Source organism: Canis lupus, chromosome 1, assembly GCF_003254725.2.
Source record: "Canis lupus dingo isolate Sandy chromosome 1, ASM325472v2, whole genome shotgun sequence".
Taxonomy (NCBI): Eukaryota; Metazoa; Chordata; class Mammalia; order Carnivora; family Canidae; genus Canis; species Canis lupus.
The window spans coordinates 61,698,499-61,770,587 of NC_064243.1; the positions used below are offsets into that span (position 1 = coordinate 61,698,499).

At 36.2% G+C, this 72,089-nt stretch overlaps 1 long non-coding RNA gene across 1 annotated transcript; it reads right to left on the bottom strand.

Moving 5' to 3' along the window:
• Positions 1-5,921: 5,921 nt before the first annotated feature.
• LOC125755889 (uncharacterized) lies at positions 5,922-29,206 on the bottom strand. The gene is made up of 3 exons (XR_007413340.1): positions 25,375-29,206; positions 23,473-23,631; positions 5,922-6,136 (listed from the first exon to the last, which is right to left on the bottom strand). It is a non-coding gene; the product is annotated as an uncharacterized LOC125755889 (long non-coding RNA).
• Positions 29,207-72,089: the final 42,883 nt, after the last annotated feature.

The window sequence follows — 72,089 nt, forward strand, 5'->3', positions numbered from 1 at the left end:
AGAAATATTGTCTTCAAATACAGAGTAGATTAGTCATTCTTCCAAAAATGGACAGCTTTTCACCTGCCCAAACTTGTTCTCTGGTTGCTGGGAGGTAAAAGTTCTATTTCCCTATTTGTGACTCCCAACTCTTTCTGCTGATAGAGAATGTACAAATCAAAATAGTAATTTGGAGCTATAATTCAATTAGGTACTAGCATAATAACATTTCTTTTTAGGAAAATACTGTATAGGCAACTCTTTTAGCTTATAAAATTTTCATTCAATACTATTAAAATAGGAGTTGTGCAAGTCACAATAACAATATAACAGTTCATATCCCCAGGTCAGGAGTCTTGGAACTCTCAGTAGAAATCATTTTAGTTTTCATTTCTCTTCTTTAGGGAAGAATACCTTTTGCATTTTATATTTTGTATGTATATTTTGCGTTTATATATACATATAGATGTATACGTATGTGTGTTGTGTATATAAAATATATATGTGGGTGGTAGTGAATTTTTAAAGAGATTTTTTTAAAAAAACATACATTTTAACCAAAAAAAAGGTATTTTATACATTAGGAAAAAGTTCTTTTTGCCTAAACTTTTGCCACATTATCAAATTAAGGGAGACCACCTGACATTGTTTTATGTAGATACATTAATTTAACACATACTAGACTAAAAGTCGTCAAAGTGATCTTCATGATAAATGAGACTTTGCTTTACTTGTACATGAATTTCAAGACCAGAATGTGGATTAGACTTCAGAATTATGAGACAGCTTGATTATCAATAGTTCCAGAAATTCATGGATCTAAAATAAAGAACAATCTCTAATCAAGCATACAACTATGTGGCAGGTACTGTGCATTAAGAATTAACTGCATTTTGGAGCACCGGGGTGGCTTAGTCGGTAAGTGTCTGCCTTCAGCTCAGGTCATGATCCCAGGATCCCGTCAGGCTCCCTGCTCAGCGAGGAGTCTGCTTCTCGCTCTCCCTCCACCCCTCCCCTCTGCTTGTGCACACTCTCTCTCTCCCTCTCTCTCTCAAATAAATAAAATCTTTTTAAAAAGATAAAGAGTTAACTGCATTTTAATCTTTACCATAATCTTTTAGATTTTTTTTCTTCTTTACCATAATTTTATAAAGATTATAACAGACTCTCACAGACTCTCACTGTTAACATTTTAGAGATGAGAAAATGGAAGCTTAGCAGAGTTAAGAAATTTGCCCAAAGTCACATAGGTAACAAATGGTGACACTAAATCTAACCCAGGAACCTGAGTTCTTAATTACTATTTTATTCTAGACATTCTCACTCACTACTGATTAGCCTAAAATAACAGAAGGCTAGTTTTTTATGAAAATTAAACAGTTCCCCTGATGCTAAACAGTAAAACAGAAAGGACAAATGCAGTCCATTTTCAATATGTTATTAAAATTATATTCAATCAATTGATACGTGTGCAAATATGTGAATAAGGACAAAAATTTATAGATTTAGTCTATGCTGGGGATAAAATTATGGAAGATACTTTGAAAAACCATCAAATGCAAGAAAATTACTGATCACTTGGGTTTTTGTGACTATTTCATTATTCAATCACTAGGAAATGTTCTATGAATAGATGATGTTTAAGTATTAAAAATTACTCTTTTTAACTTGGTTGTTTTTTTTTTTTTTTACACATACCTACTTTTTAATCCTGATAGAAACTTGAGGTAAATTCTACTATTATAGGGACACCTGGGTGGCTTAGCGGTTGAGCATCTGCCTTTGGCTCAGGGCATGATCCTGGAGTCCCAGGATCGAGTCCCACATTGTGCTCCCTGCATGGAGCCTTGCTTCTTCCTCTGCCTATGTCTCTGCCCCTCTCTGTGTGTCTCTCATGAATAAATAAATAAAATCTTTAAAATTTTTTCTACTATTATATATATTTTACATAGAGGAAAAATAAGTACTTTTTTTTAAAATAAGTACTCCTTTTTAACTTTGATTCACAAGACTTTGATCTTAAGCTAAGAAATCCTCTATGCAATTTCCAGCATAGCATACCATGGTATCTCATATGATATCCTGATATAGGTAACAAAGAGCAGGATATTAGCTCTTTAGAAATAGTTTTTACTCAGTAAAACAAAATTCTTATTTTAATAAAGAGCAAAGAAAAGTGATACCAAACACAAAGAATTTAAAAAACATTGCATATCAGCAGAATTGTCCCTACACATCTATTATCTGATCCCAGCATGCTTTTCCAGCAGTTCCAGCCCTTTTGTGTTAGAACTCTTATTTTTGGATGAATGATCAATTGTTTCATGTTGACTTTCCCCAGCAAGCTATAGGTTCACCCCAGCTGCAAAAATTTTCTAAACTCTGAGCAAAGGCTCCATAGGACATACCAGGATATGATCTTTCAAACACAAACAGTATAACTCTGTAGGAATCTACTCAGGAATTTGGGAAAGGAACTTTGTGAGAGAGGTAAGTTAGTAGCATTTATGACTCCTTGCAAATATGACCCCCAAAAAGTGGCTAAAGTCCACATATAATGATTACACTTAACTCTTATATACTGTTTATTTGACAAAAACTTCCCCTAGACTAAATACGGTATCACTAGCTATGCTACAAAAAAAAAAAAAAAAAATTAAGTCAAAAGCTTGGAACAAGTTGTTCACCCTGTGTTAGTGCCAAGTTAGATATATGCCTTCTAATCTTCTAACCAAAAGTCAATAATGCTCAGGGCATCCCTTTAGGCAAATATTGATAACACACAGATTTTTCCCCAATAGATTGGATTTATTCCCTGCCATCCTTCCAAAAGGGATTGAAATTGAATGTCTAGGAATTTGAACAGAGTGGAAAATGTAAGAAACAACTTGACATATGTTTGCATAATTATCATACCCTCAAAGAAGTCTGGCAAAAATAAAACCAAATTTATTTCTTTGGGCCTTGTCAAATTCTTCAAGGACTGTAACCAGTTGCTTCCTAAACTACCAGAAAACTCCAGTTGAAGTGGATCTTGCATCCTGAATATGACTCAAAAGGGCTCTACACCAAGATGATACCAGTATCAGGACTTCATTACTCTCCATTTATAACAATCATGCTATAAAGTAAGTAAACAGTCCTCCTCCCCTCTCACAAATAGCTCTTTCACTTTCTCTCAGCCAATGCCTCTTCTTTTATTCCATTAATGTATCATAGAAGCATATCCTGTATTACAAAATGACACTTCATTACACAAACGGGCTTACACACAGTGGCAGAGACTTTTAATTATCTCCCAGTGTCCTCTCGCTCTTCTCTTTGGGAATACGCTTTTCCCAAGATGTGGTCACTTAACTAGAAACTACATTTCCCAACCTTCCTTGCAGCTACGTATAACCATGTGATTGGTTTCTTGCTAATAGGATCTGAACAGGAGTAATATGTGCAACTTCAGCCTTATCTCTTTAAAGAGAAAACAACTTGTGGCATCTGGCTGGCTCAGTCAGTTAAGCATCTGACTATTGGTTTAAGCTCACATCAGATCTCGGGGTTGCAAGACTGAGCCCTGTGTCGGGCTCCAAGTTCAGCACGGCGTCTGCTTGAGATTCTCTCCTTCTGCCCCTTTCCCTACTTGCATGCTCTCTCTCTCTCCCTCTCTCTCTAAAATAAATAAATCGTTTTTTAAAAAGAGAGAAAAAATAATTTGCCTTCTACTTCTCTATCCCATTTCTTCAGAGTCTAGGCAATCAAGGACAGCCTCAGGGAATAGCAGAGCAATACAGAAAGAACCTGGGTTTCTGAATGAGTCAGCAGCCTCCCTCTGGTTAGTTACATTAAATATCTATTTTCTTTGAGCCACTAGGTTTCAGGATTTGTCATTGCCTCACCTGTATGCCAAAATTACAGACAATTATCCAAATTAGAACTTTCTCCTTTTTCCTGCTACTTTCATGTGTGTTGAAACATTGCTTCTCGTTACAGTTTTGCCCAGGTATGTAGCAAAAGGCTATATTATGAGGTCAATGTGTTTCCTCTTTTTGGACAAGCAAAAGCTATTTTGTGGTATATACCTCAACCACTGGGCTTAAACAACTGTGGTACTTCCAGACTGCGACCATTAGCTCTATGACATTTTTTTTTTATTTCAATATACCATCAACACTATCCAAGATTTTTCTTCATTGTTCCTATTACTGAAACCCAAGTTTGGCTGCTCAATGCTCAAAAAGCCAATACTCAAGAGATGACTTTTGACTGGAAAGGAATTCAAGCTGTATTCATGATGCCAGTCATCTGGGGAGAAGGTGAACTCTTGTCCAAAAACCAACTTCAAGATTTCTGCCTGGCTCAGAAATTTTTAAAGGGGTTTAGGGCAGTGAATCAATTAAGGAAGTGCAGTAGTCTATAACATTTCTCAACTATGTGCAGACTCAATGGTGCCACCTACAGATGTTAACACAGTGCTTAAGGTTGTGCAAAAGGGTCTGGTTCCTTAGTGCAGAGGTGGGATAGAGATGGAGGGCCACTGTGCAAAAGGATTGGGGATCCTTAGTGCCCCAGGGGTGGGGCAGGAGAACCTGGTGATGTGCAGATGTGCTCTGTTGCTCTCTTCTTCATAGGAAAGAATGCATGATCTATAGATATAGAAAGAAAGGCCTAATCAATCATAAGGGCTAAGGGTACTTACTAAAGCTTGAGGACTACTAGGCTGGCCAAGGGGCAAAGGCAGCTTCATTCTTGCACTGAATCTTATTTCTGCCATTTTGATTATCATCATAAAACATCTGTATGTCTTATTACCCATTCTCTGCATGTGTCTCTCTGACCAAGGGCAATCTGGCAATAATATTATTTCACTGAAGTCACAAATCTCCTGACATCTGATAGATCCGCCCAAGCTCTCCCATTGAACCCACAGTGGCAATACCGCTACAGGTGTCAACCCCAGTTACAGTAACCCCAGAAACACATATTTCTTTTTTTTTTTAAGGTTTTATTTATTTATTCATGAGAGACACACAAAGAGAGGCAGAGACACAGGCAGAGGGAGAAACAGGCTTCGTGCGGGGAGCCAGATACAGGACTAGATCCCAGAACCCTGGTATCAGACCCTGAGCCAAAGACAGATACTCAACCACTGAGCCACCCAGGTGCCCCAGGACACACATATTTCTATCACTGATATAAGCCTTGTTGATAACATTCTTCAGCCTGGATTTATTGCAAAGAGATCACTCTTCTCTTTTGTTCTTTAATCTTTTTTGAAAAATGGCAAATGTTAAAGTCTCACTGAGATAATTCAAAATATTCTATGTAATATTATCTATGCTTTCCAATCTTACAACTAGGAAAGAAAAGCCTTTCTTTTCATTTTTGGTCACAAATCAGAGTATTTTCAAAGGGAAAAGAACCATAAGGACCATTTTTCCAGGAATTTTTAAACTGTGTTCCTGGCACCCTACAACTTCAGAGAAGTAGTTTACAGTATGCCTGAAGTGGGGTGGAGGGAAGAGGCTGAGTGGGAGGCACCAGGGTCTCCACATCCCCCCATACAACTGCCTTGAAACAAACCAAGTTTTCTTTCACCTTTTAATATGTTAGGGTTCAGTTTGAAATTTCAGTTTTAAAACAAACCTCCTAAATTTAAAAAGGACTGATCTAGTCCAAACCAGATGAGGTAAATAAGAGCTCAAGAGAGTGAGATTTACCTATGAAAAGAGAACTGACTGGTGGTGAAGCTAAGATGGGATCCAGTTGCAAGCACAGGGGTACAAGAACACCTGGGTCCAGGGCTCCCAAACAGACCAGATGTGGCCACTCGCTGCTGACAAAATCCGAAGAAAGAGAAGCAAGTAGTGGTGATGCAAGAAGAGAGCTGATTTCAGTGAGGCCAACACCAGGAAGATAGCGAACTAACATCTCAAAGACCATTTCCAAAATGCAAAATTACTTCCAGGTTTATATAAGGAAAATTTGGGACAAAGGTGGGTAAATGTGTGTAGATAGGTAGTGAAGGTTAAATAGACCACTGTCTTAGAGTCAATCTCGGGTGGGATTTTGCTGGCCCAGTGTGGTCCTTGTTGAAAAGAGTAGCTCCTGTTCCCATCAGGGGAGATTTTGTCCTGAAGGTCTTCCACCTGAACACAGAGACAAGCTGGAAAGAAAAACCCAACCAGAAAGTTTCAGGTCAAAATGGAGGAAGCCAAAGTCCTCTTTCAATCTTAGTCTTGACATCTGGCCCAGAATTTTTATTTTATTTTATTATTATTTTTAATTTAATTTTTTTTTTGGCCCAGAATTTTTATACCCAAGTTAGAGGTTATCTAAGAAAATGCGGCCACCCAACCGCATACAGTTAAAATGACACAGCTACTCTGGTGCTCTGTGACTACAGAAATTTCAACATCAACTTCAAATTTCTCTGTAATTTCCATTTGGCTTATAGTTCAGAATCATGCTAGATATTTTAATTTCTGTATCCAATAATTAAGATATTGGTATTAACATTTTTCTATTTTAGAAAGGCAACTTTTTTAATCAAAAAAGAAATTATGACAAGAAAATTAAAATTTAAAACATCTTTAAAGAAAGGAAATTTTGATGTTGCAGAAGGCACAGGACTGTAAATTAGGAAATATGATTTCAAACGCCGTTCTGTACCAAAGAAATAGCTTTGTGCCCTTTCTTCACCACTCATATCATCTTGACATGCCTCAAGTTTCTCAGTTTTTAATGAGGTTAGTCTATACAACTTACAAGCTTTCTTCCAGATCTAAAAATCTAGGATTCTCTTTTCTAGGTGAATTCTGTTCACCTCCAGATCAAAAAATAAAACATGTAGCTATTCACTGTATATCTCTGGGCACAATGTGTGTATATATACATTAACAATGTATGCCTACAAATCAAAGGAATCAAGCTTTTCATTTTACGGCTCTACTTTATGTTTTTCTCCCACTTTTTAAAATAAACTGTAATTTACATAGAATAAATTGAGCTTTTTCAGTGTATAATTCTGTGGGGTTTTCAGAATGTATAGTTATATAATCACCACCAAAATAAGATACATAAACAGTTCCATCATGCCAAAAAATCTGCACACCCCTTTATAGTTAACCCCACACCATCCCTATTACCTAGCAACTACTGCTCTGTTTTCTGTCACTGTAGTTTCACCTTCGTTTCTTTATGTATTTTTTTTTAATCTTGGGCCTGCTTACTTTCTTACTTTTATCTATAGCTCTGAAAGTTAAATATACACTGCATCTACCCTGATGGTTGCCATATATCTTGTTTAACAACATCTCCGTGATGCAGGCAACACTGCACCTATTAAAATATGAGGAAACTGTGCCTCACTAAAAGAAGTAACTTCCCAGAGTCACACAACTAGTCAACACTGAAGCCTCACTTCTTAATGACCATAGCACCTCCATACAGCTCCTAGTTCAGCCTACCTCCAGACTTCTTTTATGTGAGAGCAAAATTAAAATTATTTTTTTGAGCCTGTGTTGTTTTTAGTTTTCTATCCCCTGAAGCCAAATACAGCTTCATTTCTTTTGGATCTTCTCTTTTGGAACACCCTCCTCTCAGGAGGACATAAGCCACTTACCTCTATGGTGAGCTTACCAGACCCAGGGAAATATTATAGTTTAATTCATGGCATTACATTTTTGGAGCTCTGATTGTTGTCACAGGTTCTCTCATGCATATTGTCCAGATAGTTTCAACATATCAATATTTCAAGATTATGTCCTTGGGAAAGACTTTGGGAGTAGGGAAAGCAAGTGGATTCCAAAGACATGCACATTCCAAGGACTGGGTAGGAGGTGATGAGCCTCCAATATCCAAAGTCTATCCCACAGGTCAACTGGCAGTCATACCCTCTTCCAACAAGAATGTACTTTGACCTGTGGCAACACCCAGAGCTCCAAAAATGTAACACCATGAATCACATTTTCATTTTTAAATTCGCTAGATGAATACCCATTCTCCAATTCAACTTGCACTACATATTTTTTTAATTGCTAAGCCTTTATTTTAGCATGCACATTAAAGGTATACTCTATGCCATACTCATATTCATAGAAATGGGTTTGCTTTAACAAAGGCAACCCTGATGTTCAAATAGGACAAATCTACTTCACACTCACAGATGGAAAACTTCTTTTAATCCCTTCAGAATATCTTGTATGGTGGAACACCACTCCTTGAACCATTTTTCTTATTCTTCAGTCTCTTGACATAAGAAAAATAGTATCTACCATAGGAAAGAAGACTAGAATGGCCTATAAGTTAAAAAAAGACACTTATGTGGGGAAGAACTAAGGCCTGCATTTTAAAAATGTACTTTCGCATATGCATTTATGTTAAACAATCTGACGAAAGTTCATAAATATTTACTTCACATTGCAATCTGCATACATATTTTTATGTAAGATAGAGGAAGAATATGATTAAAACATCAAACCATTACAAGAACATGCACAAGGAAGTTATTTGAATGAATGGATTAAACATAAGGGGAAATGCTAGTTATTTAGTGTTGAATCACTAAGTAACAGGAAGGGAAAATAATGTTATCTAGCTTATTAGGTGATAGCATAATCTTGTAGAAATGTAAAGGAAGTCATAGTACATACATATCTCAGGGAAGGAATTTTTCTCTACTCTCTGTATAAGAATTGTGTCTTTTGTGACTAGGAGCTTTGTTTTTAGCTTATGGAATTCCTGACTATTGGACCTGATTACATCTCTCTTTCTCTCTCTCCCTCTCTCTCTCTATTCCTCTCCCTCTCTCCCTCTCTCTTCTTGGCTGGTAAAGCTTAAAGACATACTTATGTGCCCCTTCCAGTAAGCAGATACAAATTCATGGTCTATGTTTTATGTTCTAACACCATTCTAGAGGTTATCTTTTCTTCCTAATCTTATTTTCTTTGCTTAGTTTAAATCATTCATCTTTTTAAATGTAGGTATTCCTGTACTATTTCTTAAATTATTTGTGGAACAACACAAAATCTAAATTAAATAACTAGTAAATTATGCTAATATTGGTATTTGTTGTTTGTGCTCTAGGTGTCATTTCCAAAAAATCATTACTAAGATCCATGTCAAGATGCTTTATTCCTATGTTTTCTTCTAGGAGTTTCATGGTTTCAGGACTTACATTTAATTATTTAATCCATTCTGAGTTTTTGTGCATAGTATAAGATACGGTCCACTTTCATTCTTTTATATCCGAATATCCAATTATCCAGCATCATTTATTAAAAGGACTGCCTTTTCTCCATTGAGTATTCTTGACTCCAGTTCAATTTCTTTTTACAAGTGAACTCAAATTAAGAGAAAAACACGTCTGCTATAATATTTTTGTGGATATATGAATCACTATACAATATTTTACATAGAATAAAATAAATCAAAATGCTTAGCACTTAACAGTTTTCACTGACAATGTAGAAGGAAAGAAGGGGGAAAATATTTTTTCTTTTTAGAATCCTTTGCCTTTGGGGCACTAAGCTGGATCAGTAGGTAGAGCATGTGACTCTTGATCCTGAGGGTGAATTGAGTTCAGTCAAGCTCCATGTTGGGTGTGAAGCCTACTTAATTTAAAAAAAAAAAACTGGGGTGCCTGGGTGGTTCAGTTGGTTAAGCGTCTGCCTTCAGCTTGGGTCATGATCTCAGGGTCCTGGGATAGAGCCCTGCATTGGGTGCTCTGCTTAGAAGGGAGTCTGCTTCTCCTTCTCATTCTCCCTCTGTGCTCTCTCTCTCAAATAAATAAAGTATTTTTAAAGATTAAAATTTAAATTAAAAAAAAGAACTACTTAAAATCTTTGCCTTTGCGTTAGTCCCTGATCCAATCCAGCTCTTAAAGTTTTCTTGTCTTATGTACTAATGTTCAATATCATTAAACTGAAACAGTTTAACTGAGAATGTTCCAACGTATACCTCTTCTAAATGAATTATTACATATTAGTTGCTTTATGTGTTTCCTCTCACTTTTAAAGATGTCCTGATTTGAATGATAAATAATGATGGATTTCAGTAGTTCTCAAAAATGGTAGATATTAAAAAAAAAAAAAGGTAGATAGTATAAAACCATTCCTTGTTCCCAAAGGACCATGACATGTCTCTAGGAGAAACTTTTTGATGCCAAAAGAGAGGAGAATCACTTTCTGAATACTGTGGCTAAACGTTTTCATAAACTGCCACTTTAATTATCTAGACTTAGAGCATATGTAAGAATTTCTGTAAAAGTGCCTGAAAATAATTCTAGTAAATTTTACTAGAATTCTAAGTGTGTCAGGTTCACACTAAACACTTTATTTACATTATCCCATTTATTCCTCAATACAGCCTTGTATATATTATTCCTACTAACACTACTTTAGAGATAAGAAAAATTGAAGCTTACAGAGGAAAAGCAATTTATCTAAGGTTACATGGATAGTAAGTAGCAGAGCCAGGATTCAAACCTAAAATTAACACTCGGGCCAGAGGTAACTCTACAAGTAACTATACCTATATCTCACAAATACTTGTTATCCTCTTGAGTGGTATTAGAACATCAGGAAAGCCTTTTCTCATCCGTCTCCACCAACTCCCCTAAAACATATACAATTAATCCCAAAAATTTTATCTTGAGAGAGCCATTCTCTCTGGCTTTATGTAGCTAGGTGTGGTGGTCATTTTGGGATTGCCATCCTTTGTTTATTTTTTGCTTCACCTATTTGAAAAGTCCTTTAAATTGAAGATTCGTGTGGTTCTGATGAAAGAGACTCCACCTTCCAGTCTAAGAATGAACCTAAGATCACCTAATTTTGTGCATTCTTTCTTTTGACCATAAGGATTGGCCCAAAGATGGGTAAGTGACAAAACCTGAAAGCCTCAATATTTATAGTAAAATCCTGGGACGGGGACACAGACTGATTTTTATACTAGGCATGAACAAAAACATATGTAGTCCTTTGAGCTACTGGTATTCATTTAGAGGGCTTAAAGACAGAAGTAACCACACAGAATGCAGAGCAGAGAAATGGAAAGAAATTAAGTCCTAGGCAGCACTTGATAATCCATTGGATCAACCTTCACCTGTCTTTGGCATTTTAGTTATATGAGTAAGTCAATTTCATGTATCGCTTAAGCCATTTTGAATTAGGCTATTACTTGCAACTGAACTGACCTGAATTAATATATAAGGGATAACATTAGAAAAATGGGCTTGTGGGGTGGCCAGGTCTCTTAGGAGTAATATTTGGAGATGTGAGATATGACACATCCCAATTTTATCAAGGGCTGGCAAAAATTACAATACTTTTTTTTTTAAGATTTTATTTATTCATTTATTTATTCATTCATTCATTCATTTATTCATTCATGAGAGACACAGAGAAACAGAGAGGCAGACACATAAGCAGAGGGAGAAGCAGGCTCCATGCAAGGAGTCCAATGTGGGACTCGATCCTAGGACTCCAGGATCACGCCCTGGGCCGAAGGTAGGCGCTAAACTGCTAAGCCACCCAGGGATCCCAAAATTACAATGCTTTATAGGTCACTGTGACTCTCCTCCATGTAGTCAGCTACCTACAAAAGTATTTTTAAAAATACTCCAGTTCAATTTGAATACTGAATACTCCAGTTCAATAAATTTCTCTATTTCCTTTTAGTTCATAAAGGCTAGTTCCATATCTTATATCATTCTATTCTCATAACAATGATAAAAGATAGGTATTACAATTCCTGTTTTATAGATTTAAAAAACTGAGGTCATTTTTCCAAGATAATAAATCTATCAAGTGGCTAAAAACAAGGATTCAAAATCAACTCTTATGAATCAAATTCTTTTTTTTTAATTTCTGCTACCCCAAGCAGAACTGGATTTCAACTACCCATAAAATTTAATGATGGGCCTGAGTTCTCTAAGACAGCTGAGAACAATGGCAAGTGTTATTAGTGTACTAGTTCTTGCAGTATTTTCCTGGGGATACAAAATATAAATGATGCTTGTAAAAGAACTATGTCCTCAACTATATATATATATATATATATATATATATATATATATATATATATATATATCCTACCTTTAATACCCATTAATGGCCTCAGATTCTGCCCTTGAATCGTCTAAGTGGAATGTGTCTTGTTTTCCCCTTGTTAATTCATCTCATAAATAGATTCTTCACATCCAGAGGGACCTCTTTGATTATTTGTGGTTTTTGCCACTCCTTGTCATTAAATGGAAACAGCCCAAATTTCTAAATAATCATACCAAGAGTTTAAAAATAATAGCATTTTATGTCTTTCAACAATGCTTTGATAAATGTATCATTATTATAATTATTGTATACATGAGGAGATAAAGGCTTAGAAAGGTTAAGTAACTTTCCCAAGGCCACACATTTACTAATTAACACAGCTGCAATGCTATCCCAGATTGGCTGGATTTCAAAGACAGTTTCTTCAACAGCTATGCTACAATAACACCCTCTGCCTAGGTCCATTTTTGCCCAACCCATATTTTGTTAGAATTCCATTCCTCAACTGTTGACATACTGCTCTCTCACTGTCCAGTTCAACACCTCCCATACCACACCCCCATCACGAATGAGATCATGACAACTCTAGTTTCTAATATTTCTATTCTTCTCCACCAAACCAAAACTTCTTTTTCTCATGACCTGCCCTGAGATTGTAACGAGTGATAATAGGTAATCAGATAAATTAAACATTGCTAATGTGTGTGCTAATTTAGTGTGTAACATTTTCTCAGTGAAAATTATATTTTAACCATTTAAAATAGATGTTATAAGACAGTGACCAAGGGACACTGTAAATACTATGAACATGTCAGTGGGGCTGGAGAGTTAAAAGAAAGGCAGTATTCTAAGTCAGCGGCATTCTGACATCTGTAAAAACTACTGCATAAGTCTCTCAATTCATTGCTGTGTAAGACTACTGTAGCTACTAGCCACCCATCATTAACTATATATATGAGAATTGCTCAAGTAGAATAATAAGGACAAAAACCTTCAGTGTTCTCCGCCAAAAATACAGGAATAGCAATATGTTTGCTCTGTCCAAAACAAAGAGCTCACCTGTATGCCCTCACCTCACTGAACCACATACCTGCAGAAGATAAACTGTGGGATGTTTTACGTGTTTGTTGACTTTGTGAGAAAGTACACAGGGCTAAGTGAAGAAAGTCTAGCAGATTAAACATTTGAATGAATGGTCAAAAAAAATCTCAGATTCTATACTATAGAATAATAGTCGTAAATCATTATTAGATGTCACTTGCTTTGTAAAAATTTCATTCAGGCCATAATATTTTTAGGGTCCTGTACTCCTATCTCAAAACATTTTTATTCCTCAGAAGCAATCTCTCCACTTCTATCACTGCTTCTCAAATCACTAAGCCAAGAGACCATACCTTATAGCTATAAGAACACAGATGCCCAAGCAAATGGAAGAAAAGCAAAGATTATTCCATTTATTTCAGTGCCATATCATTTTGCCCTGTAGCTTGATTTTCACTGGTTTTTTAATGAGATTTGCATCTCTGCCCATTTGTGCTAAAGCTTATTTTCATGAGATTATCATTTCTCATATTCACTTGTCTGCAAGCGTTTTTCTTTTTTGCAAAGATGGGTACAGCACTACCCAGAGGGAAGGTGTCAAATCACTCCAGTAAACAGGTGCCATCCAAAAGAAGGCTCATAAAAAAAAAAAAAAAAGAAGGCTCATGTCCACATCAAATTTTTGGCAAAAGGTGGCAAAAGAGTGCCAGAAAATCTGATTTTACACATCACAACAGGCATGATACTGCTGTTCAGAAACTCTGATTTTTCTGTATAGTACGACACTATTCTAAGTCAAGACATCTTCCAAAAACCCACAACCAAGTGCATGCCTTCTACACATGCTAGTGGACTGGGGCTCAGAATACAGCTGAGGTCTTACCTAGTCTATAGGACTTATTTAATTCCTATTATATCAAGGTGGACCAGAGATTACCATATCCTCGCAAAAGCCAGAAAAATAGTCTTTAGAAAACATCAAATATTATTGGCACTTTACTTCATTCAAAATGATGTTCTGGTGTTAATTCAATAATGCCTATAAGGTTGTTTAGCTCATTTAAAGCTACTCTACATACATGCAGTGCTTGTGACAACAACTGCTGAATGTTTTGCCTACTTGCCCTATAGTGTTCAGATAACTGTTTCCTAAGAAACACCTTCTTTCTCTAATGCCCAGTAATGCCTTCAGTTCTTACACTGTTTCCCTGACCATGGCCAAAAAGAGATATCTTGAGTATAAGAGATATTTAAACTATCACTGAATCTTGTCTGTTCCATTTCTCTTAACCCTCTATTCCAATCTCCATCACCACTGCTACCAACTCCATCAAAGCTAAAGGATCTCTCACCCATATTTCTGCAGTATCAGCATAACTGAGCCCCTTTCTCCCAATCATGCCCAATTCCATCCACTTCTCACTTGGCAAGTGTTTTGTTTTTGTTTTTGTTTTTGTTTTGTTTTTGAAACATCATGTTTCTTCCCTATTAAGCTTCACTTCCCATTTTCTTAGGCTAAAGTTAAAATCTTAATGAGAACTACAAAGTACAAGAGGATCAGGGCTATGTACCACTTTTCCATTTTCAACTTTTTCTGCTTCTCCCATCTTTCTGCTCTTCATACTCATCATGGTCCCCCTTGCCTCCAAACCTTGAAATACTGATCTCTATCTACTCTCAATGATCCCAGCTACCCCATCACCCAGCATCCCTCTAGCACTGTACTGGTTCATTTCTACTCCTCCTATAGTCTCAGCTTTAACTCTACCTCCCCAGGGAGTCTTTCTATGACCATTGGTTCCATGTCAAATCCCTGTGATGCATTCTGATTATACTCTGTACTTCACTTTTCTTGATACTATTTAACAGTTGGAATGATTTGTTTTCTATATTTCCTACTAGGTGGTAAGTTCTGTGATATCAAGAATTCTGTCTGCATCATGCTTGACAAGGTGTATACCCAGTATTGAGCACATAAAGGGAACCCAATATTTGTTGAATAAATTAATGAAGGTAATAAAACTCTGATTCCTGTTCTAACAAGAAGACTCCAAGAAAAAATTGCCAATACTAGGATAAAATGCCCACCCAGTTGTCATCGTTTCTAGTAATAGACTCTGATTCCTATTAAATTTGCAGAACTGTGTGGTATTTTAAGTATAAATGAAATGAATATAAAATCAAAAGAGCATCTTGAAGTCAGTTATGCATTCTGCATGGAAAAAATTCATCTAACTACATGTAAATATTTATGTGTATAATAATATACCTCTACTCCTACAATGTGTGCTCCATGCTGATTTTCACCCCTAAGCAAAGTGTAGAGACAGAAAAGTAAAACTGTGCGCATGCATGTGCACCAAACATGGTTAAAATACTTACAAAGTAAGTGTATATATGTTTCCATTCCTAACCTATCTAATTTGTTTGGGATCATCCTCCTCTTTGCTTTTTCTATCATCTCATCCTTTCTTTCACTGTGGATTTTTCCACCAACTTTACTGAATATCTTAGCAGAAATCATTTGTTTATTTAGTGACAAGTACATTCAAATTTAAAATTTTCCAGAGCTTATCCCTGAACAATATGTTCCTCAGAGACTTTACTTGATAAAACAACAGCAGGCTCAGTTTAAAGATAGTAGGCAGAGTATCAAAGACATGAGTGGAGAAATAACAAGGATGATGAACCAGGAGTTTCTAAAATATACCTGGATTTCTTAAATCTGTTTTTGCTCTACTCATTATTTAGAGAAATACATAAAATGCAACATTCTCACTTTTTTTGTTGTGGGCTCTAATTTTTATTATGAAAATATTGCCTCATAAATAAAATGAAAGAGAATGATTCAATGAATTCTATATACCCATCAACTAGATTCAATAACGATCACAGTTTTGCTACATTTGTTTCATTTCCATTTTCCATGTATTCCCAGACATTGTATTAGTTCTATTTTACATAATTCAGTATTCAACCCTAAAATATATATGTAATATATTTAATATACATTAACAATATATAAATACATAAAACTGTGATCACACTACCATTCTCACAACAAACAAAAACAGCAATCATTCCTTGATATCTCTTTAAAGTTGATTTGTTTGAATCAGGATCCAAACAACACCCACACATTACATTTGGTTGTCATCTCTCTCAAATCTATTTTAATCCAGAGAGGTTCCCCCTCCAATTTTTATTCATATCTTTGACTTACTACAGAAATCAGCCCTGTTTTCCCTTGGAAGGTTTGACATGCTGGCCTTGCCTGAACACTTAATTTTTCTTTCCTTGTAATTTGTCTTTAAAATAAAATATATCAAAACAAAAAGTCCTATTTGCCAGAGATGTCCAAAGATTCCAAAACAATTTACAATATTTGTACTATATTTGACTTTTCCAAGTTATTTATTTGCATATACTCAGTGTTATTATCTGTATTTTGATCCTATCTATTTCAATACTAGTTCAGGAAATGAGGTGAGCTTGATCCTTCAGAATGAAGGCAGCATGGTCAGACTACAAATCTTGGAGAGGTGGGGAAAAGAAAAAAGATGGGTGCTGACAGACTGCAATGTAGCAGAAATGAAAAAACAAGCAAGGGCTAAGGAGAAAGACAGACTTGGCATCCTAACCCTGTCTTTGCAACTTACTGATTGTGTGATCCCAAATGAACTGTCTAACCTCTTTGTGTCTCAATTCCTTTATCTATAAAACAGAAGTAAGGGTAATCCTATCTACATTACAGGATCATTGTGAGGGTTAAATGAAATAGCATGTGTAATGTGCTTGTATGTTACCTAGTATATAAAGGACAATGTTTTTAAGATACTGGAAATTTAACTGATAAAAAATGGAGCATATCATGGATTAGTCTACTTTATGTACAGTGCTTTTTTCCTCAATCTGTTAAGAACATCCCTAAAATGAGGCTATTTTTATTTTATCTCTCTAAATCTTACCACATGTAAAACTTTACACCGTCAAGAGAATGAGAAGACAAGCCACAGACTCTGAGAAAATATTCACAAAAGACATATCTAATAGAGGAACATGCAAAGAACTCTTATTATCCAAATATGCAAAGAACGCTTAAAACTCAACAATAAGAAAATGAACAACCCAATTAAAAAACAAGCAAAAGACCTCAACAGACACCTTGCCAAAGATATTAAGATAGCAAAGAAGCATATGAAAAGATGTTCAACATAGTATGTCATTAGAAAATTGGAAATTAAAACAATGAAATGTCATACCTATCAGAATGGTGATGATCCAAAACACTGACAACAGCAAATGCTGGTGAGAATGGAGAGCAACAGGAACTCTCTAATTCACTGCTGGGGGCGGGGGGGGGATTGCAAAATGGTACAACCACTGTGGAACACAGTTTGGCAGTTTCTTACAAAACTAAACATACTCTTACCACACAATCCGGCAATCACACTCTTTGATATTAACCCAAATGAGCTGAAAATTTATGTTCACACAAAAGCTTACACTCCGATATCTATATCAGCTGTATTCATAATTGACAAAACTCAGAACCAACCAAGATACCCTTCTATAGGTAAATGGACAAATAAACTGCAGTATACCCAGATAATGGAATATTACTCAGCTCTTAAAAGAAATGAGTTATCAAGCCATTAAAAGACCTAGAGGAAATTTAAACGCATATTTGCTAACTGAAAAAAAGCCAATCTGAAAAGGCTAGTGTGTGATTTCAAATATATGACATTCTAGAAAAACCAAAACTATAAAGATAGTAAAAGGATCAGTGATTGCAAGGAGTTGGAGAGGGGAGAAGGATGAGCATGTAGAACATAAGAGGATTTTTTAGGGCAGTAAAACTATCCTATATAATACTATAATAGTGGCCTGTAGCACATACAGTACAATACAAAGAGTGAACAGTAATATAAACTATGGAATTTGCATGCTAATGTCTCAATGTAGGCTCAACAATTGTAACAACTGTTCCCCTCTGATACGGGGATGTTGATAGAGAGTCTATGCCTGCGTAGGGCTTATATGAGAAATCTGTACTTTCCACTCAATTTTGCTGTGAACCTAAAACTCCACTAAGAAATAAAGGAGAATAAAAGTTTATTGTCATCATTTCCATCAACCTCCTGTCAATCCCATCACTTTTTATAAGCACAACTTATTTTCCTATTTTTAATTCTCTCCACCTACTACCTTTGACAAATATTTACTTCCGTGTATCCATGACATGTGTATATGTGTTTTCTTATTACTGCATCATCCTTCTATAATATAAGTTTCAAGAGAATAGGACCTTTTCCCAATTTTGACCACTGTATACCAGTGCCTGGCTCATAGTAAACATATAGTAAATATTATTGAATGAATAAGTTGTCCTTCTTTCTTGTAGCTAAAGTAGATAGTTTTTAAAATATCAGTCATAGGGTTGCCTGGATGGCTCAGTCAGTTAAGCATCTGTCTTTGGCTCAGGTCATGATCCCAGAGTCCCAGGATCCAGCCCCACATGGCATGGGGCTCCCTGTCAGTAGGGAGCCTGCTTCTCACTCAGCCCCTCCCCCCATTCGTATGTGCTCTCTCTAATAAATAAATAAAATCTTTAAAAAATATATCATTTAAAAAATAAATAAAATACCAATCACAACTTGAAGTCCAGAATTGTGATGTCTCCAGCTTTGCTTTTCTTTTTCAAGGTTGCTTTAGCTATTTAGGGTCTTTGTGGTTCCATACAAATTTTAGGGTTATTTGTTCTAGTTCTGTGAAAAATTTTGTTGATAGGGATTGCATTGAATGTGCAGATTGCTTTGGGAGCATAGGTTAAGTAGGTGATGGGGATTAAGGAGGGCAGTTGTGATGAGTACCAGGTGTTGTATGGAAGTGATATATCACAATATTGTACACCTGAAACTAATATTACACTGTGTTAACTGGAATTTAAATAAAAATTTTTAAAAATCAATCATAGGAAGATCTTAGAAATTAGTACACTTTTAACAATTGTATTATTTTATTATTATTATTTTAATAATTTTATTTTTATCCAAAATGTTTTCCGTCCAGATGCCACTGATTCCTACTGAGGATTTCTCTTTAAAAATATGGACTTGGGGATCCCTGGGTGGCTCAGCAGTTTAGCGCCTGCCTTCGGCCCAGGACGCGATCCTGGAGTCCCGAGATCAAGTCCCGCATCAAGCTCCCGGCATGGAGCCTGCTTCTCCCTCTGCCTGTGTCGCTGCCTCTCTTTCTCTCTCTGGGTCTATCATGAATAAAAAAATAAAATATTAAAAAAAAGAATTGCTTTAAAAATATGGACTTACCTCATACCAAGGTTTTAAAGATTATACTTTTTTCCACTTTGCGAGAAGAATCTAGGTAATAATAGAAAGTGATTCAAGTAAAATAAAAACTAACAAAATTGATAAGGAAGAATAAAAAAAGTCACCTACATTCTTTTTCAGATTTGTTTGATTTACTTGTTTGTTTGTTTGTTTGTTTGTTTGTGAAAGAGTGCACACAAGGGCAGGGAGGGGGCAGAGGAAGGGTGGAAGCAGACTCCCCAGTGAGTGAGGAGCTCCATGTGGCTAAATCCCAAGTCCCAGGATCATGACCTGAGCTGAAGGCAGATGCTTAACCAACAGAGACACCCAGACGCCCCTCCCCCACAAAAAGTCACCAACTTTAAACTTTTGCCTTGTGCTCTATTATAGAATCCCAGATGGAGATTTTAGAAAAGACACTGAAAATCTGGACCATACAAAAGCAATGAGAAGCTATTTTCATTTTTAAAAATTTTAAAGATTTCCACAGATGTCCCTTCCATGCCTCCTCAGGTATTTTGATTTCTTTTACTTCTGTCATAATTTCCCATCAAATGTATGAAACAATCACCTTTCCTCTGTACTTCAAATCACTTGTCTTCTAAATAGCAAGCTTTATTGTAGCTCATAATGAATTTGAATAATGTCAAGTTACATAAAACCATTTCTAAAAGAAACCCAGAAATAGACAAGTGACCAATTATTCTGGTTCATGTTCAAATAGTGAGATTTATCCAATTGGGTAAAGGGAATGGACTTTTCACCTGTATATTTGGGCATAATTCAGCTCTTTGTTCAACTACCAGGAAAAATAAATTTATAAAGTTTTATAGGAATTTGTGGATTTTTCCATACTCCCTGACTTTTAATATTTTTAAGTATCTTTGAGAAGCAGGAACAGGATGCCTAAAGATCAACTTCTTTCAAACAATATTCAAGACAGATCTTTGATTTGATTTTCCCCTGTACCTTGAATGTTAAACATTTTTTTGATTCTTTCAACACAAAAACAAAATTAGCAGCAAGTGTGCACTCTGAGGAAAATGAAATAAGATTGCTTCCAGCAGCACCTTCAGCTGAATGCTTTTAATGTAATGAGTTTTTATCCACCTGGAGAATTTTGGTAATGCAATAATATTCAAAATTTACTTGAATCTGGGGATAGCATGACCACCAAATTACTTTTATATTGCTGCACCCAAATGAAATACTATTAATCTTAAATTATAAGAGCAAAAATCTTAATAATATTATTAAATTAGCTATCAAAAACCCACTCTCTCAGACTTTTTGCTGTTATGACAGAACTTTTAAATTATATTTCATATATATGTAATTCACATACAGTGGAACAATCATGCACTTTGGGATGAAGAAAACTTCAGGTTCTAGATCCAACTCCTACTGGTACGGTCAAATTACTTGACCTCTGTAAGTCTCAATTTCCTTAAAAAATAAGGCTATTAACACTTATTTTATAAAACTACTTTATCAGCAGAATCAAGTATTAAAAATGCCTGAAAAGCTGCAAGCACATACAAGCTCAATAATTAATAGTGGGAGAGAAATTAGCTATGGTTGTATCCATTGGGCAAATCATTGTTATTTCTTTCAAGGTTTGTGTAAATTGAAGATAAAATGGGCTACAAGACTGGATATGGCAAGCATGATGGTATGATATATTGAGTCACTATTTTAAGATCTGTTCAATGCCTTCATGAGGATTTGAATTAACTCACTTTATCATGTCAGCAGAAAATTGGCCCTATCAGCTTTGCTCCCATTCATCCCAACTGATGGACAGGAAAATAATGACAGCTTAATTCCTACTCCGACTGTCATACTCCATCATGGACAGTGACTCAGTAAAGGTCAGGAGATCCACAGTTTTATTCAATTTTGTTTTTACCTTTTTCTAAGAAAATCAAAAGCACTATACCTTAAGCCTTTGGTTCTGCTGATTAGCAAATGAATAATCTTAAAATAGCACTTACATCCTCTGCTCCTTGAAAGTAGGCTGGGTTTAATGATTTGCTTCCAAAACAAAGAATATGAAAAGGTAATGAAAGTACTTTTACCAGGGAGAAACCTAAAAAACACTATTTCTACCAAGTGATCAATGTCAATATCTATAGTGATAATTCGTGTCAGTAGTATGTATCTCCTTGTGTAGGGCATGGGATATGTTGAGAATGACGCTTTAACTCTGGTATTCTTCCCTAAAACTCATAACCCCAATCTAATCATGAGAAAATGTTAGACAAATCCAAATTGAGTGACATTCTACAAAATGTCTGACTGATAGTCTTCAAAACTGTGAAAACTAAGGAGAGTCCTCACAACCCAGAGTAGACAATGGAGACAATTTGACTAAATGCAATTTCTATTCCAAGATAGAATCCGGGAATAGCAAAAAGCATTAGTGAGAAAAACTACTTAAATCTGAATAAAATCTGTACCAATGCTGCTTTCTTAATCATGACAAATGTACCATAGTTATATGAGATAACAACAACAGGAGAACATAGATGATGAAGATATGAGAAGTCTCTGTACTACCTTCAACTTTTTTTATAAACTGAAGTTATTCCAAAATAAAAAGTTCAGTAAAAAATTAATTTAAAAATTAAATCATAAAACAAAATTAAAGATAAAATGAAATATGCCATCTAAGCAGCTATAGTCTTCATTTTATCTTTTAACCAACATAAAAGACTTTAAATATATAAAGTATCTACCATCTCTCTACATCATCATTATGAATCAATTATTTGAATAATTTAAAAGATTTGGGTTTTCTTTACATCTACCATCTCTCTACATCATCATTATGAATCAATTATTTGAATAATTTAAAAGATTTGGGTCCAATTCAAAATTTAGAGACATCTGCTCAGTTTCTGTATTCAAAGCTCTCATAAGCTTTTCAAAACATTCTGGAATTCAAAGAAGCCTTTGAAGGAAGAGACAGAGTAGAAGTAAGAAGAGAAAAGGAGGAGAAATGACATTCATGGAATGGAGCATGTGGGACCGAACTGTGTTCGTGATCTTATCTAAATTATCTCATCAGATCCTCACAATTCCCCGAGGTAGGTATCATTATTATCCCCATATTCACAGTTAAGCAAAAGGAGGTTATGATCTTGTCCAAATTCACACTAATAGTCAAGAGTAACTAACTATAGAGCCAAAACAAGGGTACACAGTATTATACTGCCCTCTTGTAAGCCAAAAATGTTTAAAGGTCACTTGCCCACATGAATGTGAATGACAGAGTTCTAGTAACTATTTTAAAAACAAGGAAATAGAAAAAAATTTAAACTAAGCCAATAAGGAAATGACAAAACTTAATAAATTATTCACTCATTTTTTAAAGGTGCTTAATTTTACATTCTGTGAATTACTTAAACCATGAAATATCTGGCTTTATACATCCTTATACATCCCTCTATGCTGCTTTTGATTGTTGTCCTTCATATATATATACACTTATATATATATATAGTAATCATAATATATATTTATATACCCACTGTCATAATATATATTTATATACCCACTGTCTTAAAGTGTATATATATATATATATATATATATATATATATATATATATCTACAAAGAAAATCTGTCTCAGTCTTGAAACCTGGGTCAATTTAATCCTGGTGACTCAAATGGCAAGCCTCAATTACAGCTCAGAGTTCTGGACTTCTTGTCAATTACTCCCACTTATGGGAACTTCTAATATGAAACTTAGGCTAGAAATCACGGGAACAGCAACACTAGTGTAAGAAGAGCTAAAGAAAATGAGTGCATTTGGGAAGCCTTATCAAAGGTGGAAAATGTTCTTTCCTTTCATCAATTCAGGGGCCCTAGCAAACTGTCTGCCAACTTACATGTTTTCACCATAATTATTTTTCAGCTGGGCTTATTGCATCTTCCATTGATTAAACTGTTGGGCACACTTTCAAGATTGTGAAATCTAGACCTATCTCCGTTGCTCAAGTTTACAATCAAAGGAACAAAAGCAAAAATAAGTTTCATTATACAGGACTGGCAAATTCAGGGAAGGTCTGATACTTACCCATTATGAGAACCTAGAGTGAAGATTTTGTTGCAGAGAAGGAAGGGATGGCAATTGAGATGGGTACTGGTATATGGGCTCCGAAGGTCTGGAGCCATTCCTGTATTATGAATACTGACAGCCACTCAAGTCCATTCTTTTAAGGAAATGCATTCTGCCCTTTAGAAGGAAAACACAATGATCTTCAGCTCACTGAATTAATCACAGCACACTCTCAAACCAGGAGCACTCATAATCATGTTATCATCAGAGACAACTTGGAGCTTTGGAAATAATGAATTCCCTGATACAGCTCCATGAAACTGATAGGTAATCTGTGCCATATAAACACATCCAAAGTGACCGACCAAGTTATCCCCCATGCTGCATTCTGTCTCTCTCAAAATAAGGGAATTACTACTATTTTTGAAATGACTCCTCGATCTTTATGGTAAGTTTAAGAGACATAAAAATCTGCTGCCAGGAATGAATTCCTCGGTTTGTATGCAGCCATCATCAACTTGAAAGCTGAACATACACAAAATCCACATAGATTAAACTACCTTATTCATTACTATATTTTTTTAAAAATATTTTTTTCTTTTTTTTATGATAGTCACACAGAGAGAGAGAGAGAGGCAGAGACACAGGCAGAGGAAGAAGCAGGCTCCATGCACCGGGAGCTCGATGTGGGACTCGATCCCAGGTCTCCAGGATCGCGCCCTGGGCCAAAGGCAGGCGCTAAACCGCTGCGCCACCCAGGGATCCCCTCATTACCATATTTGAATGGGAAAGTGGCTGCAAAGTTCTTCACACAGAGCTTACTACATAACAAAAATGCAACAAATCTTGGCTATTATTTGATTATTGTTAGTTTTTCACAGCCCTCCGACATTAACCCTTGAAAGAAACACATTTATGAAATCATAGGTAGAGACAACTAAATCTTGAGAAGTCTATCAGTTTACAAGCCAAACTAGCATAATGTGGGTGGGGGTGAGGGGTGGGAGGGTGGAGCAGGGAATTTTTTTTTTTTTTTTAATAACAAGGGGAAAAAGGAATCTTAAGATTTCACAACCTCTCTTCCTGATTCATTTAAGTATTTAATAACCCTGTCAGGAAATTTCTCAATTACTCTAACCTATCTACCTCATACTGCAATTTAAGTTTATTTCCTCATGTTCCAGCTTCAGTGGAGATAGAGAACAGATGGTCTCAATCCTTTGCATAATAATAACTTTTAAAATGTTTTATGGGTTCAGAGACTTAGTAAATCTTTCCTTGATTATTTTCTTCACCTCAACAAATAAGTCTAGTGCATTAAACACCATCAGTAGCAGTATGTTTGAATATAGCAGACAAGTGGCAAATATCAAGGAAAACATACCCATCATTATTAACATGCACAAAACATCCTCAAATTTGTCTATTTTGAGCAGGAATCTGTATACACCACACATCAGTAGGACAGCAAGTGCTTTCTTTGAAAATCTCTTTGAAGAAGAGATTTCTAGGAACTAAATACAAAATCATATCCAGAAAATTCTTCACTAACCAGCAGAATAACTTCTGCAAAAAAAAAAAAAAAAAAGGAAAGGAAAGGAAAGGAAAGAAAAGAAAAAAAAAGAAAAGAAAAGAAAAGAAAAGAAAAGAAAAGAAAAGAAAAGAAAAGAAAAGAAAAGAAAAGAAAGAAAAGAAAAAAGAAAATGATAGGGATCAGTTTTGCCATATTTCTTACTCAAGTTTGATTTAAGAAGGATCTGAATAGCAGTAGACTAATTTACCTAGAGTAATATAAACTTCAGAACAAATTATAGAGATTTAGATTTTAAACAAAACAAAGTTCTGGATAAGAAAATAACACATATCCTCAAAGAAACTTTGATAAGACTGATGAGAAAAAGCAGACATCTGTTAACTTACCTGACAAGACTTGAGAACACATCAAGGGCTGAGTAGATAAAAACAAATTTTTACTAAAAAGTATCTTGTCTAAAACATGGACAGTTAGTGCATTTTTGCATATATTTTAAGAGTAAATGATTTCTGGCATCAAAAGGACAGCTTACTTATCTGCATGTTCAGGAACTGAATTTTGTCATTTTGATTGTTTGTCATTCTATGTCTCTCTTTCCTGTGTGTGTTTATTTTCCCCCACTGAATTTCTTTTTGACAGCTTCTTTATCCATCTTTCTCTCACTTTCAAACATTTCCAAAAACTTTTGAGCTTTAAAAAAACTATTCCATTATTAAAATCACATTCTATCATTGTTAACCAATCCCTTATATTTTGGAAATTATAAGAACTCAATCTAAAAAGTGTCAATAACTTTTTGTCTCCTTCAGGCTCTGGGATAAAGTGTTGATGCTTTACCAGTCTGATCTCATTTTCACAAGAATTAAACAAACATGTACATAGAACTGAGCATCACATATTTTTATGATTTGCTTTTCTACAGATTTATATTCACCCAAATCCAACATGCTGTTTCCTAGGAAATATTCTATTAAATTTCAGCCTGTTCATTTCCAAGAAAACTTAATCCACTTGTATCATTCTGCTGTGGATCAAAGTAACTTAAAAGTCAAATTTAATTTATTTAAATGGAAGTTAAATTCATTTCTAAAACATATCCTCTCTCATTTAAATAAATATCCATCTCACATGTGTGAGAGATTTGTTATTAAGAACCCACAGGGGCACCTGGGTGGCTCAGTGGTTGAGCATTTGCCTTTGGCTCAGGTCATCCTCTCAGGGCTCCACAGGGAGCCTGCTTCTCCCTCTGCCTATGTCTCTGCCTCTCTCTGTGTGTCTCTCATGAATTAATACATAAAATCTTTAAAAAAAAATAAGAAGAACCCATAGTACTCACATATCCATGTTTTCTGAATTCCTGCATATTTTGCTCTTTGAGTTGTCCTATAACCATATTATGCAAAAGTAGAATTTCCATTCATCAGTGGATATAGGCAAACTATGTCAAAATCCCACTTTATTTTAAAGAATTAAAAACTAACTCTAAAGAGTCTTCTTTTAATTCCCATATTACATTAGACCTTCCTTTGACTATCTTCATGATACACTGAACTCCTCTTTTAATATAAAAGCCATGGATTTAATTTTTTAAATTACTCTGTAAAATTAGTTTTTTAATCTCTCCCCTGGAAGAACCCAGATTCCATAGGGGTAAGAAACATGTCTCTCTTATTCACTAGTATATCGCTGCAAAAAGCAAGTATTTATCATATGAATTCATGAATTTTAAGTTTCTGATATCCAGTTAAAATTGGGAATAATCTATGGCTCTAAAAAATAGCCTTTAAATTTTTTAATCTATTGTACTAAAACCAAATTCCTCTGGAGCACTGATACTCACCATTTCAGCTATGTTGTTGAACACAATGCCAGTAAGGATAGTTTTCTCTGGTTCATTAAACACTTCTATAAATGACATAAACAGACTATTCTGATAGTCTCTTTTATTTTAAACAATTAAAAATGGTTGGATGACAGTTCTATCATAGAATAGAGTTAGTCCATTAAGCATTTTGCTATAAAATGATTTTGTGGTACTAATCGTATCCCTGGAGATGGTTATATAAAGAAACTTCTTCAATAAATTAACAAAAAACAGATGCTTCTCTTGCCCTTACATGTCAGAATTGTAAAGGCATTCTATTACATAAATTGTGCATCAATTTATGTTCATTGTATCCATGGCAGTGTAAACTAATTATGGAGCAAATCTCTGGAGCTCATTAGCTTTCATCTTCCCTTTAAGACCAATTACATAAAGAAAATGAGCTCCCATAAATATTTTTGGCTCATCTTATTCCTCATTTGGTTTTAGTGAACATGAATATTTACTTTATTTGAACTTGTCAACTTTTGAACAAGGTATCCTGCTTCCAAAAATATTTACTTGGATTCTGGCCTACTGACCAAAAATAAATAAATAAATAAACCCAGATGTCAGAAACAAGCCCAGGTAATACAGTTAAACCAAAACTTATCTGTTAGAGGACAACTCATGGAAGGTAAGATCCATAAAATGTTTCTATTTCTTTAAACTCAAACAGTGCTGCGAAAGTTCCAAATATTTGGTGGGCCAGAGACCTAATTCTACTGAAACATACTAATGGGCCATCCTTTCTCATCAACACTGGTTAATCAATCCAAATAGAGATGTTGATCATGTGAAGTTTCCACAATTATAGCAATCTTAATACTTCTAAGATATTTAACATAAAAATAAGGGGCATTCAAAAGATTTAAGTAAATCTTTTTAAAGGGCAATAGGAGTATGGATGATATTTTTCCTTGACAACTCTAATAAAGCCTTCAAAAGCCAGACAATCTGACTCATCAGTGGCTTTGATTGTTTAATACACAGTAAAAGGCTTCACTAGCCTCTTCAGTGAATGATTTGACAAAATAAAACTCTCGATTTGAACCATATTACATGGTATATTAGGCAGAAAATGCCAAGAGCAGAAGGCAATCATCAGATGTGGGATTCGTGAAGCAAATTTACTGGAACTGTTAGTAAATTTACTGGATCATCGCTTTTGGAATTCCACATAAATCATGCCGGTCACTGTACTTATAAAAACGGTGTAACCCTAAATGCAATGTCAAAGAATGATAACAGAATGCTCCCAGATCTTGCTTTTGCAGAGAATGCCCTGCCTTTGCTTCAGGTTTTCCTTTCAAATCCAGACAAATGTGATTCAATCCTTATTTAAATAAAAGGCATGGCATGGCCTTTCAAAAGCAGTCACAGAAAATCGCTTTTGAAAGCCAAATAGAGAATATACCTCCACTTGCACATAGCCACCACAGATTGCAGTCCTACATCTAGTTTCATTCTGCTTTTCAGCAAACTGTGGTGGACTAGCAAATATCTAACAGTAGGAAGTTGCTGCCATCTACAGGCTTCCTAGAACTTTATCTTAAATATTTAAACATTTTTCTGAAATCAAAGGACCAAGAACCTCTATGGTAAACAGATTTGATACAGGAGCCTATAATATCCTAAAAAATAATAAATGAGAAAGATGCCTGTTAGAATCCTTTGGGGTGCCCTCTGAAATTTCTTTATATCAGCTGGACTTCATCTTTTAAACCACGATACATTTAATTTTTTTAAGTATTTAAAACCTAAAATAGTTTCAGGAAATTAACTTTCTTATTCAAGTAACATATAAACAAAAATAAATACTTCTGACTAATTTATCTATATTTCCGCAGCAGTCTTAATCATCATCCAATCGTTTTCTTCTTATAACCACCTAATTAGTAACTTATAAATTAATATTAAATGCAGTGTGGCAAAATGATTAACAAAATCTGTATTCAGAGGGCTCATCTTCAATTCTTACCCTACAACTTACCACTGGTAAGTAACATTGGACAAGTAACTTGGCAATTCTGTGCCTCTTCATCATTAAAGTGGAGAGAAAACATAAGCCATAAGAATATTGTAATGTTTAAAAAAATGCACTAAGGACACTAGTAGCAGTCATGGCCATTTAGCTCATTAAATATTAACCTTATCATAGTAAAAGTTACGTGTGCAAATTATATATGTAAATTTGTGTATTATAGATATGCAGGTAGTATGAACATTCCCATATGTCAAATTAGTAGGTAAGGTCAAAGGTATTTATCCCAATGGTTTTCAAACCTGAATGAGCACTGGAATCTCTTTGGGAGCTGTAAAAAATTATAAACGTCTCAACTTCATTCCTAGAGATTATTGTAATTTTTTCAAAGATCCCCAAGTGATTCGATTGTATGGCCAAAGTTGAGAATCAACCTTATATATTTGGTTATGTGTTTTTATTATATAACATAATGAAAATTAAAATAAAGATGAATTCTTTCAACCATGCTCATCATTTGAAAATGTTACGACAGTCATCTACAGTATAGCAACTTTTATCATGACATATATGCTCCCTCTCTGTTATGTCTATGTTGAAAACAGTGTTTATAAAATAATCCATTTTTGTAGTTAGCACACTTGGAGTTGGTTGAAAAAATAAATAAATCCTATTTGTTTTTACCCATGAGCAACACCACCAGTGATGAATTTATAATTAAAGGACACCTGATCATTTGGTTGAGGCATGTAAATTCGTTAGGCTGTAGTTTAAAAAATCGGGAGATTTCTATTAGCCTGATTCTCTAGTAAGCTACCCTGGGCAAACTGGAGCAAAGACTAAAGAATCCCATATTTGTAATCTGATAACACAGGATACATGAAAAATAAAAGTGAAGAAGTCAATATAGACCAAACAGGTTGTTAACATTTACATTTCTATAAGTAGATTTTGAATTTGAATTGATCACAAGAAAATATTTACAGAGACTGTGTCTTGCCTTGATGAAGTAGCAAAGCATCAACACAAATGTTTACTAATTTTTTTTAAAAAAATAACTTCAGGTTTACATTTCTTTATTCACTGCCTCATACCATAATAATTACTCAGAACATAGAGATTTTAGGTATAACTGCATACTTAGTCTAACAACTTCAGCATAGATAAAACAATACTTTTCCTTATAATATGAATATGTATAGTATGACTATGTACCAAATAAGTATCTTTCAGTAGCAATTTTATTCTAAAGGTGAAAATTTTAGCCGATGATTTCTTATTTGCAACTCAGTGCTCACTCACCTTACAAATATTGGCATATTTTTAGGGTGTAAACAGATGCTTCCCGACTTCTTCCTAGAGTATCCATCCTCATATGGTCTATTTAGTCTAGTTGACACATAACTCAGGCATAAAAATTACAAAAATGAAAATATTTCACTCAAAGTAGCAAATAAAACAGGACAGGGAGAAAAGTAGTCTTCTCAAATGTGAGCAACCTATAAAGCATAGCATAATTAGTTACATTTTGTGTGAATTTAATGCACTAAACACATATGCACACACAAATAAGAGTTATAAGTACTATAGAATAGATCTATAATCTAAACTAGATGGACAATGGAGAGAGGGAATTTGTTATCATCATCATCATCATCATCATCATAAATCTACCTCTATTCTTTATACAGCTTAATGCTACAAACTGTAAAAAGCTAAAATCAGTAAGAACTGACTCAAAATGAGTAAGTCTCAAAGCTCATAATACCTAATAATATTATATTTATAAAAAAGATTAAATAGCTATAATTTTGACTATCTGTATATAAATCCATATGATGACAGAGATCAGGCAAAGTTATTTTGGTGTGAAAAATGACAGACCTCTAGGGATCCAGTTATGATAAAGACCAGCTAATCCAGTACTTCCCAACCTTTTAAAATATGACTATTTTCAAGAAATAATAATGTTAACTAATAATTGTGAATATATGTATTAAAGACATCACATGCCAGATTCTGCTCTGCATATGTTATAAGGTAGCTATTATTATTTCTCAGCCTTTTAGAGGAAGAATATGAGGAACAGGGATTTTCTAGCCTCCCAGAATCTAAAACCAAGGAATCAGCTTCAAGGTCCAGACTGGCATTTGCTACAAGATATGGCAGTAATAGCCAAAAATATGTCCTCTCCAAATATTTCAACTTTAAAAGTAGATTTTTCATTTTTTAAGTATTTTATAAGATTTAACATACCTTTTGAAAAAATTATACATACGCGAGATTCTGATACTCCTCTCTCATTCTCCAGGTTGAAAATCATGGCTCTTGTCCTACCTTCTTATTTTATAGATTCATGCCTTTAGAAATATTTCTTAAACACCTGTATTGGGTGATGAGCAAAATACAATCTTCTACTTGATGATAGTTTCAAAAATAATTGTACAAATGAGTAAAAGGTGTTAAATTAATAAAAGATGGATAAATATATGATAATTTAAAAACTATCAGAAGGCCTCTTGAGAGAAATAGTGTATTTAGTATATTTTAAAGAATGGGTAGGGTTTAGATAAATTTAAATAGTTAAGAAAGATGTTCCAAGTATTAAAAAATTATTAGGAAGAGGGGAGAGATTTAAAAGTACATGATGAGCAGGAAACAAAGAGTCCAATTTGCCAGAAATGAAAACTATTAAAATGCATATAGGAATAGATAATGTTGAAGGTAGAAGAAGGAGGTTCTGGAAAGTTAGACAATTCCATAAACAAGAGTATAATAAGACTAGAGCTCAGTTTTACACAGGTAAATCTGGTGGCAGTATATAAAATAAATTGGCATGATGATAAAATACAACTGGCAAGAGAACTATAAGAATGGCAATGGAAATGCAGCAAATGGGGGAATGAAAATTACATATTATACAAATAGAATCCATACATTTTGAGAAACAAGTGATCTAGACAAGTATAAGAGAATACAACTTCATGAGAAAAATGACTGTGAAGATTAAGGATCATCAACAAAAATAGTAAATAGAGGGGAACATCAGCTCTAAGGGTCAGTCATAATTTCAGTTTGAAAAGCTGAATCTGAAAGGTCAGAATAGTCAGGGGAAGATATCTAGCAGACATTTTTAAAATGTTTCATTAAAATTCAAGAGCAAAACCAGGGTCAGGGACACAAATGTGTTACATTGGTTACAGATTCTGTTATAAAATTAGATATAAGAGGATACCAAGGCAGGGTATACACTGAGAAGAGTAAAGAATTAAAGCAGGTCCTTGAGAAACATCTACATTGAAGGGGAGAAGAGAAGGAGTAAAAAAGACAAAAGTCATCATCAAAGAGAGCAGAAATTCAGGCAAGTTGTAATTAAGAAATTAAGGGTGGGTATAAGAGTATGTAGTAGACAATAATAACAAGCGTTACAGGTAGGTCAAGGATGGTAAAGCCTGAGGAATTCCATTGGATTTGTTAATAAGTCAATGACATCCTTCAAAAAAGCATTTGTGGTAAGCAGAATAATGGCTCCTAAAATATGTCCATATCTAAACCCCTGGAACTTGTGAAAATGTTACCTTACACGGCAAAAGGGACTTTGCAGATGTGATTAAGGATTATGAGACAGGATGAGTATCCTGCATTATCCAGGTGGGCCTGTATGTAATTACCAGGTCCTTACAAGTAAAAGAGGGAAGCAGGAAAGGAATAAGGAGACGTGATAATGGAAGCAAATTTTGGAGCAATGGGATAGCTTCACTGAGGAGGACTAGGGTTCGGGAAGGCGGGGGACACAAGAAAAGAATGTAGGTGGCCTCTAGAAACTGGAAAGGCAAGGGAAGCCTCTTCTCCTCAAGGACCTCCAGAAGAAATGAGCCCTGCCAACATCTTGAATTTAGTCCCATGAGACTATTTCGTATTCCTGACCTCCAAAACTGTAAGATAATAAATACGTGTGACTTAAGCCAACAAGCTTGTAGTAATTTACTACAACAGAAATAAGAAATTAAAACTTTCAGTTAAGGGGCTAAATTAGTTGCTACTCTTCACACCAACATTTGAGCTGTAAAGTTAAGAAGGCCAACATCAAGTCCCAACAGTACAAATTACTTGACTTTTCCATGTGTCAGTTTCCTTGTCTGTAAAGTGAGAGTAATAATAGTACCTACCTCACAGAGTTGAGAATATATGAATACATAAATGAGATGACACATGTAAAATATTTAGTGTTTAGCACCTAGCATGGGCTCCATAAATGTTAATTATTGTTATGTCATATGATGAAGGATTAAGGTATATTCTAGGCACTATAAAGCAGTAAGACAGGTGGGATCCCCTGGTGGCTCAGTGGTTTAGGGCCACCTTCAGTCCAGGGCATGATCCTGGAGTCCTGGGATAGACTCCCACATCGGGCTCCCTGCATGGAGCCTGCTTCTTCCTCTGCCTGTGTCTCTGTCTCTGTGTGTGTGTGTGTGTCTCTCGTGGATAAATAAAATCTTTTTAAAAAATAAAATTAAATTAAATTAAATTAAATTAAATAAATAAAATAATAAAATAAAATAAAGCAGTAAGACAGTGAAACCTAGAGAAAGTGGAGACCTGTGGAAACTCAAAGTGCTAAGACTGCTTTGAACTGATTCAAGTCATATTGTCATATTCCCAGTTGTGTTGGCCCTGGTCCAACAGCACTCTTGCACTATATCACATTATTTGTGGCAGAGACTACTATCTGTCCCTTTCACTTTAGTAATAGAACCTCTGCATTTTTCCTAGCACAAGGTCACACAACTAGAGACTATCTTTTGTATCCTTCCTTACATACAGATGTCCCCATGTGACTACATTCAAACAGCTGGATGTGGATAGAAATATGCCAACTGGAGGTCAATCCTCTAAAAGACAAAAGATCCTTGATCTCTACTTTCTCTTTCCCTTCTTAAATGCTAGGACATGGGCAAGGTGCTAGTAAAGCAGCTCCAGCCATGTTAGAGAAGATCTCATCCTAAGAGATAGTGTAAAACAAAATGAAAGGAAATCAGACTCCTAGATGACTTCATTGAACAGGGCTAATTATTGCATTGGACCAGCCACCTACTTCTGGACTAATTAAATAAGAGAGAATCAACTTCTATTTTGTTCTGGGCTACTTAATCCATACTCTATACACTTATATAGAGTATATATAAGTATATATATACTTATACTGTTCCTATAAATAAATTAATGAAATAGAAGAAAAAAGAATATAGAGAAAAGTTAGAGGAACCTGAGGTTTCAGAATGATAAATCTAATCACTATTCTAGAAAAGGATTGGAAATCTTTTTTGAAGAGTTAATAAAAATATTAATAACTTTAATTGCAAGCATATTATGTTCCAGGAACTAAGCTAAGTTTTTTTCATGCAGTGTCCCATTTAAGCTCTATTATATTTCTATAAGAATAGTCCTAATATATCCCCATTTTTTGATAAAAAAAAGATTAGCCAATGATATTAGCTAAACCACCCAAGGTCACATAAGCAAAAAGTGATTTTAACTAAAGTTGGCCTAATTTCTAAACCCTAGATTTTAATCACTATATGTCCTGCCACTTATGCAGGAATAGTAAACAACAATTTAGCATTTAGGGGTAACTTATGGTACTAAGATTTTCCATCACATACACTTTTATATTATATCCAAGCAGTCATGATTTTTTATTTCTACTAGAAAACATATTTTAGATAATGACTTCTTTTATCTAAACATTATGGGTGTCCAAGCATATTTTTTATTGGAAATGTAGATTTGAGCTACACATCTTATGTGCACACACATACATAAATACATCAAAATTGGCAAGAAGTTAATAGGGGGGCTGGCTGGCTTGAATGTAAATAGAATGTAAGGGAACATCTGTATAGGATTTAAGACCTAAGCTGGTAATCTGCTGCATGTTCAAAGGAGTCAATATTAAACAAATTGTAATTTTAAATTATTATGTATTCTTCAAATAGACATTCTTCAATCAGTTACTAAAGATTATTTCTGGAAATTGAAGCCTATCTCCTAATTATATGTTTTTTTATCTTGAATGAGACTTCTCAAAAAAATAGATTGCAGTTTTGTTTAAAGACTACCCAGAAATTTCAGTCCTTTATCTAAAGCTTATTATTTCTTTTGAGCATAATATATATAGTTGGGCATGAGTAAATACCACTAATTTGATATTTGATTTCCAGACCAGCAGTCAGTTCAGGAAAGGACAGCAAAACCAGATTGTGAATTTGCTATTGACATTGGGCTACTATTTAGGAATATAAAAATTCTGCCATCAAAACCATATAACATATTACAAATGGGCTTCATATTTAGTGCTTAGTACTAGATTTAATAGGACTCAAGTCTAGGCCCAATGAAAGATGTATTAGAACACAGATAATTTCAGGTTTGTAATCAAAGCTTTGTTATTGCCATAGACTGAATATTTGTGTGCCTCAAAAGTCACATGATGAACCCTAATCTTCAATATGATGATATGAAAATGTGGGACTTTTGGGAAGTAATGAGATCATGAGGGCAGAGCATTCATGAATGGGATATTAATCCTCATAAAAAAGAATCCAGAGAACTCCCTTGCCCCTCTGCCATGCGAGGACACAATTAGAAGACAACCGTTTCTGAACCAGAAAGCAAAAGCACATCATGAAGTTCTCAATTCATTGGAAGGGAGGGCTAATTTCTAATCAGTGTGCTATGAATAAATGTTAAATGTTAAATCAGAGCTATGATAGATTTTATGATGGAAATATACATATCATTATGATAGTTTAAAACATGAAGACATGATATAGCCCCTGATATCAGATAGAACTTCTCTAAGCAAGAAATGTATCAGCTGTATCTTTAAAAATTAAAGGAAGTTACCAAAGGCGAGAAGAGTGCAGGTGGGAGAAGAAGAGATCATTCAAGAAACTAAATGAAAACCAGTGTAAACCTTGGGACAAGATGAGCTTGGAGTGGGAGGCAGAGCCAGAATTGGCAGGGCTTTATACACCATGTTAATGATTTTAATCACTGTCTTGGGAACAACAGGAAGCCAATGAAAGGTTTTAACCAAGAAATGACAGGGTAAACATAACAATATTCTCACCGCATCATGAAATTTGAAGGGAAACAAGAATGGATAATGGGAGAGCAGTCTAAAAGCATGTTAATTCAGGTCTTCCAAGAAGCAGATGCCAAGATGGATTAGAAACACAAGGAATTTATCAAGGTTAATGCATATGAAAAATAAAATAAAAAACAGGAGTTGGAATATCCATAGAAATATTTCAGACTGCAACATAAGTCTGAAACTTTTGAAAGAGAAATGTCAGCAAGAAGGATTAAGTAGGAAGAAAATTACACTAAGCTGCTTTGACAAAGTCTCAACTCAGCCCAACAAAGAGCTTCAGGGCAAAGATTGCACATGGAGGAGTTCCACACTGGTCATAGCAGACCAAGTCCAACCACCCCTTCTGTGATTAGTCATTGGCCAGAGCTGTTAGAAGTCAATCCTGGAGGCAAAATCAGTTAACTATACTCTTTATGGGTGGTTCTCTCCTAAAGTGAAATCTGAGGAGTGCCTCTGTCACTATAAAGAGTTGACTTAAAAATCCAGGCGAGAGATGAGGTAGGTGGTGGTAAAAATAGAGATAAAGAAAAAAAAATTATGTACTCAAGAAATACTTAAGAAGAATGAAAATGAGTATGAAAGAAAGGGCAGCACTAAGAAAGCTCTTGTATATCAGATAAAGATAATTATCATATGATTCCACTAGTATATGGCATTTAAAAAAACAAAACAGAGGATCATAGGGGAAGGGAGGGAAAAATAAAATCAGACAAAATCAGAGAGGGAGACAAACCATAAGAGACTTTTAACTATAGGAAACAAACTGAGGGTTGCTGGAGGGGAGGGGAGTGAGGGGATAGAGTAACTGAGCTACCCTATAATTTTATTTATTTATTTATTTATGAGAACACAGAGACCTAGGCAGAGGGAGAAGCAGGCTCCCCATGGGGAGCCTGATGTGGGACTCAATCCCAGGGCCCCATGATCATGACCTAAGCCAAAGGCAGATGCTCACCCACTGAGCCACCCAGGTGTCCCTCATCCTTTATTTTAATGTGCAGTAGAAATGTGTCTGTTGTGTTTAAAACTAGGTTTCAGTCATAAATATTCTTTGCTGGTAAGCATCTTTTTTTCTTTCAAAAGTGTTTACTACATGTCAACAGGTTTGGAAACGCATCACCTTAGAATTATATAATTCATAAAAGGTTATACAACCAGTCATCTAGTGAATTATTACATAAGTGTAACCAATTTTAATATGGCTGATTTGACTGGTGACCGGTAGTCATAGTGTCCATAGTACAGTCATAGTTCCCAAAACTTTAGTCAGCATGCAAAACTGGTCCACCAAACTAAAGCTGAGAATCAACTGTCTACATCTCTCCAGAGTGTATGGAGCTGGCTGCAGACCACTATACACTGACCATAAAATCTCACCAATACACTGTAAAGCATCATGAGCAGAGGTCACGAGATATACTGGCCAGCAGTGAGCAGTGCCCAAGACAGAAAGAGAGACTGACCAATACTTGGACTAGAAGGGCAAGCCGTCCACCTCATTTCTCTTACTTGCTCACAGTTTCAGCTTAATGTATTAAGTAGGAATAAAGAAATGAAAGTTGTGACTGCTAAGTGATGCCAATTTCTCTTCCTGCTGCTTCTACATTGACCTCTGGAGTCACAGGTCTTCTCATTGACCTGGAAATGTTGTTTCGCAGAATACTGCATCAGGCCAAAGAAAGGATGTGGGATGGGTTGGGGGGTTGGGAAAAGGAGAAGAGGGAGAGAGAGAGAGAGAGATCCACATATTGAACTTGTTCCCCATATCCCAGGGAAGGAGAAGTCCTACCAAATGCAAAGAAAAACAAACAAAAACAATTGTCTTGATGACTTATTGCTTATCTGAGGATCTTTAAAAAGGTAACTGTGACTATGTGTGATTTCATCTCAAGGGCTAACTTCAGTATTAACATTCTACTACCACCACTACTCCTTCCTATTAATATGTCTGTCACTAGATATATACTGTAAATCTGATAAGTTATAAGGGAAGGTTAGAGGTATTAAATTCTGGCATTAAATTGTATTTTGTCACCAGCAGTTGGCTTATTCCTTTTCCCACAGTTGTCATAAAATAACACTCTTGCTTAAATTACCACTCACTATTTACCATAGATCCCCAAAATTCTAATTATAGTATTTGCGAAAATACAGCTACAATTCTTGTTAAATAACTTTAAAGGGATGCTTTCCAATTTGTTCTAAATATCTCTGTAAGTTGTAATGAGATTTTAGTATAAACTTTTAGAAAGATAAGATGACTTTACCAAAATAAGAGAACATAAATCAATTGCCTGAGTTCTAAATAATAAATAAATTATATTGTGAATAAAACAGAAGTCACAGAGATCCCTGGGTGGCTCAGCAGTTTAGCGTCTGTCTTCAGCCCAGGACGTGATCCTTGAGTCCCAGGATCGAGTCCCACGTCGGGCTCCTGCAGGGAGCCTGCTTCTCCCTCTGCCTGTGTCTCTGCCTCTCTTTCTCTCTGTGTCTCTCATGAATAAATAAATAAAATCTTAAAAAAAAAAAAAACAGAAGTCACAGATAACAACAGTGTGAGAAGCTGGAAGAGCCCCTGAATATACTTCTAACATTGTTTTAATATTGTAAGACAATTTCAGTGGGAAAAACTGATGGATTTACAAAGATTATTTCAAATACTTTAAAAATATTTTGTAGGACCTTAATTTTAAGTGTTTATGAAAAGAGAGAATAAACTCCTTTAAGTTTAAAGGAATATAAAGAGGAAGAAAGGAAAGGAAGGAAAAAAGAAAAGAAAGGAGGCAGGAGGGGAATCAGAAAATCTAAATTCTTATTCAGAGAAAAATATTAACTTCCTGAATTGAATTCTTATCACTTAGAAACTGATTATAGGAACTGAGGCTTTCTATATCCCAAAACATTGAGATCCTCTAAACTGTTATCTTTCAGGTTTTGGGCAACAGCCACCCCAGATAATAATAAAATATGAGCTTTCATGTAAGACTTCTCTATATTAGATGTTGAACTTTACTGAGATAATAGAGAACACTTAAATCAATTTTTAATAACAAAAAAACTACCTCTATCTGAATGACCTCCAGATCTTGAGAAAACCTTATTTTATGGAATAGACACGTCATCAAAACATTATTCATAAATCTTTTATTTTTTCTAATAGAATCATATTTCTCCACTAAGTTATAATTTCTAACATGCTTTGTCTTTATCTCAAGATAAAGACTTTATTCAATTGGCAGAAATGCCTAAAAATGTGGCTTTTAGTTTCTCTGTCAAGAACCTATCCTATATAGTAAGTGATTTATAACTTTAGAACAAAAGAATAGACATCACTTTGCTTTTTAAAGAAAAGAACCTTTGTAGTAAATATTTTTACGATACAAAGATTCATGTGCTAGAATGGCAGTTGCAAAGAATACTTATTTTACCTTCCAAACTACATTAGCTAGACTGGCGTAGCCGATGCTACAATAGCAAATACACCCCCAAGTATTAGTAGCCTAAGATACTCAAGTTTGGGTTATTTTTTTTTAATCACCTCTTCATATTAGTTAGGGAATCTTTAAAAGCTACTATCTTTCATGTGGTAACTCAGGGATTTAAGCTCTTTCTATCTCAATTTATGGCTTCCAGGATTGCTGTGGCAGTAGAAAACTAGTTAGAAGTCCTAAAGAACTATGCCTGGTCAGGTCTATAATTTGCATGCATCATTTCTGCCCATCATCCGAATTAGACACTTGGTCTCCCATCTAACTGCAAGGGATGCACACAGATATTTGGCGAGGTATTATTCACTCAGCCACCATGGTTCAAGTTTTATTATTTGCTGATGCACTTCAAAAAGAATCTGCAGCACAATGGCATTTGTGCTCTAATAGGTTTCTATTAAGTTTGCATGTATGCGTGTTGGAATAGACAAAGTTACTAAACCACACTGTGCCTGACTGAACAGAAAAACTCTCCTGCAACTAGGTCTCATCTTCCCTCACAATTCCATTAGTCGGAAATTTTCTCTTCCCTTCCTTTTCCTTTCCCTTCCATTAGTTGTTGCCCAGGAGCAGCTGCCCCTATACATTCTCGTTTAACCCCAAAGCTACTCCAAGGTGTGATCTGCCATAGAAGTTAAATGCAGTAGAGGTTAAAATTCAGGGGACATAGAACAACACTCAACACTCAATTGTCCGTTACTACCATTAAGACTTCCAACCTAATGCTGATTTGGGGGACAAGACTCACCCTCCCTCTCAACCTCTCACTCTCCCTGTTTGCAACAAAATGAAAGAAAAGCAAGAAATAGAAGTTTTAGGTCCTGAGAAAAGATAGTGTTTTCTGCTTTCTAACAGTATCATAGAGAAAGGAAATAAAACTCAAGAAAGAAAGAAATGGTACACATAAACAGAAATGCAGTCTTTCGAATAATCCCCATGTTCCAAGTTTGGCAATGAAGTGACAGAAAATTGCCAGAACTAAAAGAGCCATACTTCTGAGAACACAGGATATCATCTAGAACAGGTAAAGTCACTGCTGCCACACACACACAAAACTGGGTAAGACTCTGGAACTCTGGCATAAACCAGAAAGAGAAGAAACACCAGGAGGGACAGAGATTACCTAATTACTTCCAGCCCCAACCCACTGCAATAGCAGAAATGAATGAAATGAAAATGCAAAATGCAAACTGAGTTTTTCATAGAAAATGAACAGTTAAAATCTTTGTTTGTAAACGGGTCCATATCTACTATAGTTACATGTAATTCTTTTAAAATATTTGCATAAATGTAAATTATTACAAGAGAAAAAGATAAAACACGCTAACTTCTAGGGATTATGAATGAATTTTATTGTTAAATTGTCTTCCAACATGGCGTTAATGTGTTAACAGTTCACACTTACTCTATTTACACATGACAATACTATTGTAAAGCTCTCAAAGTAATAAGACAATTTAGAGAAATTTAATAAAATATATGAAAATGTATTGGCCAATACTTAACAGCTAAAATTAAATTACAGATAAATACTTGATAGCAAATAAAATTTTCTTATATTGATCTGAGTGTATCCATTCCAAAAAAATTTCCAATGAAACAATATAATCTTTTAAAAATGGTTATAACAAACAACATAACTGTTAGGTTGAAGCTAGATAACAGCAGTGGAAGGAACATCCAAAGGTAGAGTCCCAAGTCCTTGAAGAATGATAGAGAAATAAGCTGGAGGCAAGGATGGTGATAAATAAGCTACACAATAAATGCCCAGAGACACAACATCCAGATCTTGTGGCTTCCAAGACCTTGGGGCTGACAAATCAAGAGCCACAGGTGCAGAGCATGCGCTCTCCTTTCCCACCTCTGCCCCTGAGTAACTCCTAACCTTGTTATAATGCATTTGCATCGAGGTTATAGCCCCTCAGATACAGAAAAGCATTCTGATACAAACCTTGCTGGGGGGATCCCTGGGTGGCGCAGCGGTTTGGCGCCTGCCTTTGGCCCAGGGCGCGATCCTGGAGACCCGGGATCGAATCCCACATCAGGCTCCCGGTGCATGGAGCCTGCTTCTCCCTCTGCCTGTGTCTCTGCCTCTCTCTCTCTCTCTGTGACTATCATAAATAAATAAAAATTAAAAAAAAAAAAAAAAAAAAAAAAAAAAAAAAAACCTTGCTGGGTCAAAAGTGCCCCCTCCCAACCTGTGGGTGGAGTTCCCCAAATAACTGGAAGCAGCCTCCATTAGAGCCCACCCAATTTCGCATTATAGCTCCTCCAAGCCGAGTGACACAACCACTATCCAATCCTTACACAACCAAAGGCCAGTTCCACCTTGCAGAACTTGCCCACTCTTCCACTTTAAGACATACTTTACTTTTAGTAAACTGCTTTGCACTTGCTACTTTCCTTTCAGTTGTCTGGATGCCCACACAAATCTTCTTCCAGAGAATCCAAGGACAGAAACCTCCATTCACACAATGCAGACTCCCCCACTAATAACATAACCTTCTGAGAGTTGACACCACTATTAAATTTTAAAAGCTAACATCCTGGTGTTATTTAAATTCATCTTGATTTTCTTGTATCTTTAATTATCTACCATCCTTATGTCCTAATTGATTCATGGCTGAATTAGGAGAACAAAGATTTAAATATTTTGTTAACTGTCTAAAATTGTTGATTTTATTCTTAAGGCATGCTTACATTTTGATCAACTCTAAAGCATTTGACTATTAACTATAGTACCTACTGGTGAGACAAGCAATAGGCAGTCTAGTGAGCAAACAACATCATGAGTATTGGGGCAGAGAAAAAATTAGCAAGGAACTGAGAATGGGTCCTCAATAAATAGCAACAGTAACTTTATTTTTAATCAGTAGGGAAAACTACTTTATCCCTTTGTTTTCGTGAACCTGAAGAAAAAGTAAAGCAAATGTGTAGCTAGTTGGGCTAGTAATTTAGGTTCATGATGGAAGAACACTGAGAAACCCACCACAAGCATGATTCTTTCATGAGTATCTTCTACAGTGGTCCTTTGGACTTCTCAGTAAAGGTTGCTTCTGGATGCTACGCTGAAACCTCAAAAGTGTTTTTCTCTACTAAAAATGAAGGATTTTGCTGCCTGTCATAAATAATTTTGTTGCAACATATCATTTAGTAAAGCAAGTAAAATGTGGCTCCTTACTATCATTTAGTGAGGTAATGGTAGTAGCTATTAAAAGATAAAGACACCTTGTAATTTGAATTGCTTCCAGCTGAGCAGTCATCACCTGGACATATGCTATGCAAATGCTACTCCTCTTCCTGAACTCCTCTACGTTTAACACCATTAGTTTTACTCTCAAATTCTGACACTGAAACCAAAACGAACAAAAAAATAAAGCTTTTAAATTAAAACTATGCAGTTAAACCACAAAAAAGGTAAGGCATTCTGCCTAACTGAATAAAATAATAGTTTTTCATTATGGTTCATATTTGCCTGTACTTCTGTAAATTCCAAGGCAAATGTAACCTTTTAAGGTAGAAAAAGAAGTCTTCATACTACAAAAAATTATAATAAAATCAGAAACAAATTATTCAATTTATCAAACATACCAATTGGTTACAAGCATAGGCTTTGGAGTCATGCAGATGTGGATGTGCCTCCTAGTCCTATCACATCTGTTATGACCCTAGACAAAGTACTAGGTCTCACTAGGCCTCACTTCCTCCCATGTAAAATGGGAAGAACAGAACCTAATTCACGAGGTAATTATGAAGTTTAAGGAAACAATACTCTTAAACACTTATCATAGTACCTGGAACAGACTAAGCACAAAAAAAAATGATTAGCTATAAATATTATAATGTATACTATTCACGGTATCAAAAATCTAGTAAAGGAATATTGTAAGCTTTGAAGTTCAGGCTTAGCAAAACCCCTACCTTAAGAAGCTTTGAGGAAAAAGGCACAAGAAATGGTTGATAACATGTATAGAAAAACATGATAACATGTATAGAAAAACATTATTTGCTCAGCTTTTTGTTCTTACTTCACATACTTAAGGGAAGAAATTGTTGTGCTTTGCAATTATACTGAAATCAAAACTGCTCTTTTGTCCAAACTGCTTTTAAAATGTCAATCCTACAAAAGCAAGCAGAAACTAGAGAGAGAATGGCCCGTTAGAAAAGAGAAGCAAAATAAGATAAGCCCACATTTGACTGGATTTTTCTCTTAACGACACTCCCTGTTTGGTCTGTGCATGGATGTTTGCACTCAAGCAAAAAATAATAGTCTTACTTTATTGCAGAGTGATAGGTCAAAGTTCAGGGTTGACTGAGCAGACGGAAATTGAAAGAGAAATCCCAGACATGAGGGAACCACAGAGGGGTCAGCCCTGAACTCTGCATACAAATACCTGTTAAATATTTGAATGAGTTCTAAAATTTAGAGTGTCAGTTGAGGTTTCAAGGACTCACGTGGAAGACTAGAATAGTTTAGCATGAATTTCAGTAGTCTGGGAAGACAAGTTTGAAATTGAGGTCCAACCACCTCAGAAGAGATTAGCTTTCCATCAAAACTAAAGAAGTATATCAGCTTTACAAATAATGACTATACCCAAAACTATGGGCTACATCCTTGAATTAAAAATAAAATAAAAACAAACCATCCTAAAAAGCTAAACAAATCCTCCATAGGATATAAGTGATTTGCCAGTGATTTAAATGCCTTTTAAATTCAACACTGTTCAAAGCAAAAAAAACCAGAATCAATTTAAATGCCTTTTAAATTCAACACTGTTCAAATAAAAAAAAAAACAGAATCAACACTGTTCAAAGCAAAAAAAATCAATCAATGAATCCAACATACTACCAATAATATTTAGGATTAGGTATGCAAAGAAGCAGGCAACTTTGATCTATAATCAAAACCAAGTATCAATAGAAGTAGAGCCACAAATAACCCAAATGTCAGAATTAGTAATGAGAGGGACACCTAGATGGCTCATCAGTTAGGTGTCCAACTGTTGTTTTCAGCTCAAGTCATGATCTCAACCCCCAGCTCCATGCTCCTTGTGGAGTCTGTTTCAGATTCTCTCGCTCTCGCTCTCCCTCCTCCTCTGTCTCTCCTCTCACGCACATGCACACTCTCTCTCTCAAAATAAATAAATAAAATCTTTTTTTAAAAAAAAAGAATCAGAGACGCCTGGGTGGCTCAGTGGTTTAGTGCCGCCTTTGGCCCAGGACGTGATCCTGGAGTCGGGGGATCGAGTCCCACATCAGGCTCCCTGAATGAGCCTGCTTCTCCCTCTGCCTGTGTCTCTGCCTCTCTCTCTCTGTGTCTCTCGTGAATAAGTAAATAAAATCTTTAAAAAAAAAGAATTAGTAAACAAGGACTGTACATTATAAATACGTCAAGGAAATTGTAGGACAAGATGGATGTAATCACCAACATGATGAGAAATTTCAAAAGAGAATTTTCAACTCTAACCAAAAAAAATTGGAATTCTAGAACTGAAAAATACAATATATACAATCAAAAATTTATTGGTTTAATAGTAGATTGAACTCTGCAAAAGCAAGGAAATGTGAATATAAAGACAAATCAATAACAGAGAAAAACAATAAAAATAAACACTAAATCAATGAACTATAAGAATATTAAGCTGTATAACTCAAGTGCCATTGGAGTCCCAGAGGGAGACAAGGGAATAATAATATTTGAAAAAATAATAACCAAGTTTTTCTAAGTTTCAAATAAGAGAACCCCACAGACTCAATAAGCTCACTAAATCCCAAGCAAAATAACTTTTAAAAAAATCTATTCCTTGGGCAGCCAGCATGGCTCAGTGGTTTAGTGCCACCTTCAGCCCAGGGTGTGATCCTGGACACCTGGGATCGAGTCCCATGTTGGGCTCCCTGTGTGGAGCCTGCTTCGCCCTCTCCCTGTGTCTGTGCCTCTCTCTCTCTCTCTCTCTCTCTCTGTGTCTCACAAATAAATAAATAAAATATTTTTTAAAAATCTACTTTTTATGTGATAACAGAAGGAAGAAGTACTTACATGATCATCAAACTACTGAAAAATAAAGGTAAAAAAGAGAATTTTAAAAGCCAAAGGAAAAAATACACTATATAAGCAGAAACACTGATAAGAATAGCAGGTTACTTCTAGTAAAAATAATAATAACTGAAGCCAGAAGACAATGAAATAACGTCTTTAAAGATCTAAAATGGAGAAGAAAGAAAAAGTTGTCAAATATAGTTCTGTATTTGGTGAAACGTCTTTCAAAAAATAAACGCAAAATAAAGTCTTATGTACATAAAATTTGACAAAGCTTGTTGCCAGCAGATCTAAGAAAAACTAAAAGAAGCTCCTCAGGCTAAACAGATGTGATGCCCAGTGGAAATTCATACAGAAAGAAATGATAAGCAGTGAGAGAAAATGGTAAATATATGGGTAAATATAAAAGGCAACTTATCCTCTTCTTAATTTCTTTTGAAAGATAGCATAGTATTTAAATAATAAATATTCTGCTTAAAGTATAGAAAGCTGTCAACGAACACTACTCCTATGCTAGCAATAAGAAAAAAAAAAACAGATAATCTACAAAAAATGTTTCTTAAACTGATCAAGGCAACCAACTGAACTGAATTTCAAAGTGTGACAAGTCTCTCCAAAAGAGATGAACTCTTTCATCTTTGGCAGAGCACAGAAGGAAAAGGTGGCTGCCAAAAATGTAGGCAAGAATAAATCAGCTAACACTTTAACATACTCCTACAGGCCAAGTGTGGGCATGTAACAGTTTAGAATAATTTAGAGCCTTAGACAGAGGGTTGTTCATACTCACAGATTCTTTTTCATGAGCCTCTACTAGGTACTCATAAGAAAGATTCTAGGTAGGGGAGAAGACCAGGGAGCATCATACTTATCAAAGGGGACATTCTGTGAGTGGTGATCAGTCACCACTGAGGCACAGGCACAAAACACTGCTGCTTCCATCCTCCTGCATGAGCCAAAACCTTAAGAGACTGGGTAAGAGGGAGCAAACACTCTTGCCACCACAGCCCAGGTACAGATCTATTGCTTCTAAGCAGTATAGAAGGAACTCTTATTTTTTTTAAGATTTTATTCACTTTTTTGAGAGAGAGAGAGAGAGAGAGAGCACTTAAGAGAGAGCAAGCACAAGCCAGGAGCAGAGAGAGTGGGAGAAGCAGACTCCCCACTGAGCAGGGAGCCTGACATGGGGTTCAATCCTGGGACTTTGGGATCATGACCTGAGCCAAAGGCAGACACTTAACCCACTGAGCTACCCAGGCACCCCTAGAAGGAATTCTTTAGGCATTTTTTTAAGGAATTCTTCTTTCTCACACCCAAGAGTCAAGCAAAAATTGAATGCTTCTAGAAGAATAGAAACAAAAGCTATTTCTATGGAATGGGCAGAAAATCTCCTGAGTCCAGAATCCTGTGCTGATACAAAGGTTTGTTTCCACCAGCAAAGAGGAAGAAAACTCTATCCTGCCCAAGACCCCTCCTCACAAAGATATAATACATAGTTTGGCTACCACTGTCAAGAAGACCAAGAATGCTCAGAAGTCCCCATTCTTAAGATACAGGCACACTCTGCCTAAGACTGAAACTGGACAAGAAGACAAGTACAAAAAAAAAAAAAAAGACCAAGCACAGGGACTGCTCAAATCTCAGGGTTGAAGAAGAGCACTGAAGATAAACTATGTGCTACCTCAGCTGCCATAATAAGCACAAGATAATAACAGGCCACCACTGAAGAATTTGAAGCCTAAGATGTAATAAGGATAATGATAACAACAACAACAACAACAACAACAACAACAAAAATAAACCCAGCACAACTACAAATTATATTGACTAAACTCCCACGATAATAAACTGGAAGAAAAAATATGCATGAACATTCTAAAACATCAGTATTATTTCTCTCAACCTCTACTGTCCTTCATACGATGACTGGTATTCAATAGAAAATCATTAAGAGCTACTCAATGTTGTCCAGAGAAATAGAACCAATAGGACATGTATGTGTGTATTTATAGAAAGAGATTTGTTTTAAAGAATTAACTCACATGGAGGCTGGTGTGTCCAAAAGCTGTAGGGCAGCCTAGCAGCCTGGAGACCATGGAAGAGCTGATGCTATAATTCAAATCTGATGGCCATTAGGCTGAAAATTCAAAGATGAGTTGATGTCACAGTGCAAGTCTGAAGGCTGCCTACTGGAAGAACTTCTTGCTCAAGAAAGGCCTGCTTTGGGGATCCCTGGGTGGCTCAGCGGTTTGACGCCTCCCTTTGGCCCAGGGCATGATCCTGAAGCCCCAGGATCGAGTCCCGGCATGGAGCCTGCTTCTCCTTCCGCCTGTGTCTCTGCCTCTCTCCCTCTCTTTCTATGTCTATCATGAATAAATAAATAAAATATTAAAAAAAAGAAAGGTCTGCTTTTATTCTATTGAAACCTTCAACTAATTGGATGAAGCCCACCACATTATGGAGAGCAACCTGCTCTTTTACCCAAAGCCCAGAGATTTATGTTCTATTTTTTTAATTAATTTATTTATTTTAAGATTTTATTTATTTATTTATTCATGAGAGACACAGAGAGAGAGAGAGGCAGAGACACAGGCAGAGGGAGAAGCAGGCTTCGTGCAGGGAGCCCAACATGAGACTCGATCCCAGGTCTCCAGGATCACACCCTGGGCTGAAGGTGGCACTAAGCCACTGAGCCACCCGAGCTGCCCTTTTTTTTTTTATTTAATTTCAAGTTAGTTAACATACAGTGCAGCACTGGTTTCAGGAGCAGAATCCTGAATTCACCCATATACAATACCCAGTACTCATCCCAAAAAATGCCTTCCTTAATGCTCATCACCCATATAACCAATCCCCCCCGCCACCTCCAGCAACCCTCAGTTTGTTCTCTATATTGAATAGTCTCTTATGGTTTGCCTTGCTCTCTATTTTTATCTTATTTTATTTTTCCTTCCTTTTCCCTATGTTCATCTGTGTTGTTTCTTAAATTCCACTAAATTCCACATATGAGTGAAATCATATGATATTTGTTTTTCTCTGACTTATTTTGTTTAGCATAATACACTCTAGTTCCATCCACATTGTTTCAAATGGCAAGATTTCATTCTTTTTGATTGCCAAGTAATATTCCATATATATATGTTTATGTGTATATATATCTCACATCTTCTTTATCCACTCATCAATCTAAAGCCCACAAGTTTAAATGGTAATCTTATCCAAAAACACACTGACCAAAAAAAAAAAACCTGACAGAAACATCCAGAATTATGTTTGATCATATATCCAAGTACTATAATGTTATTAAGCATCAGAATTTGCTTTTTAGTAAAAGAAAAAATAAAAATAAGCACTGTCAAGAGATAGATCAAAACAGAACCAGAGGACAAAAAGCAAATTATTAACATCATAAATAAAGTAAATGATATTATTACAGATTCTGAAGACATTAAGATAATAAAAAAATATTATAAACAACTTTATGTCTATAATTTTGATAATACCAGTGGGGGGTACTAAGTCACATAGCAATCACCTCCCTTATGGTGATAGGGAGGAGGATGTTACATAACTGTTACAATAGAATCTGCATACCCAGTAATCCCACTTCTGTTAAAAACATCATGGCAAATGAATATGTATATATGAAGGTTACAACATTATTTCTAATCGTAAAAAAAAACATTAGAAACCACCTGAATATTCATAATAGAGGAATATCTGAGTATATCTTAGTACAACCTTACAAGGCAATATTTTCAAATAAAAAAAAGTGCTACAGCTATTTATCTGTTATATTAAGTTAGAAAAAATGTAAAAAAGAATAAACTGTTTTGTGTATGTGAATGTTTTTATGGCCATGAAGAAAGATGTTGAAGAATATACTCCATTATAATCAATTACCTCAAGGGAATAATAATGGATGGGAATGGTTTGGTAGATGATAATGAATATGTTCCTTATATGTGTTTAGAGTTTTACTTTTTAAAAGCACAAATTACTTTCTAATTAATTTTAAGATGAATTTTTAAAATAAAAATGTATAAGTCTTCCAAGAAAAAAAGTAAAATATATGATCTTTTTAGAATTAACCTACTGATATCTCAAGTATGTATAAGAAACCTCTGAAACATTTCCATCATCCTAGTCATGAATCAGTGCATACTCAAACCTAGTATTAAAAAAGAGTTCTTGAATATGAAATAACAATGATAATAAGGAACAGTTGATATCATGAAAATGCTAATGTTAACTTTTAAACTTTATTTTCACATAAATCTTATCTCAGCTATAGTTTGAATTAGAAAACCTAATCTGGGCAGCCCCGGTGGCAGCGGTTTGGTGCCGCCTGCAGCCCGGGGCATGATCCTGGAGACCCTGGATCGAGTCCCACGTCGGCCTGTGTCTCTGCCTCTCTCTCTCTCTGCATCTCTATGAATAAATAAATAAAATCTTTTAAAAAAAAGAAAAGAAAACCTAATCTTCTGAAAACTATAACAATCTTAAACCTTTCAATTCCCAGTCCAACAACTGTTAATTATCAGTATGATGGTCAAACAGCAATTTGATTTAAAATAATATTTTCTTCTACAATATTATATACATAATATAGTTGGCTATGTTTGGGAGCACTATGGCTATACATTTTCTAAAATTATTCAGCTCAACAAAAAATACTTGGACAATTATGTGCCTAGTTACGTTCTAGATAATAGGAATAATAACAAAATTTAAAAGATACTTGCTTGAAGTTATCTTTTACATAACATTTACATATAACATTTAGTGAGATGCAGAAAAACATAAATATAATATATATATTAGCTAATTCATTATTCCTTATTTAAAGGCAAATGAGCTTTGAAATGGCAATATTAGGGGCATCTGGGTGGTTCAGTTGGCTAAGTGGCTGCCTTCGTCTCAGGTCATGATCCCGGGATCCTAGGCTCAAGCCCTACGTCAGGCTCCCTACTCAGTGAGGAGTCTGCTTCTCCCTCTGCCTCTCCTCCTGTTCCTGCTCAGGCTTCTCTCTCGCTCTCATTTTCTCAAATAAATGTATAAAATTCTTAAAAAATATATTAATTTCTCGCACTTTGTTCTCAGTTTGTAGCACTAAGGTCTCCTTCCTCCTCTGTATATCTGTCAATCCATTACATTTTATAACACTATATTGAAATAATCCATGTGAAACTTTCCCTCACAAACTATAAACACTTCTATAACCAATATATCTTCATCTTGCTTACATTATGAGTATGCAGTAGACCCTGAATAAATGCTCATTGAAGTGGAATAAAACTGATGCTGCTTATACTAACCTGAATTACAAAAAGAGGACTCTAAGAATAATAATAAACAGTTGACATGTTATTGCCCCTGCATGCTCTGAATACCCTTCCTATGTCTGAGGAATTTGCCACCATTTAAGTCCAGCCTTGCCAAGGTAGAAAATCTCCCTGCAGTTAGAAGCAATCCTGAAAATCAGACATTCAGATAGAAGACCACAGAAAACAAGGTGAGGAAGCACACAGAATCAGTTTTCTAGTGAGGATGGAGATGGAGAGTGTGCAGCTTTCATCCACAAAGCCACTGCAATGTTGTATTCCTAGTACAAAATGGCAGCAGGGAAATTCTAATATCTAGCAGCAGCAGCGCCCTTCAGACAATTCTACAACATGGTTTTGGGCATTGTTCCTGCACATTTAGCCTTGAATCTGGTTCTTCAGATCTCCCATGGCCCTATGAGCTCCCCATTATCCCACCAAACACCGCTTCTGTTTAATTCAGACTCCCTGTCATTTGCATGCAGTTACAAACACTAACACAATTAGTTTAAGCAAAAGAAAGTGATTCTAAGAGTCACTGATTATAAATGGATATTTTTCTGTATATGTGGGAAACAGGGGTAATCCTAGTTATCAGAAGGCCAACACTGAGAAGAAACTCACTTCATATGGAATGGACCAGAATAAGTTAGAGCCAACACTCAATTTCACTCAATTTCCCTGGAATACTGTGAGCCCTGAGAAGATCATAAAGTCGATGTTAAGAAATCAGCCTTTCAATCACTCCAGGCTCATGCAGGGAAAAACTTTACGGCTTATTTTTCTTATTGCAACCACTATTCCCAAGATGTGCTTATACCCAGGAACTCAATAGCAAAATTATGCAAGGACAGAAACAATAACATTTCTGAGGATCTGTGAAGCCAAACACATCCCTATGTGTGCTGGTTTTTTATTTAAATAATGTGGTGCATGTTTTGTTTTCTCAGCTGCAGTCTATTGTAATGGAGTAATTTGACTTTGTTTATAAGTGATTCTAAAGACCATTGGAGCAAATCCACCAGCCCTTGCCAGTGATGAGGGACAATAATCTTCTGACCAGTGGTTTCTCAAGTCTAGTTGCACAGTGGTATATGCTGGGGGAGATTTTAAAAACACTGAAGCCTAGGTCTCCATACCAAACATTCAAACTTCATTGTTCAGGGGTGTGACCAGAGCATCAAGATTCTTCTATTTTTCCAGGTGTTTCTAACATGAGCCAATGTTCAGAACCACTGAACCTGTTTTAGACCCTGGCTATCCCACAGGCCAGCAGCTTGTGGACCTATTTTTAATTTGCTGCTTATAGTAAAATGTGAGAAAAGAGGGGCAAATCAATGTTAGAATAGTTAAACTGAAAGGAACCAGGACTTGAGGATTTGGGAAATTCTCAGCCTGTCCTGATGGTGTAAGCTATTAAAATAAAAACCTTGTTTCTGAAAGTGTAGCACAGAGAAAAAGCTAATAAGTACAGGACTGAGTATGTGCCTTTGTTCAAATACTGGAAAGATCGAAAGGCCAAAGATATTCAGTGACATTACTTCAGTTATCTTCTCAATCAAATCAAACAGCTTCTAGGAAGCTTAAGGGGGTTATGTCCTTCAGCCATTTCAAAACTGGCCAAATATAGAGAAGGGATTATCTCAAAATAATTTGTGGACTTGAGATCTGTCTAATGGGATGAATTACTGTACCATGGGAGACCCACGAGATTCTTGAGAAATACTGCCAGCATAGACTAAAAGAGAAAAGAGATTACAAAATAAAAGAAGATTGTTGGGCCCCTGAAATTCTGTGGGAAGAAAGTGGGTCAAGAGCCTAGAGAATGGAATCAGGATCTCAGGGGAAGAGCCAAAAGCCACAGAGAATTATCCCCACACTTTGAAACCAAAGGGAATCTGTCTAAATGAATTTCAAAACTTCTTTGAACCAGTTACTCCCTTTTGTTTTCATTTTCTCCCCCATTTTGAGCCATCGTGTCTGTAATTCTCACCTTCTTGATGCCTCACCATTTTTTTTTACCTTTTTTTTTTTTTTTTTAGATTAAATGTTCACTTAGTATCGCAGATTCACAGATGATAAGAATTCTGACCAGGAGCTTCATCTGAACTGATTTAGATGCTTTAGGTGATATGACTAAATTTTGAGAAGATGTTGTATTGGTATGAGACATAAGAGGAGCATAAAATTGGTTAACATATTTTACATGTGGAATAGTCATGGAGTCAGAGGGTGGTTGGGAAAGACAGAACTATATGGTCTTCCACAGATGTCCTGTCCTAAGCCCCAGAATGTGTGAATATGATAATATATCACTCCCATGATTACAAAATACTATATAGTACAGTTGATCTTAAAATAGGAAATTACAGGGATCCCTGGGTGGTGCAGCGGTTTGGCGCCTGCCTTTGGCCCAGGGCGCGATCCTGGAGACCCGGGATCGAATCCCACGTCGGGCTCCCGGTGCATGGAGCCTGCTTCTCCCTCTGCCTGTGTCTCTGCGCCTCTCTCTCTCTGTGACTATCATAAATAAATAAAAATTAAAAAAAAAGGGGGGGGGGAGGAGCAAGATGGCGGAAGAGTAGGGTCTCCAAATCACCTGTCTCCACCAAATTACCTAGAAAACCTTCCAATCATCCTGAAAATCTATGAATTCGGCCTGAGAATTAAAGAGAGACCAGCTGGAATGCTACAGTGAGAAGAGTTCGCGCTTCTATCAACGTAGGAAGACGGGGAAAAAGAAATAAAGAAACAAAGGCCTCCAAGGGGGAGGGGCCCCGCAAGGAGCCGGGCTGAGGCCGAGGCGAGTGTCCCCAGGACAGGAGAGCCCCGTCCCGGAGACGCAGGAGCTGCACCGACCTTCCCGGGCGGAAAGGGGCTCGCGGGGAGTTGGAGCAGGACCCAGGAGGGCGAGGATGCCCTCGGGCTCCCGGGGACAGTAACAGAGCAACTGCGCGCCCAGGAGAGTGCGCCGAGCTCCCTAAGGGCTGCAGCGCGGGCGGCGGGACCCGGAGCAGCTCGGAGGGGCTCGGGGGCGGCTCCGCGGAGGGGGCTGCGCGGCCCCGGGAGCAGCTCGGAGGGGCTCGGGCAGAGGAAGAGGCTCCGTGCGGAGGGGGCTGCGCGGTTCCAGGAGCAGCTCGGAGGGGCTCGGGCGGCGGCTCCGCGGAGGGGGCTGCGCGGCCCGGGAGCACGAATCCAACAGCGCAGGCTCCGGAGCACAGGGCGCCGGGACACAGCCCAGGATCCGGCCTCTCCCGGGACAGGCAGAGGCCGGGAGGGCCCAGGACAGCGAGGACGCTCCTGCCCGGAGATGAGCAGATCAGCGGCCCCGCCCCGGAGCCTCCAGGCCCTGCAGACGGAGAGCTCGGAGTTCCTGCCGGAGCTGACTCCAGGTTTCCAGAGCTGCCCCGCCACTGGGGCTGTTCCTCTTGCGGCCTCACGGGGTAAACAACCCCCTCTGAGCCCTGCACCAGGCAGGGGCACAGCAGCTCCCCCAACTGCTAACACCTGAAAATCAGCACAACAGGCCCCTCCCCCAGAACACCAGCTAGACTGACTGACAACTTCCAGGAGAAGCCAAGGGACTTAAAGTACACAGAATCAGAAGATACTCCCCGGTGGTTCTTTTTTTTAATTATTTATTTTTGTTTTGTTTTGTTTTGTTTTGTTTTGCTTTTTGTTTCCTTCCCCCACACCCTTTTTTTTCTCCCTTTCTTTTTCTTTCTCTTTTTCTTCTCTCTTTTTTTTTTCGTTTTTTTTCCTCCCTTTTTTTTCTCTTTCTCTTTTCTTTCCTTCTTTCTCTCCTCTTTTTCTCTTTTTCCCAATACAACTTGCTTTTGGCCACTCTGCACTGAGCAAAATGACTAGAAGGAAAACCTCACCTCAAAAGAAAGAATCAGAAACAGTCCTCTCTCCCACAGAGTTACAAAATCTGGATTACAATTCAATGTCAGAAAGCCAATTCAGAAGCACTATTATACAGCTACTGGTGGCTCTAGAAAAAAGTATAAAGGACTCAAGAGACTTCATGACTGCAGAATTTAGAGCTAATCAGGCAGAAATTAAAAATCAATTGAATGAGATGCAATCCAAACTAGAAGTCCTAACGACGAGGGTTAACGAGGTGGAAGAAGGAGTGAGTGACATAGAAGACAAGTTGATAGCAAAGAGGGAAACTGAGGAAAAAAGAGACAAACAATTAAAAGACCATGAGGATAGATTAAGGGAAATAAACGACAGCCTGAGAAAGAAAAACCTACCTTTAATTGGGGTTCCCGAGGGCGCCAAAACGGACAGAGGGCCAGAATATGTATTTGAACAAATTCTAGCTGAAAACTTTCCTAATCTGGGAAGGGAAACAGGCATTCAGATCCAGGAAATAGAGAGATCCCCCCCTAAAATCAATAAAAACCGTTCAACACCTCGACATTTAATAGTTAAGCTTGCAAATTCCAAAGATAAAGAGAAGATCCTTAAAGCAGCAAGAGACAAGAAATCCTTGACTTTTATCGGGAGGAGTATTAGGGTAACAGCAGACCTCTCCACAGAGACCTGGCAGGCCAGAAAGGGCTGGCAGGATATATTCAGGGTCCTAAATGAGAAGAACATGCAACCAAGAATACTTTATCCAGCAAGGCTCTCATTCAAAATGGAAGGAGAGATAAAGAGCTTCCAAGACAGGCAGCAACTAAAAGAATATGTGACCTCCAAACCAGCTCTGCAAGAAATTTTAAGGGGGACTCTTAAAATTCCCCTTTAAGAAGAAGTTCAGTGGAACAGTCCACAAAAACAAGGACTGAATAGATATCATGATGACACTAAACTCATATCTCTCAATAGTAACTCTGAATGTGAACGGGCTTAATGACCCCATCAAAAGGCGCAGGGTTTCAGACTGGATAAAAAAGCAGGACCCATCTATTTGCTGTCTACAAGAGACTCATTTTAGACAGAAGGACACCTACAGCCTGAAAATAAAAGGTTGGAGAACCATTTACCATTTGAATGGTCCTCAAAAGAAAGCAGGGGTAGCCATCCTTATATCAGATAAACTAAAATTTACCCCAAAGACTGTAGTGAGAGATGAAGAGGGACACTATATCATACTTAAAGGATCTATTCAACAAGAGGACTTAACAATTCTCAATATATATGCCCCGAATGTGGGAGCTGCCAAATATATCAATCAATTATTAACCAAAGTGAAGAAATACTTAGATAATAATACACTTATACTTGGTGACTTCAATCTAGCTCTTTTTATACCCGATAGGTCTTCTAAGCACAACATCTCCAAAGAAACGAGAGCTTTAAATGATACACTGGATCAGATGGATTTCACAGATATCTACAGAACTTTACATCCAAACTCAACTGAATACACATTCTTCTCAAGCGCACATGGAACTTTCTCCAGAATAGACCACATATTGGGTCACAAATCGGGTTTGAACCGATACCAAAAGATTGGGATTCTCCCCTGCATATTCTCAGACCGTAATGCTTGAAATTAGAACTAAATCACAACAAGAAGTTTGGAAGGACCTCAAACACGTGGAGGTTAAGGACCATCCTGCTAAAAGATGAAAGGGTCAACCAGGAAATTAAGGAAGAATTAAAAAGATTCATGGAAACTAATGAGAATGAAGATACAACCGTTCAAAATCTTTGGGATGCAGCAAAAGCAGTCCTAAGGGGGAAATACATCGCAATACAAGCATCCATTCAAAAACTGGAAAGAACTCAAATACAAAAGCTAACCTTACACATAAAGGAGCTAGAGAAAAAACAGCAAATAGATCCTACACCCAAGAGAAGAAGGGAGTTAATAAAGATTCGAGCAGAACTCAACGAAATCGAGACCAGAAGAACTGTGGAACAGATCAACAAAACCAGGAGTTGGTTCTTTGAAAGAATTAACAAGATAGATAAACCATTAGCCAGCCTTATTAAAAAGAAGAGAGAGAAGACTCAAATTAATAAAATCATGAATGAGAAAGGAGAGATCACTACCAACACCAAGGAAATACAAACGATTTTAAAAACATATTATGAACAGCTATACGCCAATAAATTAGGCAATCTAGAAGAAATGGACGCATTCCTGGAAAGCCACAAACTACCAAAACTGGAACAGGAAGAACTAGAAAACCTGAACAGGCCAACAACCAGGGAGGAAATTGAAGCAGTCATCAAAAACCTCCCAAGACACAAGAGTCCAGGGCCAGATGGCTTCCCAGGGGAATTTTATCAAACGTTTAAAGAAGAAACCATACCTATTCTCCTAAAGCTGTTTGGAAAGATAGAAAGAGATGGAGTACTTCCAAATTCGTTCTATGAGGCCAGCATCACCTTAATTCCAAAACCAGACAAAGACCCCACCAAAAAGGAGAATTACAGACCAATATCCCTGATGAACATGGATGCAAAAATTCTCAACAAGATACTGGCCAATAGGATCCAACAGTACATTAAAAAAATTATTCACCATGACCAAGTAGGATTTATCCCTGGGACACAAGGCTGGTTCAACACCCGTAAAACAATCAATGTGATTCATCATATCAGCAAGAGAAAAACCAAGAACCATATGATCCTCTCATTGGATGCAGAGAAAGCATTTGACAAAATACAGCATCCATTCCTGATCAAAACTCTTCAGAGTGTAGGGATAGAGGGAACATTCCTCGACATCTTAAAAGCCATCTATGAAAAGCCCACAGCAAATATCATTCTCAATGGGGAAGCACTGGGAGCCTTTCCCCTAAGATCAGGAACAAGACAGGGATGTCCACTCTCACCACTGCTGTTCAACATAGTACTGGAAGTCCTAGCCTCAGCAATCAGACAACAAAAAGACATTAAAGGCATTCAAATTGGCAAAGAAGAAGTCAAACTCTCCCTCTTCGCCGATGACATGATACTCTACATAGAAAACCCAAAAGTCTCCACCCCAAGACTGCTAGAACTCATACAGCAATTCGGTAGCGTGGCAGGATACAAAATCAATGCCCAGAAGTCAGTGGCATTTCTATACACTAACAATGAGACTGAAGAAAGAGAAATTAAGGAGTCAATCCCATTTACAATTGCACCCAAAAGCATAAGATACCTAGGAATAAACCTCACCAAAGATGTAAAGGATCTATACCCTCAAAACTATAGAGCTCTTCTGAAAGAAATTGAGGAAGACACAAAGAGATGGAAAAATATTCCATGCTCATGGATTGGCAGAATTAATATAGTGAAAATGTCAATGTTACCCAGGGCAATATACACGTTTAATGCAATCCCTATCAAAATACCATGGACTTTCTTCAGAGAGTTAGTACAAATTATTTTAAGATTTGTGTGGAATCAGAAAAGACCCCGAATAGCCAGGGGAATTTTAAAAAAGAAAACCATATCTGGGGGCATCACAATGCCAGATTTCAGGTTGTACTACAAAGCTGTGGTCATCAAGACAGTGTGGTACTGGCACAAAAACAGACACATAGATCAGTGGAACAGAATAGAGAATCCAGAAGTGGACCCTGAACTTTATGGGCAACTAATATTTGATAAAGGAGGAAAGACTATCCATTGGAAGAAAGACAGTCTCTTCAATAAATGGTGCTGGGAAAATTGGACATCCACATGCAGAAGAATGAAACTAGACCACTCTCTTTCACCATACACAAAGATAAACTCAAAATGGATGAAAGATCTAAATGTGAGACAAGATTCCATCAAAATCCTAGAGAAGAACACAGGCAACACCCTTTTTGAACTCGGCCATAGTAACTTCTTGCAAGATACATCCACGAAGGCAAAAGAAACAAAAGCAAAAATGAACTATTGGGACTTCATCAAGAGAAGAAGCTTTTGCACAGCAAAGGATACAGTCAACAAAACTCAAAGACAACCTACAGAATGGGAGAAGATATTTGCAAATGACATATCAGATAAAGGGCTAGTTTCCAAGATCTATAAAGAACTTCTTAAACTCAACACCAAAGAAACAAACAATCCAATCATGAAATGGGCAAAAGACATGAACAGAAATCTCACAGACGAAGACATAGACATGGCCAACATGCACATGAGAAAATGCTCTGCATCACTTGCCATCAGGGAAATACAAATCAAAACCACAATGAGATACCACCTCACCCCAGTGAGAATGGGGAAAATTAACAAGGCAGGAAACAACAAATGTTGGAGAGGATGCGGAGAAAAGGGAACACTCATACACTGTTGGTGGGAATGTGAACTGGTGCAGCCACTCTGGAAAACTGTGTGGAGGTTCCTCAAACAGTTAAAAATATACCTGCCCTACGACCCAGCAATTGCACTGTTGGGGATTTACCCCAAAGATACAAATGCAATGAAACGCCGGGACACCTGCACCCCGATGTTTATAGCAGCAATGGCCACGATAGCCAAACTGTGGAAGGAGCCTCGGTGTCCAACGAAAGATGAATGGATAAAGAAGATGTGGTTTATGTATACAATGGAATATTACTCAGCTATTAGAAATGACAAATACCCACCATTTGCTTCAACGTGGATGGAACTGGAGGGTATCATGCTGAGTGAAGTAAGCCAGTCGGAGAAGGACAAACATTATATGTTCTCATTCATTTGGGGAATATAATAATAGTGAAAGGGAATATAAGGGAAGGGGGAAGAAATGTGTGGGAAATATCAGAAAGGGAGACATAACGTAAAGACTGCTAACTCTGGGAAACGAACTAGGGGTGGTGGAAGGGGAGGAGGGCGGGGGGTGGGAGTGAATGGGTGACAGGCACTGGGGGTTATTCTGTATGTTAGTAAATTGAACACCAATAAAAAATAAATTAAAAATAAATAAATTAATTAATTAATTAAAAAAAAAAAAGGAAATTACACAAGCCCAAATCTAATCACAAAAGAAAAGAACTTTTCTAGCCAGTGGTAGAAAGCCAAGTCAAGAAAAGGATTCGACATGTCACTGTTACTCTAAAGATGAAATGTACATGAGCCAAGAAATGAAGATAAATTCTGGAAGCTGAGAACCACCTCCAGCCAATAGCCAGCAAGATAACAGAGACAGTCCTACAACCACAAGGAATACAAGTCCTACAACCACAAGGAACACAATATTAAGACATTCTATTAACAGCCTGAATGATCCTGGAAGCAGACTGTTTTCTTTTTTCTTTTTTTTAGCAGACTGTTTCCCCCTCAGAGTCACAGATGAAAATCTCAGCTAGTTACCCCCCTAATTTCAACTGAGCTCACCAGGATTTTTTACTATGATAACTGTGAAATAAGAAATGTTTTAAGGGGGGATCCCTGCGTGGCACAGCGGTTTGGCGCCTGCCTTTGGCCCAGGGTGCGATCCTGGAGACCCGGGATCGAATCCCACATCGGGCTCCCAGTGCATGGAGCCTGCTTCTCCCTCTGCCTGTGTCTCTGCCTCTCTCTCTCTCTCTCTCTGTGACTATCATGAATAAATAAATAAAATCTTTAAAAAAAAAAAAGAAATGTTTTAAGGTACTAAGTTTGTGGTAAATTGCTACACAGCAATAGAAAATGAATATGTTGGGGGAAAAAAAACTTTTGCAAAGACTTTGTCCTCTTTTAAAGTACCATCAGAAATCGGGCATCTGGGTAGCTCAGTGGTTAAGCATCTGCCTTTGGCTCAGGGCATGATCCTGGGGTCCTAGGATCGAGTCCCACATCAGGCTCTCTGCAGGGAGCCTGCTTCTCCCTCTGCCTATGTCTCTGCCTCTCCGTGTGTGTGTCTCTCATGAATAAATAAATAAAATCTTTAAAAATAAACAAAGTCACCTTGCTTAAAAAAAGAAGAAAGAAACATCTTGCTAGAGGAACACTATAATTTTAATGAAGTAACAGATGTATTTTCTGTCATTAAAGAAGTAATTTGTATTGGAATTGGAAATAATTTGTATGTGGATTTAGAAACGAAATGAGAAATGAATCTTAATGATTTCCTTTTCACACTGAAACTTTAAGTATAAAAACACAAATTGAAAAGGAATGAACAGGATTAATGAAGAAGAGATTTTGATTCTTAAAGCTTTCTTAATTAATTTGACAAATGTTTTTAAGCACCTATCATGTATTCAACTCTTTATATGCCTTAGCAATGTAAAATAGACCAGACATAATTTAAGAAACCCTTGAACAATAACACTAATAATAATGATGAACACTTACTGGATACAACCTAGGTGCCAGGTGTGCTAAGATTTTATCTGTATTCTCCTTTCAACAAACAAGTAAAGCCATGATAAAAACACATCTAGAAGAACATACAAGGCAACAACTTATGGTACAAAAGAAATTAACAAACATTGCTCATGAAGAATACTGAGGAAGTTTAAGACTAAGGACTCACAAAACAAGGCAAGGATGAGCAATCAAATCAGAGAAAATAATGTATCTTAAGTCTTGAGGAATAGAAACAATGAGGTTTATCTGGGAAACTTATAGGTACACTAGTTCAGCAGGAGAAAAGAAGGCAATATTGAGAGACAGGCAGAAGTCAATGGAAGAACTTGTATATTTAGCTAAGGAACTATAGACTTGTGCTAACTGTTCCAAAAATATTGTCACTTTGGTTGTAAGAACAGACCCTTTTCTTGTTGCCACCTACTCCCTTGTTCTTATACTCAAAGAGGCTGACCTTGAAGAAAACACATACCAAAAAATATGTTATTTTTTCAAACCCTAATGAAAAACTACTCAGTGAATTTCACCTGGTCTCACTCACTTATTTTAACCACTGGTAATAATGAGACTCAGAGATGTTACACTATCTGTTTAAGTACCATAACTAGAAAGATGCTTATTAAGAGTCTGTGCTCAACTACTCTGACTCACACTCCAGGAATCTTTCCACTGTGCCTTAAGTTATTTTTGTAATTTTCACATAACAATGTTTGAAAACTAAAGAAGTTTGCATCTTTCAAGGATCTGGAATATTATTTTAGAAATAAGTAAATCTTTTGAGGCAAATATTCAGAATGAGTTGTATAGTTTTATTAAGTCTAATATAATACAAATAACTAACATAGTTGGCCAATTATTTACTCAAAAGAAGGAAAAAGTAAAACAGATGAGAAAGAAGAGCAAGAAAAACACTAATCTCAGTCTTTGAAATGCAAGCATTTTGGTTGGAAACAACCTAGCCATATCAGGGTCTTCTACGCAGCCAGAGTATCTTAGGGTCCTGGGCTATGCAAAGATGACTGACTTTAATCTTCCTCACAAAATCTTAGGAAATTTTATGTTCCTCATAATAAGAACATCACGCTCAGGAACACCATGAAAGCAGACTGGACTCCTCTTAAGCCTGACATAGCAGAAAACTGGCATTCAGATTTTTATAGATGAGTGTATGACCACAATTATAATCTCTTTTGTAACTCTTTTTGATCTACACACACACATACACACACACACACACACACACACACACACCCTTTCCCATCATGTTCATTCACGTTCCATAGTTATAATCTATATTCTTTGACAAATGGGTCTTCTGGTATTTCCTTTTTGGTTTTCCTACTGTGTTAAAAAAGTATCATTTCCTAAAATAAATCAGTCAGTTTTGAGCCATTCCAGATTCCCTAGTACCCTCCCCAATACTAATGTCAATCTTAGAAGATAATAACACAAAACCCAGGATCCTCACATCAAAATTCTCAGAAGCACAGGTTTCATATCAAGAAAAAAAGTGTACATTTTTTAACTTTCTTGTATCCATCACAATAGTTATAACCAGACCAAAGACAGAGGAGAAAGCCAACAGGTCATCTTTATTTAAAAAAAAAAGTTTTTTTTTCACCCCAAAAGCTAGGTGAAGATAGTGATTAATTTATTTTTTAATGACTTTATTTATTTATTCAACAGAGAGTGAGAGCACAAGAAGAGGGAGTGGAGGCAAAGGAAAGTGAGAAACAGGCTCCCCACTGAGGAGGGAGTCCAGCGCAGGGCTCGATCCCAGGACTCTGGGCTCATGACCTGAGCCAAAGGCAGATGATTAACTGACTAAACCATCCAGGCACCCCAGATCATGATTACTTAAACAAGACTTTTTAAGACTTGGAAATTTACTTCCTTAATTCAGATAATTCTTTCTTAGGTTTAGAAAAAGAGAAAGAGTTACTAAATAAAATAACTTCACAGCAATAAATTCAAAATTGTGAACAAAATCCTTTATAAAACTTAAATAAATATTGGAATGAAGGAAGTTGAATATATCCATTGTTAAAGTTGAATATATCCATTGTGGGCAAATATATTACTGTTCAAAATATTTGCAGCCTCCCTGAGGGAGGACTGTATATTGTATATCGTATATATCATATATTCACAGTCTTGTTTAAAATCAAGCAGGGCCATTAGACTTCCTTTGGTCAAAGAAATGGAAGTAGAATAGATGTGCCCCCTCCCCCAGGAAGAAACTTCAGGAGCCATAACACTGTTCCCATGAACTGTTTCCTTCAGCCATGTAAATGGTAGTGTTACAAAGGCAGAGGTGAGGTGAGCAGAGCCATGACTGACCAACCCATAAGGGAAAAGAAGTGTGAACCACACAAAAACCTTTCTGTGAAAGCCACTGAAGTGTTAAGGTCATTTATTATTACAGTCTAACCCAACCTATCTGAAAATAGGAGTAAATTTCCTATTTGCCTAAAGCAAAGATATCACTAAATAGTCAAAATTAGAAGTATGGTCCCTGGGATAAAGCTAAGGATGCCCACTATCAACAATATGATATCATATCGTATTGGAGGTCCTAGCTAGCTCTGTCAGACAAGAGTAAAAAGATGATGGGTAGATAGAAAAATAGATAGATAGATACAGATATGAAGGAATAAAAGAAAACTGCCATTTTCCCAAGAGAACTATTTTCCTAAGAGAACTGACGGCCCAATGACTACAAGTAATCAGAGGCTTCGGCAATGTTGCTAGATGAATGGTCAATGTAACAACCAATGCAGAAAATCAATTGCATTCCCATATATCAACAACAAAGAGCCAAAAAGTGAAATTTTTTTAAAGCTTCCATTTATAACAGCAATAAGATACCAAAGATAAACCTTACAAAAGATGTCACAAAGAAATTATAAAATAATACTGGAAAACATTGAAAAAGACCTAAGTAAATGAAAATCTACACCCCAAATTAATCTATTAAATCATTCTGTTACATCCAAACTCACAGAAGGTCCTTCATCAAAGTTAAGAAAACTTATTATCAAATGTATAAGAGTGAGCAAAGACCCAAGAATACTAAATATAATATTGAAGAAAAATAGTAAGAGTCAAGATAAATAAACACAATACTGAAGAAAAATAATAAGGTATGGAGAATCACCCTACTGATATCTTGGCTAACCAAAAAGTAAAAGCAATTGAGACAACGTGGTATTGGCAGAGGATTTTAAGAAAAACAGGTCAGAAAGACATCTCAGGAACAGAGCCATGTGCATATGTAGACTGGACATGTCAAAAATGAAATTATTATGTATAAGAAAACATATTTAGGTATTCATGATTAGAATAATAAATGGGAAAAATTGATAAATTGACTATGTTAAAATTTTAAAATATTGTACATCAAAAGACACTATGAAAGAAAGAGAGGAAGAATAGCCAGCAGAAAATTAGTAGCCAAAGTACATAATCATGTATAATCAATAAAAGAATACAACTCAATAGAAATGAGCAAAGAATTTAAAAAAAATAAATTCCTCGAAAAGAAAAACAGAATGGCCAATAAACATGAAATTATATAAAGCATTAGTAAGTAGAATTAAATAAGAGACAATTACCCCCACAAATTGGCATAAGTTTAAAAACCTGACAATATGAGGTAATGGATATGCATGGCTCAGAGGGTAAAATGGTGCAATTACTCTAGAGGACAATTTGATCTAATGCAGTGAGGTGAGGATGTGCATTCCCCGTGACCCAGCAATTCCACTCCTAAGTATGTACCTCAGAAAAACGTTCCCACAGACAACCATGAGACACGTGCAATAGAGGTCACTGCTAATGTGGTGCATCTCTCATCTATAACATGGGGATAAAATCAATACTTACTTCATGGGGTGCTTGTAAGAAATAAATGACTTAGGACTTGTAAATTCTTAGACCAGTGCCTGCAATAGTGCAAGTGCTTATTAAGTCTTACCTGTTGTTAATAAGGCCATTTCTAGGCTCCCCTTACCTTATTTTAATTCTCAGCACCTACTGCACTATGCTCAAAACTTGAGATATTTTCCTTTGCAAGCTTTCTTCTCTCACAAATGCTGACCTCATTTAATGGGTTGTTCCCTAGGTCCCAGACAAGTTGGCTTGCCATTTAATAAGTCTGCAGCCAGGCCTGCTGTGATCTGGGTGGGACTTGCTCATCCTCTCAGGTCATGTTTATGCTAAACTTCTTCTCCAGAGGTGAGTTGGGCAACTATCCCATCTTACATTTTCTGTGATGAGGTCTGCCAAAGTTTTTAAAAACTATTTTGATCTTTCAGATCAACATATGATAAATTATGCCAATGGACATTTCAATTACCACTTAACAGAACTGTTAATTGTCAGGATCTACTCTAAATAAATGTAAAAGGAAAAAGTAAGGGAAGGAAAGAAGGGAGGGTAAAAGGGAGGAAAGGCAGGAGTGAAGGGATATTGAAAGAGAGTCCAAATATTTTTCAAAGAAAGAAAAATTATATATAATTAACAACATAGAGACATGCTTTTGTCAACCGTATCCAAAATTTCAACCTGAGTAAATTTTGCATTCCACCCTCACCTACAGCACTTTTATGACCTCTTCCCTCAGAATCATGTCCTTTGAAACTCTTAATCCTATAAACAAATCAATATTAAGGATTAATGGGTACTAACATGAAATGTGTCATTCTCTCCAGATAGCATATTCACATTTCTAGATGGACCCGTAAAATAGGTACAATCTATTTACCAGAATTCTCTAAAAGCCAATTCTTCCAGGGTTACAAGTTTTAGTCAAGAAGGCCATTGAGTGTGGGAGAAATGACTCATTTATAGGTAAGATTAGGTGGCCAAGTACCCTCTATTCCACCCTCCCAACCTGTTCCATTCTATAATCACCAGGGACAGGGAGCATTAGCTTAATTTGAGCATAAACACATATATTCCTCTTAATGACCAACTTATTTATTTTAAGTATTTAAAAGTATTACAATGTTTTATACAAGTGTTAACCCGCATAGTTACAAATCATTTTTATTTTATCCCTTATTTAACTATATACCTTCTATTGATTCTCACAGCTAAGACCTACTCCTGTCCCTTAGTCTTTCCCCCTTCCTCAAAACAGATGGAAAATAAAGGTGTGAGGGCAGGGTCCATGTCCTGTGGGGAAGAAGCTGGCAAGAGGTAGTCTAATAGCAGTAACTGGGAAATCATCTAAGATTCAGTGATGTTATGACACAGATGTCCAGAATGAACCAAACTTCCCAACACTAAGATGCTTTCTCTAGAATTATTTTGCTAAAACATTGAAGGATTGTATATCTTGCTTCTCTTGGGAGAAGCTGCTTGCTGAAAGGGTCTATGTGCATATTTTGTGATGCATCTATACATGTATGGGGACAACCATACAACACCAGTTCTGTGATCTCAAGTGATATACTATAACATTATGGCCCTGGATGAGTAAGACTAAAAATCAATCCTTATTTAGATTACCAAAAAGATAAAAACCATATAGAGAATTAATCAAATGCTATTTATTCAGAGCTCGGTCTCACTAAAAAAAAGAAAATCAGCTGCTGTCAGTTTAGCTCTGGTAGACTGAAAAGGCTTTGAAAGGAAAGTGGATTTTATAGAGTGAAAGGAGAAAATATTTAACTCTTTGATTGGTCATTGTTCTTCTATGCAAGGATTTCCTATTATAGTGGGATCTGGGGAAGTGGAATGGGAAGACTTTCTGATTGGCTTTGGCAGGCTTAAATTGGTGTGCAATCTACTGATACATAAAGTTTTCCAGGCTGGTTAAGGGTCAAAATGAGTTTTCTGTTTCAATAAAAAATTATCTGGTCCTCCAGTTTAGGACTCAAGTTTTGAATGAGCAATTCATAAATGTAAGTTATTTTTCCAGCAAATCCACTTGTAATGATTTTTCATTTACCTTTATTGTCTCATATACTCCAATTACATAAGCTTTTACAAAAATAGTGGTTCTTCCTATTGTTCAGAGACTCCTTATTCAGCACTTTATAGAAAGTTTATGTGCAAAGTGTCATTAAAAATAAATGCACAATAAAACAATAGGGCAATAAAATAATTTAATTATACTATGGATTAAAAAGACAACTAAAATGTTATGAAAAACAGATATCGTTTTTTTTTTTTTCAGTCCAAATGCATGGCATTTGAAAAATAGTAGTAATCTCAGACTCTGGATCTCTAATCTGATGAGCTCTATTCTTTACCAAGTCCTTAATTTTTTGTTTCTTTGTTCTTTGGGAAAAAAGTTCCCTAAGAGGTTTTTTTTTCTTTCCTTTTTTATTTATCAACAAAGAATAAATGAACAGCTTCTTTTTCTCTTAGCAAAATGGTATTTTACTTAATTTTTTAAATTAGTGTTTCTTCCAACATGCCAGGATGGTCAGTAATCCTCCCTGCTAGGTATTATGAAAACTGTTGTAATTCCCCCTTTCCTTTCTCTAGTTGCATCAAATACTCTAATCACTTCATCCTGCATTTGGATCTTTATGCTCTTTAGCTGTGTCTCTTCACAGGACCACTATAAACCTTTTAAATTTATAGTTGTAAATGCTGACTCATCCTGCCTTTCATCGTAAGTCAACTCTTCCCAGACTCCTCAATTATCCACAGACTCTTACTTTCAACATTTCCCAACTGGATTGCACAAAAGTAGTTAAGTTGGTCCAGATTTGCTTGTTGATACTAACAAAGGCATTCACTTAGTGAGTTTGTACCCCAGATGAAGCACTTTGCTAAGGACTTTCCTTCCATACACCTTTCCATTCAATCTTCCTACAAATTCCATAAAGTAGAAATTACTAAGGAAACTGAGATTTGGTGAGTTCAGGAACCAAGAGCTTTCATTTAATCACACAGATAAGTAACTGGAGAACCAGTAGGTAGTCAATTTGATCCCAAAGTCTATGTCCTACCTTAAACATTCATCAAGTGATGCCTGAGCATCATTTGCACCACAATTACCTGGAATATATGATAAAAATATGGATTCCTGGACCCAGCCCAGACCTTTTGATATCTGTCTCTGAGGAAAAGAACCAGAAACATACATTTTTAACAAGCCCCCACATGCTTCTTAGACATGCTGAAGTTTGAGAATCATTGAACTGCAAAGCCCAAACATATGTATCACCATGTCTCCCTCAACAAACCCAGTACTTGACTCATAGATTAATATATGCCTGATGGACTGAAGTTACATAAGCCTACCATAATGAAATGGTGTTGATATAGTGCCTTTGGCTTTTTAGAAAAAGGTTCTATAAAAACACTAGGTGAGATTAGTATTTTCACATCAAAATTGAGTACTCCCAACATTGGCACTGAGCCAGCTTAGTGAGGTGCCGTTCTTATTTAGCACATGCCATAGTAAGGCCTCATATCATACCTTCTATTATAGGGAAAGTTGGTAGAAGGCTGATAGAATATCTCAAGACTGTTCATGATTTAAAATGATATAAACCTCAAATTTTAAAAACTCCCTTGCCCGAGATATCCTGTTCTAGTTAATGATAATCGTTGCTTAAAACTAACTTCCATCATCCTATGATAGTAGGATGACCACCCCTTCCATAGTCTAATAACATGATTGTTAAGAAGGTTTACTATGAATTACTATCTCAAGCAACCATCTGCTAGTGACATAATTAATTATGTGCATAAATAAAATCACAGAAAGCAAGAGACTTTGGCTTAAAGTACAGGGAAAACTGATGTCTATAAAATGTAAAATTTTAAAATAGATCTTTTCTATTGGGGGAAGTACATGATAACACAGTGTTGACTGTGTTATCAGAAGTCTGTGCCACTGTTTCTCTTTAACCTTCTGCCTTACGGGAAACAGTACTGAGTCCATTGTCAAGATAGTGGTGAAATCTTTTCTAGGTAACTAAGAATGCTAGAAAAAAATCAAACTAAATGAACTCTCAAAATTCCAGCTCTGTTTATTCACTCAATATCCTGCTGGCTAGGTTTTGTAAGGGATAGGAAATTGAGAGATATACAATATAGATAGATAGAGGTAGAGATATATAGACACACACACACATCTCTACTGACTCCCTTTTTAAGATAAAGACAAGAAATGATAAAGAGAGCTACAGAAAATTTTGTATTCAGGATAGTGACCTCTAAGTAAGAAGCAGCCTGAGTATAAACAGGAATACTCAATGACACCATGGGGTTCCCTTAGCTCCTCCTTTTTTTTGGGGGGGGGGGGTTTGAACTACTTTTTTTTAAGATTTTATTTATTTATTCATGAGAAACAGAGAGAGAGAGAGGTAGAGACACAAGCAGAGGGAGAAGCAGGCTCCATGCAGGGAACCTTATGTGGGACTCGATCCCATGATCCAGGATCACACTCTGGGCCAAAGGCAGGCGCTTAATCGCTCAGCCACCCAGGGATCGCCCCTTATCCCCTCCTTTGGAGAAATCACAAGTCTTAGTCCTCAAGTTAAGGCTCCTCCATTAGACAGCCAAAATTTATCAGTATTACCCCCTGATAATAGGAGTTTTTGCCTTTAGATGTTTTTTCTTTCTCCTTACTTCCTTTTCACAAGCATAATGTGTGAGAGACTGCCCCATGATGATCATTTATTTCTCATTTCAAACTATTATCCAAAATGCAATTCCATCTGGAACATAAACTATCTTACTTTTTATCTCACTTCTAATTGAGTATAATAATCATATAACTTAGTAAACTGATCTTGGGTAGTTCATATTGCTTTAAAGATTTAGAATACCCCAGCTCACCTGAAGCTCTCTTAATAAGCAGTTATGTTTTGTTTTGTTTTGTTTTGTTTTGTTTAATTTTCACAATAGTTTCACACTCACAGAACTCTCTCAAGGTTTCTGGGGATGTTTCCCTATTGTCTCTTTCCTTCCTAGCTGAGTCATAGGCCAGATGTGGTTCTAAGAGTTCTTTTGCCCCATTACTTTCTCACAGAGGCCTCAGAGGCTGCAGGTAATTCTTGTCTACTCCTCTGGGCCTGTCCGTGATTTCCTCTTCTTGTGCTATAATCACTAGCAGCTGCTTTGTAGATTCCTTTCCTTGTTTTAATAGCCAAGAGTCCTCTAGCTCCTAAGGTTTAACCAGAGTATTATTAGCTTATTGTCCTTGGATGAAACATAATGAAGGTGTATCCATGTATTGAGAAAGAAGCAGTGAAGAAATGTCTTGGGACCAAACATTCCCCCAAATTGAGGGCAAACCACTGGGCAAAGTTTCTTAAAATCAAAGACTTCAGGGCAAGTCCCATCAGATACAGATATGTATCCATGCAATATAGCAGATACATAACAAAAATGTAATTAATCAGTATAGTAAGAACAGTAAGAGAGATCAAAGGATAGAAAAACCTCAAAACAAATCTCAGATACAACATATAAGACACCATAAAACAAAGAGGACATAAGGCTGAGACGCTTGAGTTTTGGAAAATATACAATACAGATATTCAATAATTAACATCGATTAGAGTTAATATTTAATTGAATATACATATATAATCTGGAAGAGTTTTCTAAAATTAAAGCAATAAGAATAGTAAAAAGAAAAATTTGAAAGTTGTGAGTAACCCAAAAAATGCAAAAATTGAACAAAATCTGAATAAAATTTTTAAAATACTTTGCAAATACAAAGAGCTCATACTTAGAAATAAACAAAACACTAAGACTCATTGATAAGTGAACAAAGATAATGAGTGGACAACATATAAAAAAGGCAAATGGATAATAAACATTTGAAAAAATTGCTCAATTGCATTAATAAAGAAAAATGAAGAGTAGGTAAAAATGGGATGCTACTTTATTTTAACCCATCAAATAAGAAAAAAAGATTATATTGAATATTTACAAGAGCTTAATAATACAAGGATCCTCATACACTGCTAGTAAGACAACTGATAGAACCTATTTGAAAATAACTTAGCAATATATTTCCCTGTCTAATAATTTATCATAAAAAATAAAATACCAATATTTATGTACAAAAATGTTCAATACAATATTATTTATAATAAAAATTTTTAAACAATGAAAGTCTAACATCTGGAAATGATTAAATTAAGATATATCTAAAAATGAAATATTATATAAACAATAAAATTATGCTGTAAAGACTTAAATACTTTTGTTATAATGAACATGAAGAAAAAAAAGTCACAAACTTCCTTGTAAAAAAAATCTTAACTCTATTTTTTTTCTTAACTCTATTAAAAAAAAAATTTTTAAGTTAAAAAGAAGTAAGCCAAAATGTGAAACAGCCACGCCTAGGTAGTAGAATCATGTGTGATTTTCCTATTCTCTGTTCTGATTAGTACTTTCCACAATTTTCTTTAAGAAAAATAATAAAAAACGGGGTCCCTGGGTGGCTCAGTCAGTTAAGCATATGCCTTCAGCTGAGCTCATCATCACAAGGACCTGGGATCACACCCCTCATTGGGCTCTCTGCTCAGCGGTGAGTCCGCTTCTCTTTCTCCCTCTGCCCCTCCACCTCCACTCATGCTTTGACTCTGGCTCTCTCTCTCCCAAATAAGTAAAATCTTTAAAATAATGATAATAATAATAAAGTATAAAAAGAAAAAAAAAAAGAGAATAGCCACACACCAAATAAGGAAAAAGTTTACTCTGATTTTTTCAGAAGATCAAGAATAATATAACAAAAAGTGAGTAAGGTACAAATATTAGCATATAGTTCAGTTCTAGAAATCCACTCCAATACTGAAAGTTGTATAAAATATTTCAAACATATATACTTTTATATATAAAATGTAAAAATACACATAAAAAAACATGAGTTATTGACTATGTGGGGCTGGGAGAAGATAATAGGGATAAAAAGGAATAAATACAAAAATAAACTGTTCTCAGAAAGGCATAAACAGCTTCCTTCAACCACTAGCAAATATGTCCCAGGCTTGATTAGGCAACCTAAATTATAATTTTAAGATTGTATGTATGTTTAGGTTTCATTGTTT